The sequence below is a fragment of the Cibotium barometz genome, chromosome 8 (assembly GCF_041138505.1).
Source record: "Cibotium barometz isolate CiBa-2024 chromosome 8, ASM4113850v1, whole genome shotgun sequence".
Classification (NCBI taxonomy): domain Eukaryota; kingdom Viridiplantae; phylum Streptophyta; class Polypodiopsida; order Cyatheales; family Cibotiaceae; genus Cibotium; species Cibotium barometz.
This window is the reverse complement of record NC_141053.1, coordinates 25,911,647-25,974,076: the sequence shown is the minus strand read 5'-3', so window position 1 is coordinate 25,974,076 and position 62,430 is coordinate 25,911,647. Positions and strand designations below refer to the sequence as shown.

General features: G+C 38.1%; 1 protein-coding gene across 1 annotated transcript; it reads right to left on the bottom strand.

Moving 5' to 3' along the window:
• Nucleotides 1-10,821: 10,821 nt before the first annotated feature.
• Nucleotides 10,822-12,289, bottom strand: LOC147636091 (uncharacterized). Its single transcript, XM_086801089.1, has one exon. It carries the CDS (start codon nt 12,231-12,233, stop codon nt 11,481-11,483), a length of 753 nt encoding a protein of 250 aa, XP_086657215.1. The 5' UTR covers nt 12,234-12,289; the 3' UTR covers nt 10,822-11,480.
• Nucleotides 12,290-62,430: the final 50,141 nt, after the last annotated feature.

The following is a 62,430-nucleotide window of genomic DNA, read 5'->3' as shown; positions in this document are numbered from 1 at the left end:
ATTTCCACTTCCCTTTTCAACAGCTTTCACTCTTTTGTTGACCAGTCCTAGGAGTTTGTTCTCTGCTTGGAATCTTGTTTGAGATAGTGTAGTGCCAAGGAATTCCACCCATTTCCTGGCTACTTGATTAATATCCCTAGTTCCTACACATTCTCATTCCTAATCTAACCCACCACTTCCCTATTTCCTTTTTCTTCAGCTAACTTAAAAAGGTACCTATCAAGTTTCTTCTTATTACTGTAGGATTTCCATCTAGTGCCTTTTTCTTTGTCACAAGCTAGTTTTTCATCTCTCCTTTAAGGAATTTCTGACATCTAATGTTTAAATCAACCTCCACCTGAGTTAGTTTCCTAGTTTGTTTTTTCTTCTACAGGAGCTCCAACTGCTCACTTCATCTCCTCCTCTCTTGCCTTTTCTCAAGATTAAGCTATTAATTTGCTCACTCTCTTAATGATACCTTGCATTTCGTTAGTAGAAGATCTCCATGGTCCCTCCCTACCCCTTTTCCTTCTCAGTCTGCCACACAATGGCTTCGTTGTACAGCTAATAAATAGATCATCTTTGAGCAAGAGGTTATTTACCCTCAATTTCCTTGTAGGAAAGTGCTTAAGTTTGTCCTTCTGCTAATCAATCACATGCCATCCCCATTTCAAAGGCATGTGAAAAGATAGAGTTGAGCAAGGATCAATTTCCACCTTCAAAGTGTGGGGAATCCAAGAGGCTTGTTGGCTAAAAAAACCTGTCAATTCTAGAAGAGGAACCAAAGTATTGAAGACTAAAAAATGTGTGACCCGGTTTAGACCCCCAGCTACCCAGTTTCCATCCACCATCAACCCCAACCCTAGCTTCCCCCTTAGACTTTCACATTTCCTTTTTTCTTGTCCCAATAGAATGGTATTCCCCCCATATCTATCTAGTTGTCTTTCCACCATATTAAAATCTCCCAGAAGGATACAAGGACATTGAATATCCAATTTGTCAATCCATTCCCACATCTCACCTCTCACTTTATAATTATGAGCCCCATATATATCGACCAACCGACATCCTCTCCCCATCTACTTGGACCTCAACTACCAAAATCCTACCATTCAGATGATTTGTTATAATGCATGCATTCAAATTCTTTTTAATAATAGTCAATACCCCACTATAGCCTAAGCCCACCCCTCCATACAAAACCATCGAGTCCCCAACCCTATCCCTCCTACTATAGGTCTTTTCTGGCCAAAAAGATTATCCTCTTGAATAGTCGTTAATCAACAACCCCCATTCCTTGACTAAACCCCAAAAAGTAGCATTATTTCTCTTATCTCTAAGCCCCTTCACATTCCAAGTACAACCTCTAAAATCCTTGCCCCAATTGATCATAAGGCAGTCTTTGGGGCCATATCCACCTCCTCTTCCCCTTTCACCTTAGAGGGTCCGTGCTGAATTTTTTCTCCATGCACTTTCCACTTGCCAGTTAAATTTCCCCCCATAGAGGAAGTTTCACTGTCATCTTCTCCTAAAGGACTAAAAGGATTCGAGTATAGCAAAGGGCTTGAGTTATCTTGAGACTTGCTACCCCCAATTGCTTTAGATCTAGGCCTGCTTTGAGTCTTCATGGCTTCATTTTTGAATTACCTAAAGCTACCTTTCCCCTTTACTTTATCAACCATTTTAGTCCAACCTCCTTCCACTTGCCTCCCTCCTTTAAGTTATAGAGTTTCCTTCACTTTCCCTTCATTCCTCTCATTCCCATAATTATCCCTATCCTTCCTCTCCTCACAGCCAACTTTTGTATGCTTCACTTCCTCACAGTTTTTGGCTATATGCCCAACGCCACCACACTCGAAGCATGCTCTAAGGAATATGCCAAACTTCAGATTCAGTTCCATCTTCCTAGGCTCCCCCAACTCCACTTCCAAGGTTCTAGGGGTCTCAACCAAAGTGTTCCACGTGATGCATACTCTATTCGATTGACGGGTACTATCCTCTTCCTTCGAGATATATAGGACATGGCCAAGAGCATTGGCTTGCTCTCCAAGCATCGGCCTTAACCAAGGAGCTAGACCTAAGATCTCCACCCAAACAGGGCAGGCCTCTTGTTTGCGGGTTCTTATTCACATCAATATAGGATCAAAGGGTAGTGCATGCACCAATTTTTGTCCCATGAATAAAGGAGCTCTTGTAAAGAGATCAAAAATATATTGACCTTTTTGTAAACAGAACGTTAAAAAAACCTTTGCCAAGTTAAAATATCTACGAAACCACCTTCTCATGAGAAATATCCTCCTGTAACCATTTCCCTAGGTCTACCCTATTTGACGGCCTCCTAGGGCAAAATAGATTGGCACTACAGATTAAGAAAAGACCAACCTGTCTCCTAACTAGTTGAGTGGAGACTTGCACATACCCTACTCAGATCAACCAACCTCCTCTACATTGTCTCGGCATTCAACCTCGTTGATATCCAGTCGTCCGGGTGTAGTTTCTTTGCATCCCTCTCCTTGCCTTCAGCCTCACAAGCACACTTCATAACATCATCAAGCTTCCAATCACGGTTTCCCTCTCCAATACCTTGAGCCCAGGCATCATCCATCGCTCAGGCGAGCCCGCCTACATGCATAAGAGGTTTGGCGGCGGCCACCCACCAACACACGGAAGCATGCAAAATCACGTGCTATAATAACTTCCCCTGAACTCCACTCTGCTTTCCTTTAAGATTCTAAAAAACCCAATGTACCGTTATTAGAGGCTAACTAAAAAAACTTCCAAAATGAGTGAGAAGATTTTCGTAAATCCAATGTCACCTTAAAGGCTTCACTTTCAAAGTAACGATGTCCAAGGTCACATATTGTAGTCACTAGAGTCCAGCCATGTGTGCTCGCAACCAAAGAAAGAGTCGAGCTATGTGCTAACATAAGTGGTCTCTCTCTCCAAAGGCTCCTAGTGGTCAAAGATAAGCCTCATAAAACACTCAATGGGCATGGGAACCCTAATAGCATCCTGAGGGCCATAACCACCATAATTAAACTCTTGAAACGAAACTAAAAGGAAGCGCTTAAAAGAAATTTGGTAGAAAATAAAAGGAAGCACTTAAAAGAAAATAAAAGGAAGCGCTTAAAAGAAATTTGGTAGAAGGTGTGGCAATGTGTGTCGCTATCATTTTATGGTAGCCTTAAGCCATTAGCTTTAGTGCAAGGCAACAAATGTGATAGCAGGGGAGCCATATGATATACTATGCTGGCAATTGGGTAAAACGTATGATAGTGTGTCTAGCTAAAATTTCATGGTAGTCTTAAGTCTTAAGCCATTTGTGAGTTTCCGATCGAGACCTAGCACTTGTGTGGTTCCAAACCACCTAGACAGGGGAGACACAACTAATGCAATTGTGCCCAACATGATAAGCCAACACTAGCGTCTTGTGCCATCGATCTGCCTAAGCTAAGGGAGTTAGTCACATAACACATAGGTTAGCTCCTACATTTGATGAGATTTTTGATGTGGCTCCAAATTCTGTTTCCAAATAGGAGTCACATTCGGACAGGAATGACATTGGACCCATATTCCAGTTAGAAGACATAGCTAGACAGAAAGTATTAACAGAATCTAGTAATCAAATAGAATTTCACAGTACAGAGAATGGAGAGTTACACCAACAACCACTGTATCATTGTATCATCATAGTGTAAGCCTAGCACCGGGTACAACACAATAGCGACCCACAGATCAGCCTCTCTACCCCCTTCTCTCTCCCGTATCTTGGATAGTTCCCCTTTTCCCTTTTACATTTGCTCGAGTATTACCCGTTGGCAAGATTCAGTTACAAAAGTTTTGCCCAATAGATATACTAAGTGGCAAGGCTGGGCGCCGGTCTTGCCGATGGTTGGATAACCCTCAACACCGTTACCTTTAGTGCAAGGCAGACTAGCATAGTACATAGAGGAGCCATATGCTACACAATGCTGTCAAATAATATCCTTTAACCTTATAGGTGCAGCCACACCACATGGTTGAGATGATTATGCATGATTAATGTTGGGCTAGTGGTAGTGGAAATATGTTTTGCACACATGAGATGTCACTCTAGAGAGTCCTTGAAGCTACTACATGTTAGAAATCACACCAAAAGGAATTCATTGATGCCAACCAAGCAAGACTTTACAACTGCTACTAAAGCAAAGGAAAGGCACCATGCAAGCATAGTCATCTTACCGGATACAACCACATCTGGGTGGAAAAGTAATGGTGAGACGGAAGAGGAATGGCATGAAGCCAAGAAAGGGACACGTATGTTGGTAGGTAACCAACATAGAGTTTGTGGATTATGCACATAACAAACATTAATAGAAGGAAGAGCAATGGCATGAAGCCAAGAAAGGGACACGTATGTTGGCAGGTAACCAACATAGAGTTTGTGGATTATGCACATAACAAACATTAATAGAAGGAAGAGCAATGGCATGAAGCCAAGAAAGGGACATGTATGTTGGCAGGTAACCAACATAGAGTTTGTGGATTATGCACATAACAAACATTTATAGAAGGAAGAGCAATGGCATGAAGCCAAGAAAGGGACACGTATGTTGGCGGGTAATTAACATAGAGTTTATGGATTATGCACATAACAAGCATTAATAGAAGGAAGACCAATGACATGAATACAAGAAAGGGACACATATATTACACATAGAACAAACATTAATAGAAGGAAGAGCAAGGGCATGATGCCAAGAAAGGGACACATATGTTGCTAGGTAAACCACATAGAGTTTGTGGATTATGCATAGAACAAACATACTGAAGTAAATAATAGAAAAGACATTAACACACAATAATGCAAAGCTTTATGACTCAATCATAACTATACTCTTTCATTCTTACATTCTCTTACATTGTAAGTGCTTAGCGCATAGTCATATATATCAGTAATGCAAAGTTTTATGATTGAATTGTAACTATACTCTTTCATTCTTACATTCTCTTACTACATTGTAGGACCTTAGCACACAGTCAAATATATCAGTTAAAAACATACGATTCAGAGCATTTTCTTGGTATTGAAAATAATGATTGGTATCCTTAGATTCTTAAACTACTTATTCCTAAGCTATTCTAAGAATATGATTAACTATTAGTATTTTCAATGTTACCTAAGTTAACTCTAAGATAATAGCTGGAACACCATGTGAGTTGTCTAAGATTGGCCCCCACATAGTTGTGTGAGTCATCAGCAAGGTAAGAAATAACATAGCCAAAAACTTCATGTTTGCTACAACAATACCCTGTAAAACCATGTTGTAATTTCCATTTTGATCTCGCCATGCTTCATTACTCACATCATCAGGCAGGTTCATTTTGATATGAATGCAATCTATGGAACCATAGCAGTTTGGGAAGCCATGAAGTGCCTAAAACCCATCTTCAATCTTTGTGAGCTCTCCCTGGGTGCGGGGCCATTGTAACGTGTTCTGCTTATTAATGGGGAGAATAAACTCCTTTAGAAAATAAGACACTGTGGATCCCCCACATAGCCAACTGCCTCTATGCCTGGTTGTTGCCTAATGCAAGGATTATAATCACAATTGCAACTTTCTTTTCCACACTGAAAAGGCGGCCTGGAAATGAACTAAATCGAGCTGGAATTTGTCCTTGTTGAAGGTCTTCATGCACCAAGTTGCAAATTATGGTGAATAACATGAGAGACAACTTGAAAATTTCACACCATTGTTCATCATCAACATGAGAGTGGAATGTACAAAATGATTCCACCAACGGATGGATGATCTTGGCTTGATGTACCATTGAATGTGCTCAACGTCATTTTGAATCATGTATCGAGGCTGATTTTGAATCATGTATTGAGGCTGATTTTGAATCATGTATCGAGGCTGATTTTGAACACCTGATGTTGCCCATAACAGAGGAAGTATAGGCAAGACGAGCTAGTGCATGGTGTAATTATGTATTGAGGCTGATTTTGAATACATAATGTTGCCCATAACAGAGGAAGTATAGGCAAGACGAGCTAGTGCATGGTGTAATTATCCTCTTCCATCAATGCTACTGATGTGCTATTTCTGTTGAGTATTTCCCAAACATGTATTGCAGACAAAAGGGAAGGCATACTCATGAAGATAGCTTCTCCTTGTGCATGGTCCATGTAGTCTAGAAAGTACGAATGTAGAAAAAGATTCTAAAGAAATGTAGACGAAGGGCATATATCAAATCCAAATTGTTGTTATGTGTCTATGTTGCAGAGGATGTATGGCATGAAAGATGGGGAGTGGAGGGTATTTCTCTATGGAAAGTGGAGGGAAAGGGAAATACTGATGTGTGGATGGAAATTTTAAAAGACACATGAATGTAGAAATTAAAGCTCTGACGCTGGTGAAGTGGCAGTTGGAAGTAGGTGAAAAGAGAGTTGGTAACACCCGTCCATAGGTGGGGCACTTGCATAATATTCTGGAGTCGTCAGTTGTTTCTGATTTTTTAGATGCCCTATATGTAGTGCTCGAAAAAAACTAAGTTCTCAGAGATTGGAAAACTTTCATATATAAAATTAAGAAATTATCAATGAAGAGTTTTTTTTTATAAATTTTGAAGGTATTTGTACTATATTCCCTCAAAGTTTGCAAGTATTGGCACCTTCAAGCTATAAATTTGTAGGTATTTTTTAAAATTTGAAGGTGATATTACATTACAACCCAGTTTTTTTCGAGCACTGCAGGCTATATGCCAATAGTGGGACATAGCTCTAAATGTGCAACACACGTTTTCTTATTTCTCTTTCCAACACCTTGACCAAGTTGGCCAGCTCTTTTATGCGCATAGATGACTGCATATGTGCGCATTTGCCTTGGAGCTACGCACTTGAGTCTGGGTGGATTTTGAATCGTCTCTTCATTGAACTTTTGTTGCTCAAATCATTTTAGCTTGGCTTTCCTCAAGTTACGGGTTTACTAGTGTCAAAGCTAGAATTTCATCTGTGAGGCCTCTCACCCTTTTCTTTAAATGATGGCCTACTCTCTCTCAACATAGATATACTAATAGGCAGCTTGAATAAAGTGTGTATTAATCTCTTGAGGATATACTAATAGGCAGCTTGAATAAAGTCTGTATTAATAGGCAGCTTGAATAAAGTCTGTATTAATAGGCAGCTTGAATAAAGTCTATATCTATCTCTTGAGGATAAAATATGATCCAGAAACCGCGGCTATGATTATTTCCTTATGTTGATCGGTTTCCTTCTCTTTACTTGCTATATAGAGCTGCTTTCTTTGTAGGTAGGCTTACCTTCTTTGTTTCTTTTTATATAGTAGCTGATTTCTCTCTTTTGTGGCCTTTTTTTCTTTAGCAAAAAAAGGCCTACCTTCTTTGTTTCTTTTTCTATAGTAGCTGCTTTAGCCTTGGCACTACCCATCTTCACCTTCTTGACAAATTGTTGTTGCTCCTTTTGTCCAGATACAATAGTTTTTGGAGATACTGTGTTTGTTTGGAGGAATACCCTGGTATTGCAAATGTAGATAAGGAGCTATTTTTGTTTTGCCAGAAGTGGGGTCCTTAGCTCTACCACAGTTATGAAGAAGAGTAGCCCATGAGACTTCTTCCCCTTTGTTTACTAGCATAAAACCCTCCATAGCCTTCTTGGACATTTATGGATGAGCATGAGCATCTATGTTAAAATCTCAAAATGTAGCATGTTCACCAGATTAGAGTAATTGCTCTTTGTGGTGCTTCCCTTAGACCCAAAAAATGTCTCCATATCTTCCTTAGAAGTAGAAGGGATCTCTATAGCTCCTTCAATGGTTGGCTACATATACAGGTCCTAGCCAGTCTTTAATGCCCCATTCTTTTGCAAAGTTGTTCTACCACAGGGGAATCACAGTTGCCTATGGAGGGAGGAAAAATGTAGGGGTGATTCCACCCAGTTTATTATGTCAGTCAGATGTTACCCAATTTATTATGTCAGGCAGATGTTGTCTAGTGAGGAGTGCAACTGCTCCACCAAAGAGAGAGAAGCTGTTGGAAAAAATTATCTAGTGAATAAATTCTAAAATTACGTTCTAGGTAACCATTTTACATTTTATGTGGATCAACTATTTTTGGTTAATAAAGCAAAGTTGACTTGCTGCTTTTGTTGCAAGAATTTGATTTTTTCATTTGACATACACTCAAGTAATCAGCCTCATGTAGTTGAATATTTTTTAATATTGAATTGACATAGGCAAATCACCGGATGGGGTTCTGGATCAATTTCCATATGAAGATTTATTTAAAGTATCCATACCCTTGGATTGCATGAGATGTTTTTCCTTTACTAAGGGACTTTTTCCAAAAGGCATGAACCAAGACCACCCGAAGCTAGCACTCCTAAGAAAAACTTTTATGGCGGTTGTTGTATAAAATGGAGATTCTTTGTGGCATGTATAGCACCATGAGCAATGGGATATACTATTGATGGAAGCTCAAAAAAAGGAACATGAAGGACATTTTTCAAGGAAAATCACACACTGTGATGAAAGGTATTTCTCAGGCCTTTATAGTGGCTTCATACAAAATAGAGATTCTTCGTGAAGCACCATGAGCAACAAGCTGTACTGATGTAAGATCATCAAAAAAGGAATCATTTGAGGACATTTTTAAGAGATTTATAGGCCGGAAGGTATTTCTCATAGGTAGATTATGTTGGCCCATAGTCTTAAAGGATGCATGGAAATTTGCTAGAGAGTGTGATGTTTGTTTAAAGATTGGGTTAGTCAAATGCAATAGAGACCAAATGCCAAATGCAATCAAGATTGGGTCAACGAAATGCAATAGAGACCGAATGCCATTACCTCAGTGGAGCACATCTTACAGGGGCTAGAAGGTATTTCTCAGGTTGTATTATGGTGGCGCACAGTCTAAAAGGATGCATGGAAATTTGTTCGAGTGTGATTTTTGTAAAAGGTTGGGTTAACCAAATGTGATAGACTAGATGCCACATAATCTAGTATTGCCTCTTAAACTATTCTATAAGCAGAGTCTTGATTTTGTTGGACCATTTAAGCCTCCTGCTCACTAAACTAGTAATAAGTCTATCTTGGTGGCAACAAATGTACCAAGTGGGTTGAGGCTCAAGCTTTGAGGGATACCAAAACTACTTTAATTGCTGAATTTCTATATGAGCTGATTAAGACCAAGTTTGGTTGTCCGATTAAATTAGTCATTAATGATGATCAAGGAGGGAATTTCCTTAGTGAAGTAATCATGAGCTTGATCCAACATCACATGATTATCTTAAAAAAAACTATAGTGTATTATCTTGAAACAAATGGTCAAGTTGAACCTTCTAATAAAATTTTGTAAAAAATTCTAAAGAAGGTAGTTAATAGAAACCGGGAAAATTAGAACCACAAGCTGTATTCTCATTAGGGGCATTCTAGTTTGCAAGTCACCAAGGCAAACACCATTTTCAATGGTATATGATTTGGAAGCTGTGGTATACCCATTGAAAACACGCACATTAGAACCACAAGCTGTATTTTGCATTATGGGCATTCCAGATTGCAAGTCACCAAGGCAAACACCATTTTCAATTGTATATGATGTGGAAGTTGTGGTATACCATTGAATTTTTGGTTTCAAGTTTAAGGATACAAGTTTTTGCAAGATTGCCTCTATAGGAATTGGAAGAGCACCGCATTCAATAATTACTTTCTCTAAGTGAAAAGTGGCTTTGGAGTCTATAGACAACTGACAAAAGCTTTTTGTGAATCAGCATGCTAAATTTTGAATTTTCAAAGTTGGTAATTTGGTACTATTATACAACTCGTGGGTGGGCCTAAAGCTGAAGTTGAGATGGACGGGGCCTTATCGCATTTCTAGTAAATTCTAAACTTACTACTTTAGATAGTGTGAAACTACCCAAAGCTATGAATGGTGTTAGACTGAAGCCTTGCTTTAGAAATGTGCCTTCATTACTTCTCTTGTATGCTATTTTGGAAACGTGCCTTCATTAGTTCCCTCTTGTATGCTATTTTTGTCAAGTGTATGTCATGTGTCATGCATGCTTTGAATAGAAGGAAGGATAATCTAAATGTAAATATTTTATTTAGGGATGAGATTTTCATTGAATGTTTTTATTTTCTTGCCCTCTCGATTTTTGTTTTCTTTAATTCTAATTCTCATGTCTATGTACATGAGAATTGGGTTTTCGTTTGTATCCCTCAACTATCTTTTAATTTTTCTCTATCACATTTATTATCGGTTTTTCATCTTTCAATCCACTCTCCAAGCTTTCTTGCTCTCATAATCTATGTTGCTTTATTTCTTGTACAAAAATGGTGTCATTTGGGAAGTTTTTCCCACCATCCTCATTGGAGCGTGTAGGAGCATTGTTGCATTCTCTCTCTCTCTCTCTCTCTCTCTCTCTCTCTCTCTCTCTCTCTCTCTCTATCGCATATCAAGTACTCATGCACTTTAAGCAAACTGTAGCACCCATTTACATAAACATATTATGTAGTTCCTTATGGCATTGTCACTTGTAGCTTAGGTGTGTCTATTTTCTCATTGCCTTGTCACCAACATTTGATAGGGGTATGACCCATCCCTTGGTGGATGAACCTCAAATGTGTAGGATCCTCTAAAGATCTTCAAAGAACAACTTGTTCTTCCACTTTAACCAAACAACAAACACCTCACCTCCTCCAAAGATCTTCAAAGAACAACCTCTTTGTCGGCTAACACAACAAACACCTCACCACCACTGAAGACATAACTAGCAACAAAGAAGCCCAATCTCTATTTCCATTATGAGATTTGGAAACCATAAATTATAGTGGCAAATACTTCCAGACCACCAATAGTAATAGTAGCCAATTAAATGGGCTATGATTACAAGTAATGCATGTGTGTGGTTATAGTATGCATGTATGCTATATGCTGCTATGCGTGTAAGATACAAGGAAGATATACAATCAGCCTCCTCTGAACCAAATATAGGGAAATATATAATCTGCTCGGATCAAACGAGACATGAAAACTATGAAATAGTTGATGTCTAGACCGGTGCATTGGTTGGTACTCCTGATTGAGGAGTGAGTATAGAATATCATATAAATTCCCCCTTTGTTTTAAAAGAGGATTGGGTGCCAAGGGTAGTGGCCCCCCTCTGATGAAGTCGTGGAGGCCCCATGCGAAAAAGAACTCCCAAGTTGTCCCCAAGGCGATAGCCTAGTGGATAAGACTTTAGAGTTTCTACGAAAGGTCCCGGGTTCAAATCCTCTTGGGGACACCTTAGTGGGCACTAGGCTGCCATCCACACACCTCAGACTCTTGCACTTTCAAGATCCATGTACTTGGCCGGCTCGTCTTCAGCAAATTGAGCGCTTGCTGGGATTAGGGTCTCCACAGACTCCTTGTGGTAACCCTTGCATGAAAGGTAGAGAACTACTTGGGCGGCCATGCTGTAGAGGGATACGAAGGCCTGCAGGCTAACGCTCACAGCTGCAACACTAAATTTCCAAAGCATTGAAGCATCCTTGGAAACCGAGATCGGAAGAAACAGCGAGCATATGCAGACGAAGAAAACGCTGAGCCAGAAAGCCAGCCATTTGCTTCCTCATGGCATCCCAGCCCCGCTTCTCTTCAAGAATTGTAACAGGGTTAGCCAGGCTCCATACTATGCTTAAATAGACCAGCCCTACTATCAACCCAAGGAACAAAATGGTCACAGGGATGGCTAGGTTTACTTTGACGGCTGATAATATGAGAGCAAAGAAGATGATCAAGATCATCGCAGCTATGATGATCCCCATAAACGTTGCAAGGAGGCACACCTTGGTGAAGATGATGTTTGTGATAGGTCTAGGGATGGCCATCAGAGAGCTTTTGAACTTGAGGCTCTTGTCGAGGTAGCCTCTGCAAATGCTGAAAGTGAGTGGGGGCAGCGAAACCAAAGCGATGAAGAGGGTAAAGATGAAGGTGATGATGAAGTTGAGAGAAGGGTTAGGATAGGGTCGCCGCACGGCAATATTATCATCTTCTTGAGGTGGTGGTAACTGGCCTGTGGTAGCATTGTAGATCACGGAGATGGTGGCTGCAATAGTGTCTTTGTTGGAAGTTGGAGTAAAGGCTACAAGAAAAGCATAGGGGAGCACCTGCAAGAGCAATGCAATACACAAGAAATGCTTGAAGTTGCTGTGGAGAATTTGTGTGGTAACCTTGAGGATGCCAAGGAAGCCAAGGCGCTTCATAGCGGAAGTCATGGAGATTTTGAGAGGAGGAGGAGGCCGACTGGAGTGTTTCTCCTGGCAATTTTAAGACTACAGTGACTAACCTCGCCGCATGACTGTTATTTGGGCCCCTAATACAGAATTAGGAGCGAACCATCCCAGACACTTCCGACGAGTTCTAACTTCTAAGTTGACCAATCCACATGACAAGACCTTGTGGATGAAGATATGCCACGTTCTAGAAATTAAAGTTCAAGTCAAAATTTTCCCTACATTCTAGAAAAAGATAATACACGCTCAATATTCCTAAAAAAAAAACAATCTTCAAAATCATTGTAATCAGGTGTTCTCTCTTTTCCTCTTTCTATGTGGGTCTCTCTCTCTCTCTCTCTCTCTCTCTCTCTCTCTCTCTCTCCCCCCAATCACATAGCACGTGATCTTTCTTTCATTCATCTCCCTTACAGTAAGGAAAGGACGTATAATCTCTGTTTGATTGTTGCTGCATGATGATGGTGTGCCTGCTGCCTATTTCTCTTTTACATTTAGAGCCTAGGGATGATGAGTGGGTTTAGGAATTATGCTCACTTTAGCCTCGCTCAGCAACATAGGAGCATTTCAAAAGATCATCTGTAGAAGAAGAGGTAAAGCTAGATGTAGTTTAGTGGAGGGGTTGGAAGACTCCAGAGTATATGTAAGTTGGTTTCAACCTTAATACATTTTGAAAACGTTTGTTGTGTGAATTTTAATGGGTTATAAATTTCTCATTAAAACAGACTAGAAAAGTATATGACATCTACTTGCCCAGCCATTGATATCTGACCGTCACATTAAATGGGCATAATTTATTCAAAGTTTTCATCCTCTTATTCAATATATCAACAAGGAAAAGGTAGTTGATGCACTAAGTAGACGCCCTTCAATTACAAACATTTATGTTCTTGATATGCATTCTTTTGATGCTATGCATGATACTTATCCAAATGATCCTGATTTTCATGATGTATAGTTAAAATTGCACTCTAACAATTATTTACCTACTAATAACTATTCATATAATGATGGATTTCTTTTATTTGAAAAGTATTTATGCATAACTCTTCCATTTAGACAGCTTATCTCGGAAGAATTGCATAACCTATTCTACATTAGCCATAGAGGAATCATTACAACCCTCAAAGCTGTGCTTAATGATTTTTACTAGCCTAACATAAAGAATGATGTTTCTATTTTTTTCTTCTAAATGTCTTATTTGCCAATGAGTCAAGCGACATCATGGAAAACACCATGGATTACTTATGCCTTTGCCTATTCCAGAAGGTCCTTGGGCAAGAAATATCTATGGATTTCATTACTGGTTTATCTGTTACTTTTGCATGAAATGATATGCTTTAGACTATTGTTGATAGATTTAGTAAATAATTATATTTCATTGCATGCAAAAAGACATTGATTACTTCACAAGCTACACATCTTTTTATCAAACATGTTTTTACACATAAAGTTATTGTGATTGACCATGACTCTAGATTTTGTAATCACTTTTGGATTGCTTTATTTTCAAACGTGGGATCTAAAATTGATTTCACCTCTTCCTTCCATCCTAAAAGTAATGGTCATACTGAAGTTACTAATAGTACTATCTTAGATTTATTGAGGTCTTACACAATCTCCACACTAGCAAATTGGGATCAACATCTTCATTTACTGAAATTTGCCTCAACAATACACCACACTCAGCTACAAGACAAGCTCCTTTTGAAGTAGTGTATGGTAAGAAATTATTGACACTTGCTTCTCAACTTTCACACACTATTCCTTGCTGATAATCTCGCACCCGTATATTGCAACAAGTACATGAGGCTATAGCTAAACCTCAAACAAAATATACTACCCAAGAAAATAAGAAACGCAAGATATTTTTCTACAACCAAGGTGATCATGTATGATATTTTTCTACCACCAAGGTGATCATGTATGGCTTCGTGTTAAAAAAGAAGACTCAAAAGTGTCGACAAACACCTTGCAGTTAAATTAGCCCCTAGATTTTACGGCCCATTCAAAGTTCTGACCAAAATAAATGACAAGTCTAGGTATTCATAACCCTTTTCAAATTAGTCTCCTAAAACCATGTAGAGGTCTTCTTCCTGTCTATCGAGTATATGATGACACACCTATATTAGATATAGATTCTAAAATCATAGAACTAGAGATTATTTTTGACCGCGAGCAAACAACCACAAGAAAAGGTAATATTTATCATAGATATTTGGTCAAATATAAAGGTTACCCAATCTAAGATTCTCTATGATTACATAATCATGCCCTCATCGCCTATCCCTCCTTTCTTGCATCTTACATGGATTCTACCCATGATTATTATTGATGATTTTGTGACAACTGTGGATAGATTCTTGTCACCCCCAAGACATGCATGTAAAGTATTAGTTGCATTGTCTTGTTGTTATGAAAATTTATATGGATGTTTATTTTAATTAATTGATTTGCTAGTTGATACAAGTCTAGATCATTAGACTGGATAATAGAGGCACCTGGTGACGATCAGGAAATATACATTGAGATGATAAATTTGAATATCAATAAATAATATTTGATTTTATTATGACAAGCACCATTAATTTATTTAGATGCTATTCATATTTATTGGCAATGTATATATGTTAATTGGGACATGTGAAATCTCCCTAGTGCATATTTTAATTTTCAAGATATGTGCACTTTTATAAGGTTCAATGCTCACACCTATTTTTAAAGGAAGACTAGCTTCTTGCACACTCAAGAAAGCTATTTTTAAAGCAAACCATTTTTGAAGAATATTATTCTTGAGGAAGCTGTCATTTTTGTAAAAGTATACTATTTTTAAGCCCCAAAGGCTACTCATGAAATATATTTAAGTACACCAAGAGGAAGCGTGGCTCACTCTTGTGTGGGGGCAGATTGGATCCAACATTGAGTATTGAGTATATTGTTTGTTCTATTTATTTTCTAATATTTTATTTATTGAGTATATTGTTTGTTCTATTTATTTTCTAATATTTTATTTATTGCAATCATTTTTATGGGTTCATGTCAACCTCCCACAACAAATCCCCCCCCACCAATCTTCCATTTAACATCAGTTTAGACTGACCACCCACTGTGAGAGTATAAATATACAGGTAGCCATCCGGTTTCTAAACCCTAACCCTTGGCCACAAATGACCAGTGAATCCTCATAGGCTTTCTCCCTCATGATGCAACATAATGCATTTTTTATTTAATTCATCTATGCCACTTCTCTGCCTAACCTCTAAGATGTTGTCATATATAGATGTCCCTTTAATGAAGCCATATTGTTTTGTGGATATAACCTCTAAAATTGGAGTGATCCTCAAGGCAATAATCTTGGCCAATATTTTAGATACCATAGTAAATAAAGAGTAAAGTGATGGGTTTCTAAAATTTGTTACAAGCTTCTTGCTAGGGGATTATCACCACACCTTCTTTCAAATCCTTGTCCACACTCCCAGTATCAAATGCACCCTTACATAAGTCCCACACCAGGTCCTTGTTGATAGAGGGAGAGAATGCAATGAAAAACTCTACTGATAGTCCATCCCAACTAGGAGACTTCTCTTTCCCAAGCTTTTTAAGAGCCAGTCAACATTCCTCCATTCCCATTTCCACTTCCCTTTTCAACGGCTTTCACTCTTTTGTTGATAGTCCTAGGAGTTTGTTCTCTGCTTGGAATCTTGTTTGAGATAGTGTAGAGCCAAGGAATTCCACCCATTTCCTGGCTACCTGATTAATATCCCTAGTTCCTACACATTCTCATTCCTAATCTAACCCACCACTTCCCTATTTCCTTTTTCTTCAGCTAACTTAAAAAGGTACCTATGAGGTTTCTTCTTATTACTATAGGATTTCCATCTAGTGCCTTTTTCTTTGTCACAAGCTAGTTTTTCATCTCTCCTTTAAGGAATTTCCGACATCTAATGTTTGAATCAACCTCCTCCTCAGTTAGTTTCCTAGTTTGTTTTTTCCTCTACAGGAGCTCCAACTGCTCACTTCATCTCCTCCTCTCCTGCCTTTTTTCAAGACTAAGCTATTAATTTACTCACTCTCTTAATGATACCTTGCATTTCGTTAGTAAAAGATCTCCATGGTCCCTTTCTACCCCTTTTCCTTCTCTCATGGCTTCGTTGTACATCTTCACAATCATTATAATCATGTGTTCTCTCTTTTCCTCTTTCTATGTGGGTCTCTCTCTCTCTCTCTCTCTCTCTCTCTCTCTCTCTCTCCCCCCAATCACATAGCACATGATCTTTCTTTCATTCATCTCCCTTACAGTAAGGAAAGGACGTATAATCTCTCTTTGATTGTTGCTGCATGATGATGGTGTGCCTGCTGCCTATTTCTCTTTTACATTTAGAGCCTGGGGATGATGAGTGGGTTTAGGAATTATGCTCACTTTAGCCTCGCTCAGCAACATAGGAGCATTTCAAAAGATCATCTGTAGAAGCAGAGGTAAAGCTAGATGTAGTTTAGTGGAGGGGTTGGAGGACTCCAAAGCATATGTAAGTTGGTTTCAACCTTAATACATTTTGAAAACGTTTGTTGTGTGAATATACCACTATGAAGTATTAAATAACTTATTCTATAGTCTCTCTCTTTTTTTTGGGAACAAAAGATATTTATATTTATAAGATAAACGATACCATTTACAAAGGATCTCTTTTAACACTTGCCACAACCATCCTACTCACTATTAAGTAGCTTACAAATTTGGAGTTGCCCTACTACTATTAGGGGGGAAGGATTGACAAATGGGTGGTAGGTTGCATGGGGTTAAGGGAACTTGGGGGGATTAGTTGCTGGGGGAGATTGATTGAAGAGGGAGGGCTATTAATTTAGTATTTAGTCTTATTCGATATTGCTGCCTCGGGGGGATTTGGAATTCCAGGAACTTGTTGATATTTCAAAAAGGATCTAGTTAGGATTTGAATGTGTCAAAGGTGATGTATAGATGTGTGCATCAATGTTGGTATGCATATTATGTAAATAAATTGAATGATAACCTTTTTGTTGAGATAGTTCAGATAGGTTGAGTAGGTCCAAGCTACTGGGATGTAAGCACTTACTAGGGCGACCTAACAATCTCTGATATAGTCTCTATATCTTAATAGGTGTGTGCGAAGCCTCAAATTTTAATAGTAGTCCAAATCTAAGTTTTCTTTTTAATGATAAATTGAATTTATCGGCCTTCAGATGTATAAATAAAGTTATATTCCACCTTTATGGTAATGTAAATCTAGGCATCTTCCACCGGGTTCATAAACTATCCTTCTTTTGATAGGTTGAATTTTCATTCACCCTATTTTTAGGATTATAATCTCCGGTGAATTTTCATTCACCCTCTTTTTAGGATTATAAACTCTGGTGAATTTTCATTCACCCTATTTTTAGGATTATAAACTCTGGTGTCATTGTAAACAATAAATTGCTCTGTTTGTGTGTGTGTGTGTGTGTGTGTGTGTGTGTGTGTGTGTCTCTCAAGTTATAGGAGCTCACTATTCAAAAACTCTATGTATTATGTTTTGTACTTCAAAGGGTATTCATGAAGTCCCTATGAAACTTGGCCATTAAATAAACCCTTTTACCTTACAAGACTATAACAATCTTCAAAGCACCTTTTATCGAAACATATTTATGTATTTATCCCTAGGATTGTATTTTAAAAGACTCTTATATTAAACCTAAGTGCTACTTATATATCTTTTTAATTATCGAACCCCATAGGCATGTGCACATGCATGCGCATGCGCGTGCGCACGCCCACACACACACACACACACACACACAGATATATATATATATATAGAGAGAGAGAGAGAGAGAGAGAGAGAGAGAGAGAGAGAATCACTTGTCTTCTATTAACATCACAAAAAGTGCTAAGTATAATTAGTTATACTTCTCGAGTTTATGAGAAGCCTAAGTTTACCTAGTGCAAATATATCTCCCATAGCATCTCTCAAGCTAATCTTGGCTAACTCTTCTACATGATTGCACCTTTGTAGCTTTCTTGGCTACCAAGTTAGAGAAAAATTTATCTTAATAGTTTTAAATGTGATTTACCTTAAAATATCGATTCTCAATGGGTAAAATGACCTATTGTTAAACACAAAGTTGGACATGGTAGTCTCGTTGTCACTAAAATACATCTTCAAAATTATGGAAAGACTAAATATAATCTTTGATTGTCAATTACACATGTAGAATAAACATGGTAGTCATGTTGTCACTAAAATACACCTTTAAAATCATGGGAAGATTAAATATAGTCTTTGAGCATCAATTGCACATGTAGAATAAACATGGTAGTCATGTTGTCACTAAAATACACCTTTAAAATCATGGGAAGACTAAATGTAGTCTTTGAGCATCAATTATGCATGTAGATGACCTACTGTTAGAAACAAAGTTGGACATCGTAAGCACGTTGTCACTAAATTACAGCTTCAGAATTATGGGAAGACTAAATATAGTCTTTGAGCACATCAATTACACATGTAGAATAAACTTTATTGACTATATTGAGCATCAATTACGCATGTAGAATAAACTTTATTGACTATTGACGATATTGCCACTTAATTTAATCCCAAAAGTTTTTCCAAGATATATGCTACATAATTTTTTAAGTTGGTCAACTTGGTAGCCTCTAAATCTTAGACTTCATAATATAGTCTAAATTTTAGCTTTGCTTTTTCCGCTTTAGTAAGTATATTAAACTATATTACATGTTTAGAATTGTGAGTAGCAAACATGTTATGAGTTACTCTATGCGTACCCCATGATACATGTTTTTGTACATAACATTGGGTGAAAAATGGGTGACAAACATCCATGTGCAATAGAACACAACCTTTGAAAACCTCTAGAGTAGACTTCCTTTGTTACTCAAAAAAAGAAATCTATATTAGCACAAGGACCACCCAAAGCAAACATAGAAATTCTTGTTGTTGATTGTTTGAAATGTCAAGGAAACCTTATCCAAGATAAAAGTATAATTTATTTGTGTTTGAGCACTTTACCTTTTGACTTACGAAAAGAGGTTCAAAATTATCAAAACTCCAAAATTTGATTTCATGTTTTTCCACTCAATATTAGAAGCTTTTCATAATGCAAGTGATCAATAAAAAATTACATAGTAGTTAGCTGACAATGAGTAATAATTTTTTTCACCTCATAAGTGAGATGCCCTAGAAGGAGTTGAAGAGAACTAGAGTTCATACAAACCATTTTGATATGCTAGTGCTCTTCCATGCTAGTGAGATGCCCTAGAAGGAGTTGAAGAGAACGAGTTCATACAAACCATTTAGATATGCTAGTGCTCTTCCATCCCAAGTGGTTTAGTCTAAGAAAATATTAAAGCTGTGCCTTCCATCCCAAAATATTTACCATTTATCTACTTTGCAAGTTGCTCAACCATTAGCCAATTCTACCCCCTTATCCTTTGATTAGCAAAATCTCCTCTGTTATTCATGTCTTTGTGCCCTTCCAGATTTTTGTTTGCTTTGTAGCTTTTTTCAAGCTTTGGTGTGCTTGGAACATTCCACTTGATTGTTGGTGTTTCTTCATACACCTTTATCTTCTTTGTAGCTTTTTTCAAGCTTTGGTGTGCTTGGAACATTCCACTTGATTGTTGGTGTTTCTTCAAACACCTTTATCTTCTTTTTATACCATCTTGTAAGTTATCCTTCACTTAAAATTTTAAGGGTCTCCTATTGCAATCCTCAAATTAGATTGGAATTTTATCTTGATGTGCCCAACTATCTCCTCTATGACTTTTGCTTTACAATTTTCCCTCTCTTGTGGGTCTCAATCTCTAGCATTTGCTTGATCCATAGTGTTGCCAAATGGCTACAAGTGTGTGAATGCAAGAATTTTTGTATTATCGGGGCTTTGTGATCTAATCTTGTAGGTAGATAACCCATTCAAGTGGTGAGAGAAAACTTGGTGATACCCTCCCACAAAATATTCCTTTTGGCATCCCATTGTGTGTGTCACAATCCCCTTTTTTTCACATGGTTGCCCTCTTCATGTGAAGAAATTCCTAAGATGAACTTTAGAAGATAAGGTTACCTTTGAAAGGAGTAACCAGTCAAGAGTTTCGGTGGTGTTAATGATGTTTTGTATTCTTGACAATCTTGTAATCATCCATCATTATATAATTATGATGAAATAAGGCATTAGTATTTTTCAAGGGTTCATCTTGTTAGCCCATGTTAAGGATAATGTATGTTGCATGACGAATGAAGATCAATACAAGGATGCAACAAAAAAGACACTTAGGGCTCTTGAAAAGAGTTCAAAGTTGTAGATGAATGTGGGAGAGGGCTTGACAATAATCCCACATGGGAACTTTTGGGAGTTCTAGAATTTTTGTATAAAAGGTGGCCCATTTGAGAGCTAGTGAGGACTCTTTGGTCATTTGGTTGAGAGGCTCATAGAGAGAGCTTGCTCCATAGCTCCATCTCAAGTGCTCTCCCAAGGCTCTCCATCTCCATTCATGCTTCAATCTTGTACTCTCTATTCGTTACATTTTCAATGATATGAGGTTTTGGTCTACACACTTGCTAATCTAGATTTCTTAATGATGTTTTGATTTGTGAGTTGTAGAGTGCTTGTGATGAAGCTTGTGCTTGAAATAATGTGTAGTTGAGGCTTGTGTGATAGCTCTTTGCATATTAGGTTCCTTGCATAAGTTGCATTTGTGTGCTTAAGTGTAGCCTAATCTTGATGCTTTGATTATGTAAGATTGATTGCTTGAGTGATGAAGAAGGATTGAGTAGGACTAGAAGTCATTAGTGTGTGGTTAACTCTTCTTCTCCCATTCGGGATAGCCTCTATGTGCTAACCGGGTTGCATTCACGGATTGACAAGTGTGTGGGTTGGAGTGTAGCCTCCGCTATGCTATGATGTCCCAAACAATGGCGCCGCTGCCGGGGAACGCACACCTAAGTTAGTGAAGGGTGTTAACCATTACTTCTTACTAAGTGCTCCATTGATTGCAAAATCGTGGATTAGGGTAGATTAGAGTAGAGTTTGCAAGGGCATTGAGTGTGTGATCTCAAGGGCGCCTTGTGTGTTTTCGATTTTTTGATTAGAAGCAAAAAAAAAACAAAATTAATTAAAACCCCAATGCGGTTGAGAAATCCCGCCATTAATCAGATTTATGCACTTTCTGTTTTTTGCACCTTTGACGGGGTTGGCGAGTGGGAGGTAGAACATTGGAAGCGGCCTTCTTTCTTTCATTGTTTTGTTGTGTTGTTATTTTGTGGGGAGCCAACGCATCAAGTGCAGCAAAGATAAATATATATATATATATATATGTATAGATATATATATATATATATATATATACATGCACATGTAAGGCGGCCAGCAAAAGCGCAGGCAAAGGCGGCTTTTTAAAAAAAAAAGACAATATATCTATATATATATATTTCATACAGTGACGTAGATGGGCCTGCATTGAAAAGTGAAGCGCTGGTTGAAGGAGGTGGTGAAGGCGCTGTCTGCGCAGTGGGCGCTGCAAGAGCGCAGGCGAAGGTGGCCTTAAGAAAAAAACATATAAATCTATATATATATATATATATTTATATGTTTACAGTGCGTCGAACGTTGCATCGTGGAGGGGGCAGTCGACGTCGGGTTCTGCGTTGAGGGGGTGTCTGTGAAGCACCCGTAGGAGTGTGAGCAGCTTGCAGTGGGCGCTGCAGAAGCGTCGGCGTAGGCGGCTGCTGGCCGACGTTGGCGTGGAGAGTGGCAGCGATGGGCAGCTGTACATCAAAGGCATCCGTTGGAGGTGACTGGCAAGGAGAGGAGTAGGCGGCAAACGGGTGGAGGCGTCTGGCGGCCGGTTGAAAGGAGACCAAGCAGTGGGCGTAGACTGCTCAGACGACAGCAGAGGCAGCCGGCGGCGTTGGCATAGGCGGGAGCAGAGCAGAGGCGAAGTTGGCAGTTGAAGCATTAGATAGCAGCAACAAGGAGGTGTAAGGTGTCTGCAGTGGGAGCAGACGGCTGGCAGAAGGCGCCGCAAGGAGGCACGTGCACGTAGGCGAGAAATCCGGCAAAGCGGTGGCGGATAAGGTAGGTGGTATTTTCCATTTTTTTTATTTTTTTATTTTTATTAATTTTTCATGTTTTTTTGTATTTTTAAATAAAAAACAAAAAAATAATATTTTTTTTATAAAAAAAAGAGAAAGAAAAAACAATTAAATTTAGAAAAAAAGAAATTTAAAAAAAAAGAATAGTAAAAAATTTTATTTTAAAAAAAAAGAGGAAAAACAATTAAATTAAAAAAAACAATTTTTATTTTTTGAATCCATTGTTCCTTATTTAAATTTTTGCATAATTAAAGTAGCTTGCATTTTTTATTTTTATTTTTTTAGAATTTTTGTAAATGATGCATAATTAGTAAATTCATATTTTTTATATTAGGCACGAAATTTATTAGTTAAAAAAAACAAACAAACAAACCAACAAACAATTAAAAAAACAAAAAAAAACGAAACAAAAAAAAACAAAAGAAAACAAAAGAAAAGTTTTAAAGAAAATAATAAATAAATAAATTTTTAAGTGTTTTTAGGAGTCTACTTTTTTGCATAATTTGTAATTCTTTATTTTTAAATTTTTTTGCATAATTAGTGTAACTTGCATTTTTTTTAGTTTTTTGTAACTTTGTGCATAATTAGTATCTTTTTTAGTGTGATTCATAATTTTTGTGTAATTTTTTTTAAAAAAAAGTAAAAACATAAAATCATAAAATCATTTAAAAAAATCATTTAAAAAAAATAAAAAAAATAGGATAGATAGTTACGCCACACATTCATTTTAGTTGCATTTAGTGATTAGGTAGGTTAAAAAATATATATATATATATATATACACATATATATATATATATATTATTTAAAAAAAACAAACAAAACAAAACAAAACAAAAACACATAAAAAACCCAAAAAATTTGACCTTATGCACTTGCGGTCGGGACGTCTTGTAGATTCTGCCATAGGGCCTAGGGCACCTTCTAGAGTACCTACGCAGGAAAGTGGGACCCAATCGGTAGGAAATTTGGCAGATATTGCTGAAACCCTTTCTGAATCCCAATCCGATACCCTTTCCTCTAGAACAACTAGTTCATTGTCCATGGACAATCTAGGGCCGACAAATAGTCATTCCGTAGCCCCAAATAGGACACCCTCAAGATCCTTTAATCCATTTGAAGCCGACACCATGGGGTTAACACTCAATGTGAGACTCCAATATGTCTACACAAATGCTCAAGGAGCTGAGATCTTTAGGGATCCACAACAACGGTATCTTGTTAAGATCGCAGACATTTTCTCAGAACTTGATAGAGCACCTCTAGTCAATGACCAGGGTTACATGTACATGGGTGGAGATGGTGTTCGCTACGAAGTCACCTACCATCCAGAAAAGGTAGACAAATTAGGGGAGCTCTCTAAAACCGAGTTCTTAGACTTATCAGAACTTTCCAGAGCAAGGGAGTCTAGAGATGACTGGCTCATTGAGCCGGACATGCCTGGACCATCCAATGCCCAGTCCTCAAAGCCATCCATAGATGATTTACTTCTTGTAGATCTAAATTTGGAAAGGGATAGGAAAGGCAAGAGTAAAATGGATCAGGGGGCTGAAAGCCAATGGGAGTTTGTACGACAAATTCCTGTGACAAAGGTCTTACAGGATGACCCACTTCAAGAGGTGTATAAGGACTCGTTAGAGGGATATTATGCCACAACTAGATTGCCACAGCTGGATCTTCCTCTAGCTCATGTGGTGGTAGTTGAGAAGCTTGCAGGACACATGAACAGAATAATTGATAAATGGGCCAATGAATACCGAACCTTAGATTGGAAAGAGATTCGGGAACTCACGTGGAAAGGACATCCATTATTCATGGAAGTGTTCTCAACAAATACAGCCAAACCAGGAGAGACAGCCTTTCTTGGAGAAACTGTTGCTCCTCCCCTACGAGAGTTCACTAGAGAGGGACCCTCAACATCTAAGTGGACCACTGCTAGTAGCCCAACTCTAGCACCAAGATATCGTCCTACACCAAATGTGCGACCACAGGTCACACCACACCAACATCTTTCTCACTATAACAATCGGAGGGTAGGGGAGCCAACTCGGCATCCCATTAATGCACCTCCTGAAATGCGGGTGACAAGATCTTTGGAGGGGTTTGGTGAGGCTGGTAATAGGGTACCCACACCAATTTTGGAAACATGTGGACCATCTTTCCAAAGAGAGGAACAATTCCCACTGAGAGTGAGAGGCCGTAGGCCGCCCTATGATGAGTATTCAAGACAAGTAAGGCCATCAACTCTTCAGAAACTGGTAAAGAAGTATGAAGGGTCGGGAGATCCATACGACCATGTAGCAGCATTTAGGCAAGCAGTTCGAGCTGAGCAAGTGGCTGATAAGCATACTCAAATTGAAGGATTTGGACTCACTCTTGAGGGAAAAGCCCTGGCTTGGTTTCAGGCATTAGAGGCTTCAGACAAATCTTCTTTACGAGTTTTGGAAGAGAGATTCATTGCTGCTTTTTCCTTGATGGGAATTCAACATGACACGGTAGCACGTCACATCTACTCTTTCAAAAAAGGCGAGAATGAGAGTGTTAGAGACTGTGTAAATAGAATGAAGCAGTACATTAATCGTTGCCCTGAAGATGAGAAGCCCGCCCAAAGTCGATTAATTTCTCTCTTCTTAAAAGGACTCAAAAATTCAACACTGCATATACATCTCTATGCGAAGAAGCATACAAATTTCAATGAGTGTTGCCATGATGCTATGGATTTCACCGATAACTTCAAGTTCCAAGATGGTTCTGGCCCAAAGGTGAAACCTAGAGATCAGTGGGGTGATGACCAAAGTTCAGGGTCTAGCGCGCTAGTAAATCCAGACCAGATAGCTAACCTAGTACTACGGAGATTGGGACAGACCTATCATCCACCCATGCAGCCACAACAACAGCAGCAGAGAATGAGGAGTGTACTTCCTACAGGTCCTCATCTTTGTGGAGCATGTGGCGGTAACCATAAAACAGAGGATTGTAATACCTTTTCTCCTCTAGTCACAAACCAACCCACAAAAAAGTGGTGCCAAGCCTGTGCTTGGAACTTTACCCATACCACACAGGAATGCACTCGCATTGCGAGAATGAGACAGGAACGTGAGCAGCCAAGGGGTGGAGTGGCTCCACAAATGTATCAACAGTATACTAATTTTGAACGTAAGCCACCGATGGCACAAGAGCAAGCACGACCTGTTCTTGGTGCTCAACCTCCTGCTCCAGGGACTGCTCCTGTGAGGGTTGTCGACTACGACAATTCAAATATGTGTAGAGACTTAATAAACCCGGGCTATGTGGAGGAGGAATACGCATCATATTCATCCAAAGAAAATATCTTTGAAAGTCCCGCATACCCAAGCCCAGCACTAGATGCTCAACCAGGGGAACAAAACTCTTTAATGTTGCTAGGCGGCTACCAACCTAGGACTCCAGGCCCCTCAGGTCAATGGCAGCCAAGGAAAGTAGAGGCCAAACCAATGGGCCCCTGTTATGAGTGCGGAGAACCCCATTGGGCTCGTGATTGTCCACATCGCTCAAGGCAAGCATCTCGGTCCAATACAACAGTACAACAGTTTCCACCAATTGAAAGATATTGTCTAGGGTGTTGTGTAGAACACTTCCCAAAAGACTGTCTGCTGAAACCACATGAGGAGGGCATCTCTCAACCAAAGGTCTCACTCAACCTTGTAGGGGCAGTTCCATTGCCACCTTCATCTGAGAATGAGGATGTCGTGCCACTTAGAGTCATGACTAGATCACAGACACGAAATGCTGAAATGCAAACTGATGAGACACCTCGAACTAGGGATGCAAAAATAAATCTAGTGGACCAGACCCTACAGTCCAATAGAAAAAAAAACCACTCGGAGGAAGAAGAACCGAAACAAGAAAACTAAAAGTACATCCACTAGTTCTCAAGAAGCCTCTAAACAAAACATGAGGGATAAAACTTTTACTTCCCAAGAAGTGCATGAGGAACATCAACCTCAACCTGGGCCTAGTGCTAAACAAAATGAGACTAGTACGACTGAGGATAGTTCTGGGGGTTCTGTTTTTGTGGATAAAGTGAATGAGACTCTAGAGGTCATCATTGATGCTCATAGAAGTCGCATTGCAGCTTTATCTGAGCTACCCAAGAAGCTTCAAGAATACCCAAACCCTCGTGAGGAGAAGATCAATCTAGCTGTACATCAGCAACTCATTAGGGAAGCTCAGTCAATACTTGAGGGACCACCACCACCTATTCCTCGGGGCCCAACCTCTCTTAAGCCAACATTAGAAACCATACCAGAAGTGTCATCAAGTCGGGAAATGAAAAGTGAACTCATTTCACAAGCTCATAGCGAAAGCTCTACACCAATTGACACCCAATTGAAAGGGGGTAATCTGCCACCACCTAGCCTTGTCCTCCCATGCAATGATGAAGTTATTGATGCTAATGAGGACATGGCAAATGAGATGTGGGCCGCAGTTCATGAGAAAGTTAATGAGAACATGTCTTCTATTAGTTCGCCTCCATTCTTTGAGGTGGATTTTACCAGGGGCACGGAAAACAACTTTGGACGCCCAAGCATCCAGGAGGAAGTTCAAACAATTGTTTCTCCTAGAAGTAAGCATACAATGAAAACCTTACCATCATATCTGGGAGAATATGAGAACTGTTCTCAAACCTTGTGGATACCCTCCATGCATAAAAGGTTGACAAAGGAGAAAGATATAAGTATGGTGCAAGCTATTTTGTCAGCACCAGTGGCTTGTACCTTACCTTTGCTTGATTTGATAAAAATTCGACCTGAGTTGTGGAATGATATTGCCACATGTTTGTCAGAGTAGGTATTGCTACAAAAGGGTCACCATGAGTGTACTATACACCCTGAGACAAAGCATGTAATGCTAGTTCCTATCAACAAAGTAGGAAAATTTTGTGAGGACGATCAGGGAAATGCTACCCTCCCATTAGAAGTGCGAAAAGTATCTTCAACTGAAATACTTGATAGTGGCGCAGGAGTGGGCATTGTGACAAGGTCCATTTGGGAAAAGTGGGGCAAACCAGCTATTAGGAGTACCAGGATGCGCTTGCAGCTAGCAGATGGAAGCTTAGAACATCCCCTTGGGCTGCTTGAGAACATATTGGTCACCACATGTGGGATTGAATATGAGCACACCTTTGCAGTAGTGGATTTTGGAAAACATCCAAACTATGAAGTGATATTGGGTAGACCATTCATGCGACAATTTCAAATGATTCAAGATTGGGGATACAATTATTTGTACCTCCGACATGATTCTGTCATCACAAGGGTCAACCTAAGGAATCACTCATATCGTGATGTAACAAGGTCTCCAATAGATGAGGTTGATTCTGCTTCATCTGAGGGCTCGAGAGTTACATTGTCTGATGGGCGAGAAGATCTATGGATGTGTCGAGCCTCATGTAGGGATTTCAACACTGAGAGACTTAAGGGTAATCGAAGTGTATCAGACGAGGCATACATTCCACAACCCTTCCCTGAGCATTTAATTGATCCATTAGAATGGAGTCATGTCCTTGCAACATTATCGACATGTGCTTTATCGAAGCCAATTCAATTTTGTGACTCAGATGGATATGATATTATTCCTATACGAATGGTACAACCACGTGACCTTCTAGATGATTTGTACTATAGGGATGCATCAACAACAGCTTTGCATGTAGAGGAAGTCTCTGCTAATCCATGAGCTTTATCGTGTCAAAGGGGTAATGTTTCTACCCTACACAACCCACTTTCAAAATCTGCTCTTGAAGCTCCAAAACAAATGATGTGGATAATTGATGAGTACTCAAGTGAGGGCCATGGCTGGCATGTTCCAACTACTCTAGTTGTTGCTCAAAGAAGGCCAGGCAAGAAGGAATTATCAATGTGGCTACCCAAAGATGCGTACAAACTTGTACCATCTAGTCCAGTTGCTAAGCCTCTTAAGAAGCACATCATTTCCAAGCCAAAACCTCAGTTCGATGGGTCCCAAAACATGTTCTTAAAGCACAAGGCTATTATGAGGGTGCAACAGCAATTTGGATTCCAAAATGCCTTGGTTTGCTAGGGATAAAAGAGTGTTTCCGAAAGATGCCAAAAGCCACCCTTGATTTTCCATATCAGTGGGTGCAAAAGAAATCAGCACAAACTCTTCAAGATAGGATAGGTGGTTGTGATAGCACCTACAAATCTACTTGTGTTGATCTTCCTAAAACATGTAATGAGTCACCAGTTGTCCCAAATTCTCCTTGTTACACAATTCCACCATCAATTGGTGTACCTAAGACACATCCAACTCCAAAGGAGTCTCATTTGAGCATAGATTCTAGCATTTCAAAGCCTAAATCCTCTTATCTTGCTCAAATTCCAAGACAATTGATAAAATTTCCACTCAAGAAGGACATACCTAAAACCAAAGATAAGGCATTAACACTACAATTGAAGCTCTTTGGTAGATCCATGTTTGCATAGTGTGGTTCCTTATGCCTTTAAAGGATTATGTTCTTTTTGAGATGATCTCCACTACCAGCGCAAGGGTAAGCACATCGACTCCACAATAAGATCGACAAGCCAGGGCACTTTTCTCCCACTGGGTTTTTCCCCTCGGCTATATTCGGTGTTTGGCACCAATGGCAAATTTTATTCTTTTCTTTTCTTTTCTTGTTTGTTAATAAAAATTTTACAGAGATCTCCGAAAAAAACAAGAGCATCAAACACGCCCCAATAGTCCACCTATCGTGCACACAAATTAGGAAGGGGGGAGACATGCTACGCGTACAAAGATCAAGGAGGAGCAATCTGCACAAAATCAGCAATGCATCAATGCAAACGAACAACATCAACAGGGCACTACAACAGGTGTATTCAAATCTTAATCTTTATCTCTTTATGTGCTCTTATCTTTCGAATATATAGTTTGCATGTTCACACAATGTTGGCTGCTTGAAGTTTTTGATTAGTTCTTAAAATATGGTGAGTAAATTCTAGAGTCTTAGAAGACTTAGTAAAAGATATTTCTATCTAAAGCCAGTGTAGGATATATACCAATGGAATATGCCAAGTTCTTATGCTTTCAAGGTATATTAGTTATCCCTAGTGGTGGCTACCTCTTAGATATGAGCTAGGTGTTAAGAGTAATAAAAATTTACGAAAATATATCCTTAAAATAATAATAATAATAATAATAATAATATATATCCAAAGTGAATTGAGACATGACGTGTCCACAGCCATGAGAAATGCTTGGTAGGACCTGGGGTTGTCTTAGCACCTTGGGGCCGATGCCTTGGTTTCCATGGGGTGAACACTGATGTCGAAAAGCTTCAGAAAAAGACCTTTGAGGAATCTATCGCCTTGATGGATGTTGGTAGGACTCTGGGGTACACTATGGGCCCTCGAGACCCCGATGCCCTCATCTTCATGGGGTACTCCTTAGGTCATAAAAGAAAGAAAAAGGGTCTGTCGCCCTTGAGATACTTAGCGGTCTTTAGATTCTCTTGGCGGAGGTCTCTTGGCCATTGCTTGGGTCTCTTTGGGATGGAACCTTAATCTTTATCACCTTCTACACACACATCAAAAAGAAAATAAAAAATAAAAAATAAAAATGAGTTCCAATCACCTTTGCTCATATTTAGGAGTAGGTTTGCCACTTAGGAATAACTTACATACTTGTAGGACATCGAGACTGCGGTCCTAACTGGCGGTGTACAAAGCACACTTGCCTTTGCATAGCACTATCTACCACTTAAGTCTCACTTTGACTAGTCTTTACTCACCTATTTTAGTACTCATTAAAACTTTAATCAGCCTTGCACTTGTATGCTCACGTGTGAAATTATCATTGCTGGTTTTTCTTTTCTTTTCTTTTTTTTCAATAAGAGACTTTACTTGTATCCATTGTTTTTTTGTTGCAGATCTTGCTACTACCGCGCTCGAGGACGTGCGCAAAATAGGAAGGGGGGAGTGTTGCATGACGAATGAAGATCAATACAAGGATGCAACAAAAAAGACACTTAGGGCTCTTGAAAAGAGTTCAAAGTTGTAGATGAATGTGGGAGAGGGCTTGACAATAATCCCACATGGGAACTTTTGGGAGTTCTAGAATTTTTGTATAAAAGGTGGCCCATTTGAGAGCTAGTGAGGACTCTTTGGCCATTTGGTTGAGAGGCTCATAGAGAGAGATTGCTCCATAGCTCCATCTCAAGGCTCTCCATCTCCATTCTTGCTTCAATCTTGTACTCTCTATTCTTTACATTTTCAATGATATGAGGTTTTGGTCTACACACTTGCTAATCTAGATTTCTTAATGATGTTTTGATTTGTGAGTTGTAGAGTGCTTGTGATGAAGCTTGTGCTTGAAATAATGTGTAGTTGAGGCTTGTGTGATAGCTCTTTGCATATTAGGTTCCTTGCATAAGTTGCATTTGTGTGCTTAAGTGTAGCCTAATCTTGATGCTTTGATTATGTAAGATTGATTGCTTGAGTGATGAAGAAGGATTGAGTAGGACTAGAAGTCATTAGTGTGTGGTTAACTCTTCTTCTCCCATTCGGGATAGCCTCTATGCGCTAACCGGGTTGCATTCACGGATTGACAAGTGTGTGGGTTGGAGTGTAGCCTCCGCTATGCTATGATGTCCCAAACAATGTAATAAAGCCACACTCTTTTTAAGTCTTGTGAAATAATTTGAAATCCTCGGCTTAGCGTATAAGTGACTTCTTTTTACCACTTATTGTACACAATCTTACACATAATTAAAACAACTCCTGGCAACTTTGTGTTAAAAGAGAGTTTGATTGAGAGAGCATTGCAAATATGTGTTGTAACTATGTGAGAGGATGAGATTAAGAGAGTGAGCCATCTTGTGTGACCTAGCAGCTATGGTGAGTGACACGCTAGTGGAGCAAACGAGGAGAGAGGCCAAAAGAAGCACCTTGGAGTATAGCTTGGTATGGGTAAGTCCCCAATAATACTTGAATTTCCATTCTATCTTAGGCCAGGATAATAGGGAGAAATAGCTTTGGCACCACTGTCGGTGTGAACGGCTTATTGCCTTGCCTTTTCTCATTTTCTAGCTTAGCACACTTTTGCGATGTGTTTTCTTACCTCTGTTCTTTAAACTTGGCATTACAAAAGAGTGTGAAGAAATTTATTTATTTTTTTGTGTTGAAATTTTTTCTTAATTAATTTCTTTTGCACAGAAGGATGTGAAGACCATGTAATGCTATGGGAAAACCTTATCAATGGGTGTATTTAGATAGAAGTGTGAAAACTATAGAATGAGTGTATCTACATACAAGAGGAATGGGTATATTTGTAGAGAAGGGTGAAGACTACAAAAATGTTGAAGACTATGGAATGGTATGAGGAAACCTTATTGATGGGGGTGTATTTGTTTGATTTTGTGTGTGAAGAAAAGAGATGTTTTTCTCTTGAAAATTTATTATTATTATTTTCTTTTATGAAAACCATGGAATGCTATATGGAGAAACTTTATAGAAAGGTGTATTTTTTTATTTTCTTTTTTACGTAAAGGTTTCATGAAGAGCCTACTATTGGGAAACCTTGCCAATGGGTGTTTTTGTTTGATTTTTATTTTTGTTTCTTGTTTTTGGTTAATTTTTATATTTCTTTCATTTTTGTTAAACGTTCTTGTGTAATACATCCAATTGACAACAAAATTCGATGCACATAATACTAGATACCCAAAAAACAAACTTAAAATCTGTATAAAAATCTCAAAATTTAAAAAAATTGTGAACATACATGAAAAACTTGCAAATGTATGTGTACAATACATATCACACATTGTACTATATGATATGGTATGTGACAAATAGTAACAAATTTTATTTTTCATAGAATAATAAAAAAGTGACACATAGAAAAACATGATTATCCAATCATTAAGTGACACATGTCACCCTTAGCTATACAAGTGGATTGATACATTATACTTTTGGAAAAAATTACGTCATACAAATTGAATCATACCTTGGATAGTTGTTCTATAGAAATTTTTTTTTATGCACATACCATTTTTAATGGTGCATTTAATAATATATATCATACAAAAGCATGTCATTTAGATTAAACATGCCATAAATTTTGTTTGGTACATTGTACAAGTGATCTTAAATGCATATGATTCAACTTGTATAATTCAAATAAAGGAAAAAGTTTCCCCATATCATTCATATATGATGTACTTTATCATAATGTATGTACAATACGGTTGAAACATACATTAAAAAAAGTGGTAATACATGACGTACAATTCATACATATTATTGTAGGAAACTAGAGACTTACTAAGATAAGTTGAAATCTTGATTTTTAGAGATTTAGGGTACCTTCCAAGAGATCAAAAAGATTGAGTTTTCTAAGCAGGATAGATTCAACCTTGAACCAATCCAATTAATCTTGTGGTTAGGAAGAATCATTGGAGAGGAATTCGATTCAAGGTCCTCTTATCAACCTACTTTAAGTTTGCATCATCACTCAAAGGATACACAAGGAAGTGTAACTAGCCTAAAATGCTAATCATTAGATATATCTTCCAGTGAGGAATCAATCGATTTTTTTTTTAATTGGGGGGGTTGTGAACTTGCAATGCTAATCTTATCATACAAATTTCACTAACTAGAACTATAAATAGTCCATTAGGGAAATTTTTAAGCTCATCAAGAATAAATTTTGTCACAAAAAACCTTATTCAAGAAGGACCATAAGAGGATCTAGAGTTAAATAAGGACGCAATTTCAAGGGTTTCATAAGAGGATCTAAAGTTAAATAAGGATGCAATTTCAAGGGACCATAAGACAATCTAGAGTTAAACCCTACCTAGAGAACCCTATCCCAAGAGGGACCATAATAGGATCTAGCATTAAATAAGAATGCAATTTCAAGGGATCTTGGAATAGAGAAAGATAAAGAACAAGTTTTTTTGATATTGTTTAAAGAATTCAAACAATAAGAGATTTTGGGAATGATGATGAATGTCTAGTGCCTATCTTAGAATGGATGGCTATAGACTAAGTTAGTACATCCTTAAGAGGAGACACAATCTAAAGGATGACTATAGGCCAAGTTAGTGGATCCTTGAGAAGAGACACCATCTCAAAAGATGACTATTGACCAAGTTAGAAGATCCTTGAGAGGAGACACCATCTCTTTAAGATAGCCATTAGTTACAATATATAATAATATAAACTTCTACATATTTGTTACTATGATCTAATGTAAAGAAAAAAGACTAGAAACTTAATTTAGAGAAAAAATCATGAACATACTGGACTCAATAGGGACTATACCATTTAATGTAAAAATATTTTGGAAAATGGGTGAAATACCAACTTAAATCTTTCATTAATCATTCATTTTTAATGTGGAAAGAGATACAAAGACTCTAAACTAGAGATGAATGGACATAGCCAAAGTAAGAGAGACTTCAGGAGTGACCATCAACAAAAATTGTGCGAGTGCATATTATGATATTACGTCACTATATACCAATAACAAGTCTAGGTTTGAGACTTGAGATCATAATTCCACTCCTTGTCCTCATGATTGTGGGGTAGGACGACCTACATTAAAAACCCTAAGAGCTGGAGTCACTCCTATGACACTAGTAGAGAAATATTTTGTGGAGTGCCAAGTGAAGGATACTACCAGCTTTCCTACCTATGCAATTTTGGCTATAGTAGATATATTGAGATGATCCCAAGAAATAGGAAGGGAGGTGGGGAGAGAAGATGAAAGAGGTTCGAGAGAAAATTAAGCCAACTCAAGTGGCCAAATTGATGCATAAGTTTCAAGGTGATACAAACCCTAGGTAGTGTTTAGAGATTTTTGCATAGATCTATGATGCATTTGGTGAGTTGGACAACTTGATTTAGAGTTAGAGAATTGAGTCTCACACTAGATGGAAGAGTAGGTGAATGTATTATATCTCTAAAAGATGAGGAGAAAGTGACCTTTGATATTTTTGAAGTGGTTTTTATGGTTGGATTTATTTAAAGTGGAGCAAATTGGAGAGTAATCATTAGGTAGAATTTGGACTTTAAAAGGTCACTTTAAGAAGAGCCACATCATCACTTTGCTAGAAAAAAGGGGGCCATGGTGAACCTTATAAATCTTATGTCCAAACCCCCACATGTGACATATTGTTTGAAAGCCCTTGAAAAGTAACTTCTAAATCTGCCACCTCCGACAAATTGGCAGTGATATGCGTAAGTTATGCCTTACCCCACAAGTGGGTAAGGCATAACTTAAGCATATGAAATCCAAATTTATCAAAGATGGTAGATTTAGAATCTACTTTTCAAGGGATTTCCAAAAAAGGTATGTCGGGGGCTTTGATATAAGATATAGAAGGTTCTCATCATGACTCCCTTTTTTTAAAGAAAAGTAATGACATGGCTCTTCTTAGAGGGCCCTTTTTGCGTGTATATCTTGCCTAATTTTTACTTGAAGTGGAGCAAAGTGGAGCGTAACTATGCATTTTAAAAATATTACTTGGAACAAGAACGAAAGCATGCATGACTTTTGAAAATTTTGAATCAAGATTTTAAGAATATTGTGTTCACAATTTCTTATTAAACTATGCAATCTAAGCTTAATGAGTCAGCATGATTTGTGATTGGTAGTGGCTTACAAACATGGGATGCATTATGTGTTAGCCTTTTGTCTCCAGGAAGTTCAAGTGTGAACAGAGTTGATCATGGGCATGTTTTACCCTGTGTTGGTAGGGGTTTTTTCCCTGTGAGAACATCCTTAGTGTGTTAGTAGCCATGTCAGTCGTCTAAGGGCTACTAGTATGTTATACTCCACATGCTTATAATCCGATTGAGTCAATAACTCTTTTTAAATCAGTTCAAAGACTCTTCTACTGATGATCTACCCCCAGGTCTACCTATATCTCTATAAACACCACACAATTGAGATCATCCCTGGTAGTCAACCACCACATAAAGCTCCCTATAGACAAAATCAAATTCAACAAAAAGAGATTCAACGACAAATAGAAGAGATTTTAGATTGAGGATTCATAAGGCCTAGGAGTTCTCCTTTTAGCGCTCTAGTACTTTTAGTATAGAAAAAGAACCAGACCTATCATATGTGCATTGATTATAGAGCTTTGAATAAGAGCACAGTTAAAAATTGATATCCCATTTCTCGTGTTGATGATTTATTAGATAAACTTCGTGGTGTATCTGTATTTAGTAAGATAGATTTAAAATTTGGATATTACCAAGCTCGAATGCATACATTTGACATATACAAGACTGCTTTTCGTACTCTATCTGGTCATTATGAATTTCGTGTTATGCCTTTTGGTCTTACTAATGCAATTGCAACATTTAGTTGAATCATATTTTCTTGAAATATCAACACTTTGTCGTTGTTTTCTTTTGATAACATTCTTGTTTTCACTCAAAATGAAGAGGAGCATATACAATATCTTATCTTTGTATTTAACCTTTTGAAAGAAAATCAGTTATATGCTAATCTAGCAAAAATTTATTTCTTTCAAGAAAAAATTAAATATTTAGGTCATATTGTATCAACACCCCAAAAAGGTCCACACTATCAAGACTTGGCTTACTCCAAAGAATATGACTGAAGTTCGTTCTTTTCTAGGGTTGTGTAGTTATTACAAAAAACTTGTTTGTAATTTTTCTTTGATTGCATTACCTTTGACCTTCCTTCTTCAAAAACAAACAGTTTTTCATTTTGGGGAGAATCTCAACAAAAATCCTTCGATATGCTTAAGCATATTCTTGCACATACCCCTATGCTTCAATTACCTGATTTTTCTAGACGATTCTTCCTTGTTGTCATCACTGATGCTAGTGGATCCGGTATTGGTGTAGTCCTCATGCAGGATGGTCATTCCCTTGCATATGAAAGTCGTAAACTTAAGCCATTCAAAAACTAGATATAGTACGTATGACAAATAACTTCTTGCTTTTGTTCATGCACTTCGTACATGGAAACATTATTTAATGGGTTATAAATTTCTCATTAAAATAGACTAGAAAAGTATATGACATCTACTTGCCCAACCATTGATATCTGACCGTCACATTAAATGGGCATAATTTATTCAAAGTTTTCATCCTCTTATTCAATATATCAACAAGGAAAAGTTAGTTGATGCACTAAGTAGATGCCCTTCAATTACAAACATTTATGTTCTTGATATGCATTCTTTTGATGCTATGCATGATACTTATGCGTATGATCTTGATTTTCATGATGTATAGTTAAAATTGCACTCTAACAATTATTTACCTACTAATAACTATTCATATAATGATGGATTTATTTCATTTGAAAAGTATTTATGCATAACTCTTCCATTTACACAGCTTATCTCGAAAGAATTGCATAACCTATTCTACATTAGCAATAGAGGAATCATTACAACCCTCAGACTAAGTTAGTAAATCCTTAAGAGGAGACACAATCTCAAGGATGACTATAGGCCAAGTTAGTGGATCCTTGAGAAGAGACACCATCTCAAAAGATGACTATAGACCAAGTTAGAAGATCCTTGAGAGGAGACACCATCTCTTTTAGATAGCCATTAGTTACAAGGACTTAAATATAAACTTCTACATATTTGTTACTATGATCTAATGTAAAGAAAAAAGACTAAAAACTTAATTTAGAGAAAAAATCATGAACATACTGGACTCCATAGGGACTATACCATTTAATGTAAAAATATTTTGGAAAATGGGTGAAATACCAACTTAAATCTTTCATTAATCATTCATTTTTAATGTGGAAAGAGATACAAAGACTCTAAACTTGAGATGAATGGACATAGCCAAAGTAAGAGAGACTTCAGGAGTGACCATCAACAAAAATTGTGCGAGTGCATATTATGATATTACGTCACTATATACCAATAACAAGTCTAGGTTTGAGACTTGAGATCATAATTCCACTCCTTGTCCTCATGATTGTGGGGTAGGACGACCTACATTAAAAACCCTAAGAGCTGGAGTCACTCCTATGACACTAGTAGAGAAATATTTTGTGGAGTGCCAAGTGAAGGATACTACCAGCTTTCCTACCTATGCAATTTTGGCTATAGTAGATATATTGAGATGATCCCAAGAAATAGGAAGGGAGGTGGGGAGAGAAGATGAAAGAGGTTCGAGAGAAAATTAAGCCAACTCAAGTGGCCAAATTGATGCATAAGTTTCAAGGTGATACAAACCCTAGGTAGTGTTTAGAGATTTTTGCATAGATCTATGATGCATTTGGTGAGTTGGACAACTTGATTTAGAGTTAGAGAATTGAGTCTCACACTAGATGGAAGAGTAGGTGAATGTATTATATCTCTAAAAGATGAGGAGAAAGTGACCTTTGATATTTTTGAAGTGGTTTTTATGGTTGGATTTATTTAAAGTGGAGCAAAGTGGAGAGCAATCATTAGGTAGAATTTGGACTTTAAAAGGTCCCTTTAAGAGAAGAGCCACATCATCACTTTGCTAGAAAAAAGGGGGCCATGGTGAACCTTATAAATCTTATGTCCAAACCCCCACATGTGACATATTGTTTGAAAGCCCTTGAAAAGTAACTTCTAAATCTACCACCTCCGACAAATTTGCAGTGATATGCGTAAGTTATGCCTTACCCCACAAGGCATAACTTAAGCATAACTTAAGCATATGAAATCCAAATTTATCAAAGATGGTAGATTTAGAATCTACTTTTCAAGGGATTTCCAAAAAAGGTATGTCGGGGGCTTTGATATAAGATATAGAAGGTTCTCATCATGACTCCCTTTTTTTAAAGAAAAGTAATGACATGGCTCTTCTTAGAGGGCCCTTTTTTGCGTGTATATCTTGCCTAATTTTTACTTGAAGTGGAGCAAAGTGGAGCGTAACTATGCATTTTAAAAATATTACTTGGAACAAGAACGAAAGCATGCATGACTTTTGAAAATTTTGAATCAAGATTTTAAGAATATTGTGTTCACAATTTATTATTAAACTATGCAATCTAAGCTTAATGAGTCAGCATGATTTGTGATTGGTAGTGGCTTACAAACATGGGATGCATTATGTGTTAGCCTTTTGTCTCCAGGAAGTTCAAGTGTGAACAGAGTTGATCATGGGCATGTTTTACCCTCTGTTGGTAGGGGTTTTTTCCCTGTGAGAACATCCTTAGTGTGTTAGTAGCCATGTCAGCCGTCTAAGGGCTACTAGTATGTTGTACTCCACACGCTTATAATCCGATTGAGTCAATAACTCTTTTTAAATTAGTTCAAAGACTCTTTTACTGATGATCTACCCCCAGGTCTACCTATATCTCTACAAAACACCACACAATTGAGATCATCCCTGGTAGTCAACCACCACATAAAGCTCCCTATATAGACAAAATCAAATTCAACAAAAAGAGATTCAACGACAAATAGAAGAGATTTTAGATTGAGGATTCATAAAGCCTAGGAGTTCTCCTTTTAGACAAAATCAAATTCAACAAAAAGAGATTCAACGACAAATAGAAGAGATTTTAGATTGAGGATTCATAAGGCCTTGGAGTTCTCCTTTTAGCGCTCTAGTACTTTTAGTATAGAAAAAGAACTAGACCTATCGTATGTGCATTGATTATAGAGCTTTGAATAAGAGCACAGTTAAAAATTGATATCCTATTTCTCGTGTTGATGATTTATTAGATAAACTTCGTGGTGTATCTGTATTTAGTAAGATAGATTTAAAATTTGGATATTACCAAGCTCGAATGCATACATTTGACATATACAAGACTGCTTTTCGTACTCTATCTGGTCATTATGAATTTCGTGTTATGCCTTTTGGTCTTACTAATGCAATTGCAACATTTAGTTGAATGTTGAATCATATTTTCTTGAGATATCAACACTTTGTCGTTGTTTTCTTTTGATAACATTCTTGTTTTCACTCAAAATGAAGAGGAGCATATACAATATCTTATCTTTGTATTTAACCTTTTGAAAGAAAATCAGTTTTATGCTAATCTAGCAAAAATTTATTTCCTTCAAGAAAAAACTAAATATTTAGGTCATATTGTATCAACACCCCAAAAAGGTCCACACTATCAAGACTTGGCTTACTCCAAAGAATATGACTGAAGTTCGTTCTTTTCTAGGGTTGTGCAGTTATTACAAAAAACTTGTTTGCAATTTTTCTTTGATTGCATTACCTTTGACCTTCCTTCTTCAAAAACAAACAGTTTTTCATTTTGGGGAGAATCTCAACAAAAATCCTTCGATATGCTTAAGCATATTCTTGCACATACCCCTATGCTTCAATTACCTGATTTTTCTAGACCATTCTTCCTTGTTGTCATCACTGATGCTAGTGGATCCGGTATTGGTGTAGTCCTCATGCAGGATGGTCATTCCCTTGTATATGAAAGTCGTAAACTTAAGCCATTCAAAAACTAGATAGAGTGCGTATGGCAAATAACTTCTTGCTTTTATTCATGCACTTCGTACATGGAAACATTATTTAATGGGTTATAAATTTCTCATTAAAACAGACTAGAAAAGTATATGACATCTACTTGCCCAGCCATTGATATCTGACCGTCACATTAAATGGGCATAATTTATTCAAAGTTTTCATCCTCTTATTCAATATATCAACAAGGAAAAGTTAGTTGATGCACTAAGTAGATGCCCTTCAATTACAAACATTTATGTTCTTGATATGCATTCTTTTGATGCTATGCATGATACTTATGCGAACGATCCTGATTTTCATGATGTATAGTTAAAATTGCACTCTAACAATTATTTACCTACAAATAACTATTCATATAATGATGGATTTCTTTTATTTGAAAAGTATTTATGCATAACTCTTCCATTTAGACAGCTTATCTCAGAAGAATTGCATAACCTATTCTACATTAGCCATAGAGGAATCATTACAACCCTCAAAGCTATGCTCAATGATTTTTATTAGCCTAACATAAAGAATGATGTTTCTATTTTTTTTCTTCTAAATGTCTTATTTGCCAATGAGTCAAGCGACATCATGAAAAACATCATGGATTACTTATGCCTTTGCCTATTCCAGAAGGTCCTTGGCAAGAAATATCTATGGATTTCATTACTGGTTTATCTGTTACTTTTGCATGAAATGATATGCTTTAGACTATTGTTGATAGATTTAGTAAACAATTATATTTCATTGCATGCAAAAAGACATTGATTACTTCACAAGCTACACATCTTTTTATCAAACATGTTTTTACACATAAAGTTATTGTATCTGACCATGACTCTAGATTTTGTAATCACTTTTGGATTGCTTTATTTTCAAACCTGGGATCTAAAATTGATTTCACCTCTTCTTTCCATCCTGAAAGTAACGGCCATACTGAAGCTACTAATAGTACTATCTTAGATTTATTGAGGTCTTACACAATCTCCACACTAGCAAATTGGGATCAACATCTTCATTTACTGAAATTTGCCTCAACAATACACCACACTCACTGCAAGACAAGCTCCTTTTGAAGTAGTGTATGGTAAGAAATTATTGACACCTGCTTCTCAACTTTCACACACTATTCCTTACTGATAATCTCACACCCGTATATTGCAACAAGTACATGAGGCTATAGCTAAACCTCAAACGAAATATACTACCCAAGAAAATAAGAAATGGAAGATATTTTTCTACAACCAAGGTGATCATGTGTGGCTTCGTGTTAAAAAAAGAAGACTCAAAAGTGTCGACAAACACCTTGCAATTAAATTAGCCCCTAGATTTTATGGCCCATTCAAAGTTCTGACCAAAATAAATGACAAGTCTAGATATTCATAACCCTTTTCAAATTAGTCTAGATATTCATAACCCTTTTCAAATTAGTCTCCTAAAACCATGTAGAGATCTTCCTCACACACCTATATTAGATATAGATTCTAAAATCATAGAACCAGAGATTATTTTTGACCGCGCGAGAAAACAACCACAAGAAAAGGTAATATTTATCATAGATATTTGGTCAAATATAAAGGTCACCCAATCTAAGATTCTCTATGATTACCTAATCATGCCCTCACCGCTTATCCATCCTTTCTTACATCTTACATGGATTCTACCCATGATTATTATTGATGATTTTGTGACAACTGTGGATAGTTTCTTGTCACCCCCAAGACATGCATGGAAAGTATTAGTTGCATTGTCTTGTTGATATGAAAATTTATATGGATGTTTATTTTAATTAATATATTTGCTAGTTGATACAAGTCTAGATCATTAGACTGGATAATAGAGGCAGCTGGTGACGATCAGGAAATATACATTGAGATGATAAATTTGAATATCAATAAATAATATTTGATTTTATTATGACAAGCACCATTACTTTATTTAGATGATATTCATATTTATTGGCAATGTATATATGTTAATTGTTGGGACATGTGAAAGCTCCCTAGTGCATATTTTAATTTTCAAGATATGTGCACTTTTATAAGGTTCAATGCTCACACCTATTTTTAAAGGAAGCCTAGCTTCCTGCACGCTCAAGAAAGCTATTTTTAAAGCAAACCACTTTATTCTTGAGGAAGCTGTCATTTTTGTATAAGTATACTATTTTTAAGCCCCAAAGGCTACTCATGAAATATATTTAAGTACACCAAGAGGAAGCGTGGCTCACTCTTGTGTGGGGGCAGATTGGATCCAACATTGAGTATTGAGTATATTGTTTGTTCTATTTATTTTCTAATATTTTATTTATTGCAATCATTTTTATGGGTTCATGTCAACCTCCCACAACAAATCCCCCCCACCAATCTTCCATTTAACATCAGTTTAGACTGACCACCCACTGTGAGAGTATAAATACAGGTAGCCTTCCTGTTTCTAAACCCCAAGCCTTGGCCACAAATGACCAGTGAATCCTCATAGGCTTTCTCCCTCATGCTGCAACATAATGCATTTTTTATTTAATTTATCTATGCCACTTCTCTGCCTAACATGGTAGTAAAGATGTTGTCATATATAGATGTCCCTTTAATGAAGCCATATTGTTTTGTGGATATAACCTCTTGTAAAATTGGAGTGATCCTCAAGGCAATAATCTTGGCCAATATTTTAGATACCACAGTAAATAAAGAGTAAAGTGATGGGTTTCTAAAATCTGTTACAAGCTTCTTGCTAGGGGATTATCACCACACCTTCTTTCAAATCCTTGTCCACACTCCCAGTATCAAATGCACCCTTACATAAATCCGGTCCTTGTTGATAGAGGGAGAGAATCAAATGAAAAACTCTACTGATAGCCCATCCCAACTAGGAGACTTCTCTTTCCCAAGCTTTTTAAGAGCCAGTCAACATTCCTCCATTTCCATTTCCACTTCCCTTTTCAACAGCTTTCACTCTTTTGTTGACCAGTCCTAGGAGTTTGTTCTCTGCTTGGAATCTTGTTTGAGACAGTGTAGAGCCAAGGAATTCCACCCATTTCCTGGCTACCTGATTAATATCCCTAGTTCCTACACATTCTCATTCCTAATCTAACCCACCACTTCCCTATTTCCTTTTTCTTCAGCTAACTTAAAAAGGTACCTATCAGGTTTCTTCTTATTACTGTAGGATTTCAATCTAGTGCCTTTTTCTTTGTCACAAGTTCATCTCTCCTTTAAGGAATTTCTAACATCTAATGTATAAATCAACCTCCTTCTCAGTTAGTTTCCTAGTTTGTTTTTTCTTCTACAGGAGCTCCAACTGCTCACTTCATCTCCTCCACTAAAAAAACCTGTCAATTCTAGAAGAGGAAGCAAAGTATTGAAGACTAAAAAATGTGTGACCCGGTTTAGACCCCGAGCTACCCAGTTTCCATCCATCAACCCCAACCCTAGCTTCCCCCTTTAGACTTTTACATTTCCTTTTTTCTTGTCCCAATAGAATGGTATTCCCCCCATCTCTATCTAGTTGTCTTTCCACCATATTAAAATCTCCCAAAAGGATACGAGGACATTGAATATCCAATTTGTCAATCCATTCCCACATCTCACCTCTCACTTTATAAGTATGAGCCCCATATATATCGACCAACCGACATCCTCTCCCCATCTACTTGGACCTCAACTACCAAAATCCTACCATTCAGATGATTTGTTATAATGCATGCATTTAAATTCTTTTTAATAATAGTTAATACCCCACTATAGCCTAAGCCCACCCCTCCATACAAAACCATCCAGTCCCCAACCCTATCCCTCCTACTATAGGTCTTCTGGCCAAAACGATTATCCTCTTGAATAGTCGTTAATCGACAACCCCCATTCCTTGACTAAACCCTAAAAAGTAGCATTATTTCTCTTATCTCTAAGCCCCTTCACATTCCAAGTACAACCTCTAAAATCCTTGCTCCAATTCATCCATAAGGCAGTCTTTGGGGGGCCATATCCACCTCCTCTTCACCTTTTACCTTAGAGGGTCCGTGCTGAATTTTATTTCCATGCACTTTCCACTTGCGAGTTGAATTTCCCCATAGAGGAAGTTTCACTGTCATCTCCTCCTAAAGGACTAAAAGGATCAAAGGGCTTGAGTTATCTTGAGACTTGCTACCCCCAATTGCTTTAGATCTAGGCTTGCTTTGAGTCTTCATGGCTTCATTTTTGATTTACCTAAAGCTACCTTTCCCCTTTACTTTATCAACCATTTTAGTCCAACCTCCTTCCACTTGCCCCCCTCTTTTAAGTTATAAAGTTTCCTTCACTTTTCCTTCATTCTTCTCATTCCCATAATTATCCCTATTACCTGCTTAATCCCCCCGCTGCACTTCCCATCCTTCCTCTCCTCATAGCCAACTTTTGTATGCTTCACTTCCTCACAGTTTTTGGCTATATGCCCAATGCCACCACACTCGAAGCATGCTATAAAGTTTCCTTCACTTTCCCTTCATTCTTCTCATTCCCATAATTATCCCTATTACCTGCTTAATCCCCCCGCTAGACTTCCCATCCTTCCTCTCCTCACAGCCAACTTTTGTATGCTTCACTTCCTCACAGTTTTTGGCTATATGCCCAATGCCGCCACACTCGAAGCCTGCTCTAAGGAATATGCCAAACTTTAGATTCAGTTCCATCTTCCTAGGCTCCCTCAACTCCACTTCCAAGGTTCTAGGGGTCTCAACCAAAGTGTTCCACGTGATGCATATGCTATTCGATTGACGGGTACTATCCTCTTCCTTCGGGATATATAGGACATGGCCAAGAGCATTGGCTTACTCTCCAAGCATCGGCCTTAACCAAGGAGCTAGACCTAAGATCTCCACCCAAACAGGGCAGGCCTCTTGTTTGCGGGTTCTTATTCACATCAATACAGGATCAAAGGGTAGTGCATGCACCAATTTTTGTCCCATGAATAAAGGATCTCTTGTAAAGAGATCAAAAATAGATTGACCTTTTTGTAAATAGAACGTTAAAAAAATCTTTGCCAAGATAAAATATGTGCGAAACCACCTTCTCACGAAAAATATCCTCCTGTAACCATTTCCCTAGGTAGACCTACCTTATTTGATGGCCTCCTAGAGCAAAATAGAATGAAACTGCAGATTAAGAAAAGACCAACCTGTCTCCTAACCAGTTGAGTGGAGACTTGCACATACCTTACTCAGATCAACCAACCTCCTCTACATCGTCTGGGCATTCAACCTCGTTGATATCCAGTCATCTGGGTGTAGTTTCTTTGCATCCCTCTCCTTGCCTTTAGCCTCACAAGCCCACTTCATAACATCATCAAGCTCCCAATCACGGTTTCCCTCTCCAATACCTTGAGCCCAGGCATCATCCATCCCTCAGGCCAGCCCACCTACATGCATAAGAGGATTGGCGGTGGCCACCCACCAACACACGGAAGCATGCAAAACCACGTGCTATAATAACTTCCCCTGAAGTCCACTCCGCTTTCCTTTAAGATTCTAAAAAACCCAATGTACCGTTATTAGAGGCTAACTAAAAAAATTCCAAAATGAGTGAGAAGATTTTCGTAAATCCAATATCACCTTAAAGGCTTCACTTTCAAAGTAAAGATGTCCAAGGTCACATACTATAGTCACTAGAGTCCAGCCATGTGCACTCGCAACCAAAGAAAGAGTCTAGCTATGTGCGCTCGCAACTAAAGAAAGAGTCTAGCTATGTGCTAATATAAGTGGTCTCTCTCACCAGAGGCTTGCATGATAGCTAGTGGTCAAAGTGAAGCCTCATAAAACACTCAATGGGCATGGCAACCCTAATAGCATCCTGAGGGCCATAACCACCATAATTAAACTCTTGAAATGAAAATAAAAGGAAGCGCTTAAAAGAAATTTGGTAGAAATCAAAAGGAAGTACTTAAAAGAAAATAAAAGGAAGCGCTTAAAAGAAATTTGGTAGAAGGTGTGGCAATGTGTGTCGCTATAGTTTTATGGTAGCCTTAAGCCATTAGCTTTAGTGCAAGGCAACAAATGTGATAGCAGGGGAGCCATATGATATACTATGCTGGAAATTTGGTAAAAGGTATGATAGTGTGTCTAGCTAAAATTTCATTGTAGTCTTAAGTCTTAAGCCATTTGTTAGTGTCCGGTCGAGACCTAGCACTTGTGTGGTTCCAAACCACCTAGATGACTCCAGGGGAGACACAACTAATGCAACTGTGTTCCCCAACATGATAAGCCAACACTAGCGTGTTGTGCCACTGATCTGCCTAAGCTAAGGGAGTTAGTCGCATAACACATAGGTTAGCTCCTACATTTGATGAGATTTTTGACATGGCTCCAAATTCTGTTTCCAAATAGGAGTCACATTCGGACAGGAATGACATTGGACCCATATTCCAGTTAGAAGACATAGCTAGACAGAAAGTATTAACACAATCTAGTAATCAAATAGAATTTCATAGTACAGAGAATGGAGAGTTACACCAACAACCACTCTATCATTGTATCATCATAGTGTAAGCCTAGCACCACCAGGTACAACACAATAGCGACCCACAGATCACCCTCTCTACCCCCTTCTCTCTCCTGTATCTTGGATAGTTCCCCTTTTTCCTTTTACATTTGCCTGAGTATTACCCGTTGGCAAGATTCAGTTACAAAGGTTTTCCCCAACAGATATACTAAGTGGCAAGGCTCGGCGCCGGTCGTGCCGATGGTTGGATGACCTCCAACACCGTTACCTTTAGTGCAGGGCAGACTAGCACAGTACATAGGGGAGCCATATGCTACACAACATTGTCAAATAATATCTTTTAACCTTATAGGTGCAGCCACACTACGTGGTAGTGGAAATATGTTTTGCACACATGAGATGTCACTCTAGAGAGTCCTTGAAGCTACTACATGTTAGAAATCACACCAAAAGGAATTCATTGATGCCAACCACGCAAGACTTTGCAACTGCTACTAAAGCAAAAGAAAGGCACCATGCAAGCATAGTCATCCTACCAGATACAACCACATCTGGGTGGAAAAGTAATGGTGAGACAGAAGAGCAATGGCATGAAGCCAAGAAAGGGACACGTATGTTGGTAGGTAACCAACATAGAGTTTGTGGATTATGCACATAACAAACATTAATAGAAGGAAGAGCAATGTCATGAAGCCAAGAAAGGGACACGTATGTTGGCAGGTAACCAACATAGAGTTTGTGGATTATGCACATAACAAACATTAATAGAAGGAAGAGCAATGGCATGAAGCCAAGAAAGGGACATGTATGTTGGCAGGTAACCAACATTGAGTTTGTGGATTATGCACATAACAAACATTAATAGAAGAAAGAGCAATGGCATGAAGCCAAGAAAGGGACACGTATGTTGGCAGGTAACCAACACAGTTTGTGGATTATGCACATAACAAACATTAATAGAAGGAAGACCAATGACATGAATACAAGAAAGGGACACATATATTACACACAGAACAAACATTAATAGAAGGAAGAGCAATGGCATGAAGCCAAGAAAGGGACACGTATGTTGGTAGGTAAACCACATAGAGTTTGTGGATTATGCATAGAACAAACATACTGAAGTGAATAATAGAAAAGACATTAACACACAATAATGCAAAGCTTTATGACTCAATCATAACTATACTCTTTCATTCTTACATTCTCTTACATTGTAAGTGCTTAGCGCATAGTAATATATATCAGTAATGCAAAGGTTTATGATTGAATTGTAGCTTTACTCTTTCATTCTTACATTCTCTTACTACATTGTAGGCGCTTAGCACACAGTCAAATATATCAGTTAAAAACATACGATTTAGAGCATTTTCTTGGTATTGAAAATAATGATTGTATCCTTAGATTCCTAAACTACTTATTCCTAAGCTATTCTAAGAATATGATTAACTATTAGTATTTTCAATGTTACCTAAGTTAACTCTAAGATAATAGCTGGCACACCATGTGGGTTGTCTAAGATTGGCCCCCACATAGTTGTGTGAGTCATCAGCAAGGTAAGAAATAACATAGCCAAAAACTTCATGTTTGCTACAACAATACCCTGTAAAACCATGTTGTAATTTCCATTTTGATCTCACCATGCTTCATTACTCACATCATCAGGCAGGTTCATTTTGATATGAATGCAATCTATGGAACCATAGCAGTTTGGGAAGCCATGAACTGCCTAAAACCCATCTTCAATCTTTGTGAGCTCTCCCTCGATCATAACGTGTTCCGCTTATTAAGGGGGAGAATAAACTCCTTTAGAAAATAAGACACTGTGGATTCCCCACATAGCCAACTGCCTCTATGCCTGGTTGTTGCCTAATGCAAGGATTATAATCACAATTGCAACTTTCTTCTCCACACTGAAAAGGTGGCCTGGCAATGAACTAAATCGAGCTGGAATTTGTCCCTGTTGAAGGTCTTCATGCACCAAGTTGCAAATTATGGTGAAAAACATGAAAGACAACTTGAAAATTTCACACCATTATTCATTATTAACATGAGAGTGAAATGTACAAAATGATTCCACCAATGGATGGATGATCTTGGCTTGATGTACCATTGAATGTGCTCAACATCATTTTGAATCATGTATCGAGGCTGATTTTGAACACCTAATGTTGCCCATAACAGAGGAAGTATAGGCAAGACGAGCTAGTGCATGGTGTTATCCTCTTCCATCAATGCTACTGATGTGCTATTTTTGTTGAGTATTTTTCAAACATGTACTGCAAACAAAAGGGAAGGCATACTCATGAGTGAAGATAGCTTCTCCTTGTGCATGGTCCATGTAGTCTAGAAAGTATGAATGTAGGAAAAGATTCTAAAGAAATGTAGACAAAGGGAATATATCAAATCCAAATTGTTGTATGTGTCTATGTTGCGGACGATGTATGGCATGAAAGATGGGGAGTGGAGGGTATTGCTCTATGGAAAGTGGAGGGAAAGGGAAATACTGATGTGTGGATGGAAATTTTAAAAGACACATGAATGTAGAAATTACAAGCTCTAGCACCGGTGAAAGTGGCAGTTGGTTGTAGGTGAAAAGAGAGTTGGTAACACCCTTAAAAGTCACCGGCCGTCCATAGGTGGGACACCTGCATAATATTCTGGAGTCGTCAGTTGTTTCTGATTTTTTAGATGCCCTATATGTAGTGCTCGAAAAAAACTAAGTTCTCAGAGATTGAAAAACTTTCATATATAAAATAAAGAAATTATCAATGAAGAGTTTTTTTTTAAATTTTGAAGGTATTTGCACTGTATTCCCTCAAAGTTTGCAAGTATTGGCACCTTCAAGCTATAAATTTCTAGGTATTTTTTAAAATTTGAAGGTGATATTACATTAAAACCCAGTTTTTTTCGAGCACTGCAGGCTATATGCCAATAGTGGGACATAGCTCTAAATGTGCAACACACGTTTGCTTATTTCTCTTTCCAACACCTTGACCAAATTGGCCAGCTCTTTTATGCACATAGATGACTACATATATGCGCATTTGCCTTGGAGCCATGCACTTGAATGAGTTTTTTTTGAATCTTCTCTTCATCGAACTTTGGTTGCTCAAATCATTTTAGCTTGGCTTTCCGCAAGTTGTTGGTTTACTAGCGTCAAAGCTAGAATTTCATCTGTGAGGCCTCTCACCCTTTATCTTTAAATGATGGCCTACTCTCTCTCAACATAGATATACTAATAGGCAGCTTGAAAAAAGTCTGTGTTAATCTCTTGAGGATAAAAGATGGTCCAGAAACCTCGACTATGATTATTTCCTTATGTTGATCGCGGTTTCCTTCTCTTTACTTGCTATATAGAGCTGCTTTCTTTGTAGGCACGCTTACCTTGTTTGTTTCTTTTTATATAGTAGCTGATTTCTCTCTTTTGTGGCCTTTTTTCTTTAGCAAAAAAAGGCCTACCTTCTTTGTTTCTTTTTCTATAGTAGCTGCTTTAGCCTTGGCACTACCCATCTTCACCTTCTTGACAAATTGTTGTTGCTCCTTTTATCCAGATACAATAGTTTTTGGAGATACTATGTTTGTTTGGAGGAATACCTTGGTATTGCAAATGTAGATAAGGAGCTATTTTTGTTTTGCCAGAAGTGGGGTCCTTATCTCTACCATAGTTATGAAGAAGAGTAGCCCATGAGACTTCTTCCCCTTTGTTTACTGGCATAAAAACCCCCATAGCCTTCTTAGACATTTATGGATGAGCATGAGCATCTGTGTTAAAATCACAAAATGTAGCATGTTCACCAGATTAGAGTAATTGCTCTTTGTGGTGCTTCCCTTAGACCCAAAAAAATGTAGCATGTTCACCAGATTAGAGTAATTGCTCTTTGTGGTGCTTCCCTTAGACCCAAAAAAATGTCTCCATATCTTCCTTAGAAGTAGAAGGGATCTCTATAGCTCCTTCAATGGTTGGCTACATACAGGTCCTAGCCAGTCTTTATTGCCCCATTCTTTTGCAAAGTTGTTCTACTACAGGGGAATCACAGTTTCCTATGGAGGGAGGAAAAATGTAGGGGTGATTCCACCCAGTTTATTATGTAAGTAAGATCTTACCCAATTTATTATGTCAGGTAGATGTTGTCTAGTGAAGAGTGCAACTGCTCCACCAAAGAGAGAGAAGCTGTTGGAAAAAATTATCTAGTGAATAAATTCTAAAATTACGTTCTAGGTAACCATTTTACATTTTATGTGGATCAACTACTTTTGGTTAATAAAGCAAAGTTGACTTGCTGCTTTTGTTGCAAGAATTTGATTTTTTCATTTGACATACACTCAAGTAATCAGCAACTGCTCCACCAAAGAGAGAGAAGCTGTTGGAAAAAATTATCTAGTGAATAAATTCTAAAATTACGTTCTAGGTTACTTTTGGTTAATAAAGCAAAGTTGACTTGCTGCTTTTGTTGCAAGAATTTGATTTTTTCATTTGACATACACTCAAGTAATCAGCCTCATGTAGTTGAATATTTTTTAATATTGAATTGACATAGGCCAATCACCGGCGGATGGGGTTCTGGATCAATTTCCATATGAAGATTTATTTAAAGTATCCATACCCTTGGATTGCACGAGATGTTGTTTTTCCTTTAATAAGGGAGTTTTTCCAAAAGGCATGAACCAAGACCACCCGAAGCTAGCACTCCTAAGAAAAACTTTTATGGTGGTTGTTGTATAAAATGGAGATTCTTTGTGGCATGTATAGCACCATGAGCAATGGGATATACTGATGATGGAAGCTCAACAAAAGGAACATGAAGGACATTTTTCAGGGAAAATCACACACTGTGATGAAAGGTATTTCTCAGGCCTTTATAGTGGCTTCATACAAAATAGAGATTCTTTGTGAAGCACCATGAGCAACAAGCTCTACTGATGTAAGCTCATCAAAAAAGGAATCATTTGAGGACATTTTTAAGAGATTTATAGGCCGGAAGGTATTTCTCGTAGGTAGATTATGTTGGTCCATAGTCTTAAGGAATGCATGGAAATTTGCTAGAGAGTGTGATGTTTGTTTAAAGATTGGGTTAGTCAAATGCAATAGAGACCAAATGCCAAATGCAATCAAGATTGGGTCAGCGAAATGCAATGGAGACTGAATGCCATTACCTCAGTGGAGCACATCTTACAGGGGCTAGAAGGTATTTCTCAGGTTGTATTATGGTGGCGCACAGTCTAAAAGGATGCATGGAAATTTGTTCGAGAGTGTGATTTTTGTAAAAGGTTGGGTTAACCAAATGTGATAGACTAGATGCCACATAATCTAGTATTGCCTCTTAAACTATTCTATAAGCAGAGTCTTGATTTTGTTGGACCATTTAAGCCTCCTGCTCACTAAACTAGTAATAAGTCTATCCTGGTGTTAACAAATGTACCAAGTGGGTTGAGGCTCAAGCTTTGAGGCATATTAAAACTACTTTAATTGCTAAATTTCTATATGAGCTGATTAAGATCAAGTTTGGTTGTCTGACTAAATTAGTCATTAATGATGATCAAGGAGGGAATTTCCTTAATGAAGTAATCATGAGCTTGACCCAACATCACATGATTATCTTAAAAAAATTATAGTGTATTATCCTGAAACAAATGGTCAAGTTGAACCTTCTAATAAAATTTTGTAGAAAATTCAAAAGAAGGTAGTTAATAGAAACCGGGAAAATTAGAACCACAAGCTATATTCTCATTAGGGGCATTCTAGTTTGTAAGTCACCAAGGCAAACACCATTTTCAATGGTATATGATTTGGAAGCTGTGGTATACCCATTGAAAACACGCAAATTAGAACCACAAGCTGCATTTTGCATTATGGGCATTCCAGATTGCAAGTCACCAAGGGAAACACCATTTTCAATTGTATATGATGTGGAAGTTGTGGTATACCATTGAATTTTTGGTTTCAAGTTTAAGGATACCAGTTTTTGCAAGATTGCCTCTATAGTAATTGGAAGAGCACCGCATTCAATAATTACTTTCTCTAAGTGAAAAGCGGCTTCGGAGTCTATAGACAACTGACAAAAAACTTTTTGTGAATCAGCATGCTTATTTTTGAATTTTCAAAGTTGGTAATTTGGTACTATTATACAACTTGTGGGTGGGCCTAAAGCTAAAGTTGAGATGGACGGGGCCTTATCGCATTTCTAATAAATTCTAAACTTACTACTTTAGATAGTGTGAAACTACCCAAAGCTATGAATGGTTTTAGACTGAAGCCTTGCTTTAGAAATGTGCCTTCATTACTTCTCTTGGATGCTATTTTGGAAATGTGCCTTCATTAGTTCCCTCTTATATGCTATTTTTGTCAAGTGTATGTCATGTGTCATGCATGCTTTGAAAAGAAGGAAGGATAATCTAACTGTAAATATTTTATTTAGGGATGAGATTTTCATTGAATGTTTTTATTTTCTTGCCCTCTTGATTTTTGTTTTTTTTAGTTCTAATTCTCATTTTCTGTGTACATGAGAATTGGGTTTTCGTTTGTATCCCTCAACTATCTTTTAATTTTTCTCTATCACATTTATTATCGGTTTTTCATCTTTCAATCCACTCTCCAAGCTTTCTTGCTCTCATAATCTATGTTGCTTTATTTCTTGTACAAAAATGGTGGCGTTTGGGAAGTTTTCCCCACCATCCTCATTGGAGCGTGTAGTAGGATTGTTGCATTCTCTCTCTCTCTCTCTCTCTCTCTCTCTCTCTCTCTCTCTCTCTCTATCGCACCCATTAGGATATCAAGTACTCATGCACTTTAAGCAAACCATAGCACCCATTTACATAAACATATTATGTAGTTCCATATGGCATTGTCACTTGTAGCTTAGGTGTGTCTATTTTCTCATTGCCTTGTCACCAACATTTGATAAAGGGTATGACCCATCCCTTGGATGAACCTCAAATGTGTAGGATCCTCTAAAGATCTTCAAAGAACAACATCTTCTTCCACTTTAACCAACACAACAAACACCTCACCTCCTCCAAAGATCTTCAAAGAACAACCTCTTCGTCGGCTAACACAACAAACACCTCACCACCACTGAAGACGTAACTAGCAACAAAGAAGCCCAATCTCTAGTTCCATTATGAGATTTGGAAACCATAAATTATAGTGGCAAATACTTCCAGACCACCAATAGTAATAGTAGCCAATTAAATGGGCTATGATTACAAGTAATGCATGTGTGTGGTTATAGTATGCATGTATGCTATATGTTGCTATGCGTGTAAGATACAAGGAAGATATACAATCAGCCTCCTCTGAACCAAATATAGGGAAATATATAATCTACTCGGATCAAACGAGACATGAAAACTATGACCGGTGCATTGGTTGGTACTCCTGATTGAGGAGTGAGTATAGAATATCATATGAATTCCCCCTTTGTTTTAAAAGAGGATTGGGTGCCGAGGGTAGTGGCCCGCCTCTGATGAAGTCATGGAGGCCCCATGCGAAAAAGAACTCCCAAGTTGTCCCCAAGGCGATAGCCTAGTGGATAAGACTTTGGAGTTTCTACGAAAGGTCCCGGGTTCAAATCCTCTTGGGGACACCTTAGTGGGCACTAGGCTGCCATCCACACACCTCAGACTCTTGCACTTTCAAGATCCATGTACTTGGCCGGCTCGTCTTCAGCAAATTGAGCGCTTGCTGGGATAGGGTCTCCACAGACTCCTTGTGGTAACCCTTGCATGAAAGGTAGAGAACTACTTGGGCGGCCATGCTGTAGAGGGATACGAAGGCCTGCAGGCTAACGCTCACAGCTGCGACACTAAATTTCCAAAGCATTGAAGCATCCTTGGAAACCGAGATCGGAAGAAACAGCAAGCATATGCAGACGAAGAAAACGCTGAGCCAGAAAGCCAGCCATTTGCTTCCATCTAGCAGATAACTGCTTCTCCTCATTGCATCCCAGCCCCGCTTCTCTTCAAGAATTGTAACAGGGTTAGCCAGGCTCCATACTATGCTTAAATAAATTATGCTCACTTTAGCCTCGCTCAGCAACATAGGAGCATTTCAAAAGATCATCTTTTGTATAGCAAAGGTAAAGCTAGAGGTAGTTTAGTGGAGGGGTTGGAGGACTCAAGAGCATATGTAAGTTGGTGTCAACCTTAATACATTTTGAAAATGTTTGTTGTGTGAATATACCACTATGAATTATTAAATAACTTATTCTATGGGGTTAAGGGAACTTGGGGGGGATTAGTTGCTGGGGGAGATTGACTGAAGAGGGAGGGCTATTAATTTAGTACTCAGTCTTATTAGATATTGTTGCCTCGGGGGGATTTGGAATTCCAAGAACTTGTTGATATTTCAGAAAGGGTCTAGTTAGGATTTGGATGTGTCGTCTCAGAGGTGATGTATAGATGTGTGCATTAATGTTGGTATGCATATTATGTAAATAAATTGAATGATAACCTTGGTGACAAAGCACCATTAATTTATTTAGATGCTATTCATATTTATTTAGATGCTATTTAATTTATTTAGATGCTATTCATATTTATTGGCAATGTATATATGTTAATTGGGACATGTGAAAGCTCCCTAGTGCATATTTTAATTTTCAAGATATGTGCACTTTTATAAGGTTCAATGCTCACACCTATTTTTAAAGGAAGCCTAGCTTCTTGCACGCTCAAGAAAGCTATTTTTAAAGCAAACCACTTTTGAAGAATATTATTCTTGAGGAAGCTGTCATTTTTGTAAAAGTATACTATTTTTAAGCCCCAAAGGCTACTCATGAAATATATTTAAGTACACCAAGAGGAAGCGTGGCTCACTCTTGTGTGGGGGCAGATTGGATCAAACATTGAGTATTGAGTATATTGTTTGTTCTATTTATTTTCTAATATTTTATTTATTGAGTATATTATTTGTTCTATTTATTTTCTAATATTTTATTTATTGCAATCATTTTTATGGGTTCATGTCAACCTCCCACAACAAATCCCCCCCCACCAATCTTCCATTTAACATCAGTTTAGACTGACCACCCACTGTAAGAGTATAAATACAGGTAGCCATCCTGTTTCTAAACCCTAACCCTTGGCCACAAATGACCAGTGAATCCTCACACACTTTCTCCCTCATGCTGCAACATAATGCATTTTTTATTTAATTTATCTATGCCACTTCTCTGCCTAACATGGTAGTAAAGATGTTGTCATATATAGATGTCCCTTTGATGAAGCCATATTGTTTTGTGGATATAACCTCTTATAAAATTGGAGTGATCCTCAAGGCAATAATCTTGGCCAATATTTTAGATACCACAGTAAATAAAGAGTAAAGTGATGGGTTTCTAAAATCTGTTACAAGCTTCTTGCTAGGGGATTATCACCACATCTTCTTTCAAATCCTTGTCCACACTCCCAGTATCAAAATGCACCCTTACGTAAGTCCCACACCAGGTCCTTGTTGATAGAGGGAGAGAATGCAATGAAAAACTCTACTGATAGCCCATCCCAACTAGGAGACTTCTCTTCCCCAAGCTTTTTAAGAGCCAGTGAACATTCCTCCATTTCCATTTCCACTTCCCTTTTCAACGGCTTTCAATCTTTTGTTGACCAGTCCTAGGAGTTTTTTCTCTGCTTGGAATCTTGTTTGAGACAGTGTAGAGCCAAGGAATTCCACCCATTTCCTAGATACCTGATTAATATCCCTAGTTCCTACACATTCTCATTCCTAATCTAACCCACCACTTCCCTATTTCCTTTTTCTTCAGCTAACTTAAAAAGGTACCTATCAGGTTTCTTGATCTTATTATTGTAGGATTTCCATCTAGTGCCTTTTTCTTTGTCACAAGCCAGTTTTTCATCTCTTCTTTAAGGAATTTCTGCCATCTAATGTATAAATCAACCTCCTCCTTAGTTAGTTTCCTAGTTTGTTTTTCCTTCTATAGGAGCTCCAACTGCTCACTTCATCTCCTCCTCTCCTGCCTTTTCTCAAGACTAAGCTATTAATTTGCTCACTCTCTTAATGATACCTTGCATTTCGTTTTAGTAAAAGATCTCCATGGTCCCTCCCTACCCCTTTTCCTTCTCAGTCTGCCCAATGGCTTCGTTGTACAGCTAATAAATAGATCATCTTTGAGCAAGAGGTTATTTACCCTCGATTTCCTTGTAGGAAAGTGCTTAAGTTTGTCCTTCTGCTAATCAATCACATGCCATCCCCATTTCAAAGGCATGTGAAAAGATAGAGCTGAGCAAGGATCAATTTCCACCTTCAAAGTGTGGGGAATCCAAGAGGCTTGTTGGCTAAAAAAACCTGTCAATTCTAGAAGAGGAACCAAAGTATTGAAGACTAAAAAATGTGTGACCCGGTTTAGACCCCCAGCTACCTAGTTTCCATCCATCAACCCCAACCCTAGCTTCCCCCTTAGACTTTCACATTTCCTTTTTTCTTGTCTCAATAGAATGGTATTCCCCCCATATCTATCTAGTTGTCTTTCCACCATATTAAAATCTCCCAGAAGGATACAAGGACATTGAATATCCAATTTGTCAATCCATTCCCACATCTCACCTCTCACTTTATAATTATGAGCCCCATATATATCGACCAACCGACATCCTCTCCCCATCTACTTGGACCACAACTACCAAAATCCTACCATTCAGATGATTTGTTATAATGCATGCATTTAAATTATTTTTAATAATAGTCAATACCCCACTATAGCCTAAGCCCACCCCTCTATACAAAACCATCTAGTCCCCAACCCTATCCCTCCTACTATAGGTCTTCTGGCGAAAAAGATTATCCTCTTGAATAGTCGTTAATCGACAACCCCCATTCCTTGACTAAACCCCAAAAAGTAGCATTATTTCTCTTATCTCTAAGCCCCTTCACATTCCAAGTACAACCTCTAAAATCCTTGCCCCAATTCATCATAAGGCAGTCTTTGGGGCCATATCCACCTCTTCCCTTTCACCTTAGAGGGTCCGTGCTGAATTTTATTTCCACGCACTTTCCACTTGCCAATTGAATTTCCCCATAGAGGAAGTTTCACTGTCATCTCCTCCTAAAGGATTAAAAGGATTCGAGTATAGCAAAGGGCTTGAGTTATCTTGAGACTTGCTACCCCCAATTGCTTTAGATCTAGGCCTGCTTTGAGTCTTCATGGCTTCATTTTTGATTTACCTAAAGCTATCTTTCCCCTTTACTTTATCAACCATTTTAGTTCAACCTCCTTCCACTTGCCCCCCTCCTTTAAGTTATAGAGTTTCCTTCACTTTCCCTTCATTCTTCTCATTCCCATAATTATCCCTATTACCTGCTTAATCCCCCCGCTATACTTCTCATCCTTCCTCTCCTCACACAGCCAACTTTTGTATGCTTCACTTCCTCACAGTTTTTGGCTATATGCCCAACACCACCACACTCCAAGCATACTCTAAGGAATATGCCAAACTTCAGATTCAGTTCCATCTTCCTAGGCTCCCTCAACTCCACTTCGAAGGTTCTAGGGGTCTCAACCAAAGTGTTCCATGTGATGCATACGCTATTCGATTGACGGGTACTATCCTCTTCCTTCGGGATATATAGAACATGGCCAAGAGCATTGCCTTGCTCTCCAAGCATCGGCCTTAACCAAGGAGCTAGACCTAAGATCTCCACCCAAACAGGGCAGGCCTCTTGTTTGCGGGTTCTTATTCACATCAAGTCCATGCACCAGTTTTTGTCCCATGAATAAAGGAGCTCTTGTAAAGAGATCAAAAATAGATTGACCTTTTTGTAAACAGAACGTTAAAAAAACCTTTGCCAAGATAAAATATCTGCGAAACCACCTTCTCATGAAAAATATCCTCGTGTAACCATTTCCCTAGGTCTACCTTATTTGATGGCCTCCTAGGGCAAAATAGATTGGCACTGCAGATTAAGAAAAGACCAACCTGTCTCCTAACCAATTCAGTGGAGACTTGCACATACCTTACTCAGATCAACCAACCTCCTCTACATCGTCTGGGCATTCAACCTCGTTGATATCCACTCATCCGGGTGTAGTTTCTTTGCATCCCTCTCCTTGCCTTCACCCTTACAAGCACACTTCATAACATCATCAAGCTCCCAATCACTGTTTCCCTCTCCAATACCTTGAGCCCAGGAATCATCCATCCCTCAGGCCAGCCCCCCTACATGCGTAAGAGGATTGGCGGCCACCCACCAACACACGGAAGCATGCAAAACCACGTGCTATAATAACTTCCCCTGAACTCCACTCCGCTTTCCTTTAAGATTCTAGAAAACCCAATGTACCGTTATTAGAGGCTAACTAAAAAAATTCCAAAATGAGTGAGAAGATTTTCGTCAATCCAATATCACCTTAAAGGCTTCACTTTCAAAGTAAAGATGTAAAAGGTCACATACTGTAGTCACTAGAGTCCAGCCATGTGCACTCACAACCAAAGAAAGAGTCTAGCTATGTGCTAATATAAGTGGTCTCTCTCACCAGAGGCTTGCATGATAGCTAGTGGTCAAAGTGAAGCCTCATAAAACACTCAATGGGCATGGCAACCCTAATAGCATCCTGAGGGCCATAACCACCATAATTAAACTCTTGAAATGAAAATAAAAGGAAGCGCTTAAAAGAAATTTGGTAGAAGGTGTGGCAATGTGTGTCGCTATAGTTTTATGGTAGCCTGAAGCCATTAGCTTTAGTGCAAGGCAACAAATGTGATAGCAGGGGAGCCATATGATATACTATGCTGGCAATTTGGTAAAAGGTACAGTGTGTCTAGCTAAAATTTCATGGTAGTCTTAAGTCTTAAGCCATTTGTTAGTGTCCAGTCGAGACCTAGCACTTGTGTGGTTCCAAACCACCTAGACGACTCCAGGGGAGACACAACTAATGCAACTGTGCCCAACATGATAAAAGAGGGGAAAATATTTGCAGTAGAGAGAGACATAAGAAAATGAATAATCATAAGAAAATTTAAAATAAAAAATTAAATATTAGCATGTTGTTAAAGCTGTGTTTATGTTACACTGACAATTTGAAGGAAACCTTGGTCGTTGGCCTTGAATGTACAGGTCTCCAAGGGTATACACATGTTGCACTATGGCAACCAGTCCTTCCTTCTTAGTATGCTTGAAGCCTTGTAGCCGCCTCTTCCAATGATGTAGCATATTCCCCAGTTGATGCACTCGATGTGGTCCCTTCGAGCTTGGCTGCATGTAGACCCAAGCCCCAACCCCTTGAATCTTGTTGGAGCCCAAACTCCATTCTCATCTCTTGTGTTATACAGCACAAGCTCTTCCACCTTCTCCCTAGGTCTTCTCACATTACTGGAAGAGGCCACGGTGGTAAGGAAAGAGAATAAGGGAAAAGAAAAGCTTCTTTTACAACAGAGGAGTGGAGAGAGGAGAGAAAGTTCAGGGTTTTTAGTGCAGCAATGGAAAGCTTAAAAGAGGGTTAGAGTTTGAGAATAGGCTTCCTGAACCTAGAGTAGACTAAACAGGGATAGAGTTTCTGCAGCAATGGAGAGGGAGAAAGCTTGAGGAGGGAGAAAGCTTGAGAGAGGGAGAGAGGGAGATTGAGAGGGAGGGAGCTTGAGAAGGAGGGAGAGCTTGAGAGGGATTGAGTTTCTGCAGCAATGGAGAGCTTAGAAAAGGAAGAAAGAGGGAGAGGGAGCTTGAGACTGAGGGAGCTTGACAAGGAGGGAGGAGTATGGAGTGACACATGTCACCCTTAGCTATACAAGTGGATTGATACATTATGGAGTGACACATGTCACCCTTAGCTATACAAGTGGATTGATACATTATACTTCTGGAAGAAATTACGTCATACAAATTGAATCATACCTTGGATAGTCTTTTTATAGAAAATTTATTCTATGCACGTACCATTTTCAATTTTGCATTTGATAATATATATCATACAAAAGCATGTCATTTAGGTTAAGCATGCCATAAATTTTGTTTGGTACATTGTACAAGTCATCTTAAATGCATATGATTCAACTTGTATAATTAAAAAAAAGGAAAAAAATTTCCCGTATGATTCATATATGATGTACTTTATCATGATGTATGTACGGATATGGTTGAAACATACATTAAAAAATTGGTAATACATGACGTAAAATTCATACATATTATTGTAGGAAACTAGAGACATACTAAGATAATTTGAAATCTTGATTTTTAGAGATTTAGGGTACCTTCCAAGAGATCAAAAAGATTGAGTTTTCTAAGCAGGATAGATTCAACCTTGAACCAATCCAATTAATCTTGTGGTTAGGAAGAATCTTGATTTTTAGAGATTTAGGGTACCTTCCAAGAGATCAAAAAGATTGAGTTTTCTAAGCAGGATAGATTCAACCTTGAACCAATCCAATTAATCTTGTGGTTAGGAAGAATCATTGGAGAGGAATTTGATTCAAGGTCCTCTTATCAACCTACTTTAAGTTTGCATCATCACTCAGAGGATACACAAGGAAGTATAACTAGCCTAAGATGCTAAGAATCATTAGATATATCTTCTAGTGAGGAATCAATCGATTTTTTATTTTTATTTTTATTTGGGAGGGGGTTGTGAACTTGCTATGCTAATCTTATCATATAAATTTCACTAACTAGAACCATAAATAGTCCATTAGGGAAATTTTTAAGCTATTCAAGAATAAATACTGTCACAAAAAATCTTATTCAAGAAGGACCATAAGAGGATATAGAGTTAAATAAGGACGCAATTTCAAGGGTTTCATAAGAGGATATAGAGTTAAATAAGGACGCAATTTCAAGGGTTTCATAAGAGGATATAGAGTTAAATAAGGATGCAATTTCAAGGGAGCATAAGATGATCGAGAGTTAAACCCTACCTAGAGAACCCTATCCACCCACAAGAGGGACCATAATAGGATGTAGCTTTGAATAAGGATGTAATTTCAAGGGATCTTGGAATTGAGAAAGATAAAGAACAAGTTTTTTTTTACATTGTTTAAAGAATTCACAAAATAAGAGATTTTGGGAATGATGATGAATGTCTACCATAAGAAAAAAGAGTTGACAATGTCTTACTCGAATGTAGCCTAGTAGCATGGGAAGTGCCTATCTAAGAATGGATGGCTATAGACTAAGTTAGTAGATCCTTGAGAGGACACAATCTCAAGGATGACTATAGGCCAAGTTAGTGGATCCTTGAGAAGAGACACCATCTCAAAAGATGACTATAGACTAAGTTAGTAGATCCTTGAGAGGAGACACCATCTCTTTTAGATAGCCACCATTAGTTACAAGGACTTAAATATAAACTTCTACATATTTGTTACTATGACCTAGTGTAAAGAAAAAAGACTAGAAACTTAATATAGAAAAAAAATCATGAACATATTAGACTCAATAGGGACTATATACAATGGGTTTAATGTAAAAATATTTTGGAAAATGGGTGAAATACCAATTTAAGTCTTTAATTAATCATTCATTTTTAATGTGGAAAGAGATACAAAGACTGTAAACTTGAGATGAATGGACATAGCCAAAGTAAGAGAGACTCTAGGAGTGACCATAACAAAAATTGTGCGAGTGCATATTATGATATTACGTCGCTATATATACCAATATAACAAGTCTAGGTTTGAGACCTCAGATCATAATTCCACTCCTTGTCCTCATGATTCTGGGGTAGGATAACCTACATTAAAAACCCTAAGAGCTAGAGTCACTCCTATGACACTAGTAGAGAAATATTTTGTGGAGTGCCAAGTGAAGGATACTACCAGCTTTCCTACCTATGCAATTCTGGCTATAGTAGATATATTGAGATGATCCCAAGAAATAGGAAGGGAGGTGGGGAGAGAAGATGAAAGAGGTTCGAAAGAAAATTAAGCCAACTCAAGTGGCCAAATTGATGCATAAGTTTCAAGGAGATACAAACCTTGGGTAGTGTTTAGATATTTTTGCATAGATCTATGATGCATTTGGTGATTTGGACAACTTGACTTAGAGTTAGAAAATTTAGTCTCACACTAGATGGAAGAGTAGTTGAATGTATTATATCTCTAAAGATGAGGAGAAAGTGACCTTTGATATTTTTGAAGTGGTTTTTATGGTTGGATTTATTTAAAGTGGAGCAAAGTGGAGAGCAAT

Excerpts from the sequence above, each read along its gene's own strand:
- LOC147636091 (XM_086801089.1), bottom strand. The coding sequence starts at position 12,233 with ATGACTTCCGCTATGAAGCGCCTTGGCTTCCTTGGCATCCTCAAGGTT.